The sequence below is a fragment of the Crassostrea angulata genome, chromosome 5 (assembly GCF_025612915.1).
Source record: "Crassostrea angulata isolate pt1a10 chromosome 5, ASM2561291v2, whole genome shotgun sequence".
Lineage (NCBI taxonomy): Eukaryota > Metazoa > Mollusca > Bivalvia > Ostreida > Ostreidae > Magallana > Magallana angulata.
Genome location: NC_069115.1, coordinates 33,186,345 through 33,243,346, shown reverse-complemented (window position 1 = coordinate 33,243,346; position 57,002 = coordinate 33,186,345). Strand labels below are relative to the sequence as shown.

General features: G+C 31.5%; 2 protein-coding genes and 1 pseudogene across 2 annotated transcripts; all 3 read left to right on the top strand.

The window, feature by feature from the left end:
• The first annotated feature begins 13,181 nt into the window (after nucleotides 1-13,181).
• Nucleotides 13,182-28,679, top strand: LOC128184876 (uncharacterized protein DDB_G0290685-like). The gene is made up of 7 exons (XM_052854509.1): nucleotides 13,182-13,227; nucleotides 14,446-14,463; nucleotides 14,554-14,889; nucleotides 23,432-23,749; nucleotides 27,761-27,839; nucleotides 28,094-28,254; nucleotides 28,423-28,679. The coding sequence occupies exons 1-7, from the start codon at nucleotides 13,182-13,184 to the stop codon at nucleotides 28,677-28,679; spliced, it is 1,215 nt and encodes a 404-aa protein (XP_052710469.1).
• Nucleotides 28,680-31,609: 2,930 nt separating this feature from the next.
• Nucleotides 31,610-37,196, top strand: LOC128185343 (uncharacterized). Its single transcript, XM_052854962.1, has 6 exons — nucleotides 31,610-31,664; nucleotides 33,368-33,385; nucleotides 33,497-33,826; nucleotides 34,547-34,945; nucleotides 35,374-35,452; nucleotides 36,429-37,196. The coding sequence occupies exons 1-6, from the start codon at nucleotides 31,610-31,612 to the stop codon at nucleotides 36,703-36,705; spliced, it is 1,158 nt and encodes a 385-aa protein (XP_052710922.1). The 3' UTR covers nucleotides 36,706-37,196.
• Nucleotides 37,197-45,742: 8,546 nt separating this feature from the next.
• LOC128182880 (uncharacterized) lies at nucleotides 45,743-50,692 on the top strand (annotated as a pseudogene).
• The last annotated feature ends 6,310 nt before the right edge of the window (nucleotides 50,693-57,002 follow it).

The following is a 57,002-nucleotide window of genomic DNA, read 5'->3' as shown; positions in this document are numbered from 1 at the left end:
CATGTGGAAAACTAGTGCGAAGACTTATCATGTAAAAATTGTCTAAATAGCACATGCTGTCTGTACCTGTCATTGAAATACAGAAATACACTTCATAATACACGCACGACTGATCTCGTATGAAAACAACAGGTTCGAAATTTAAACTTGTAAAAACGGTTCAGTATTATGAAAATTGTGTTGTATCAACTTCCTGGTTTGTCTAATTGTTACAAAAATGAAGGACAAGTTTTGTGTTATAGCTTTGTTCACTGTATTTTTGACGGCAACAAATGGTAAGTTTAAGTTGTAACAGGGAAACAAGGGTAACAGACCCGTGTATCTCTATAAATCAATGAATCTCAATGAATTACGAGGGTAACAGGTCTTTGTTTTTATATCTATATCTGTTCTGAAATAGGGTAACAGGGGTAACGGAGTAACATACCTTTGTTTCTTTCCTTATCTCGTTTCTGAAACATGGTAACAAGGGTAACGAGGTTAAACGACTTTTGTTCCATACTTATCTCTGTTCTGAAACAGCGGAACAAGGTTTACGAGGGTAACATACCCCCTTGTATCTATATGAATCTCTGGTCTGAAACATGGTAACAAGGGTAACGAGGGTACCATATCTTTATTTCTCTACTTATCCCTGTTCTGCAACAGGGTAACAGTGGTAAAGAGGGCAACAGACCCTTGCATATCTATGTATCTCTGTTCTGAAACAGGGTAACGAGGGTAACAAACCTTTTTTTCTATACCTATCTCTGTTCTGAAACAGGGTAACGAGGGTAACAGTCCATTGTATTTTTTTAATGCCACCTCTGCAAATTTATTGACAAAATTCTTGGCTATTATTGGTTTTTGTCCGTCACGTGATGGAAGAGTAATTATGATACCCGCTTACCACTACACGGTCAGTACTAGTTATAGTTGTTTGTAAAGAAATATGGCGAAACGGTTCGCATCATTAGATGCAGACGAGATACAAAGAAAGACAACTGTTACAAATAATATGAATACAGATCTCATCACAAATTCAAAGGAAACGGCTAGTGTCAGTTTTAGTTCTCCGACCATGAAAAAAAAACACCAGATGATTCACAGAAAATGATATGTGAGTGTTGATTTTAAAGATTTCAACAATGAGCTGTCGTCAAAAAAAGAAAATGTTACTTTGATTTTGTAAAATGTTATAACTTGCTGAAAAACATTTAAATGATTTAATTGACATCCTTATTTGTTACATTTTATTTGCAAATTTAATATTGAACTCTGCAAATGCATATTTGTTTTCTAGTACTCATATTATACAAATGTATGGTTACTGATAAAACTATTTTTTAAATATATTTTTTAGAGATAATTTCAATTTTCTGTCATACATTTTCTAAACAGAAATAGAATTTAGGATGAAAACCTTTTTTTTCTTTTTGATCAATCGAACATTGAATTTAACTTTGATTATACTTGGTAAAACATGCCATTTTTATAATTTTATAATTGCATGATTCTATAAATGTACATGCTAACTGTCATGAACACTCATTTCATTAAAAATAAACTGTAATATTTAATTTTTTGTTGTGTGTGTGTTGCTGTCAATTGAAAATTTACATGTATCAATCAAAAACAATCAGTTTTTAGACGGAATCACGTGACCCCGTCTATTAGTTTACTGTCAGGCGATTTCTCAAACCGGAAAGCACGCGTAAAACACATGAATTGAGTCTACGCGTAAAAAAAAGTGCACATACTTTTCATGCACTTTAGTAAATATACAGGGTGTCCCAAAACATATGTTACACTTTTAATCATCAATAACTTTATAAGATTAAAAGCAATTTTAATGATTTTTTGTCAACATCTAGTGTATCAGTTTCAATTTTATTAGAAAAAAGTTCAGGAAATTCTGTTTAACTATCAGGTAATTATGACGTCATAATGATGTTATCACACTTATCAAGATGGAACCTTCATGTGAACAGCTGGCAGAAAGTGTAAAACTTTACTATGAGTGTAAATCTGTGACTTTAGTCATAAGAACAATGAGAAAACGACATCCTGAAATGAAAATGCTCAACAGAATGCTAATTTACAGACTTGTGAGGAAGTTTGAAGGTAAAGGCACTATAAGTGACACAAGGAACAATTCTGGTATTGGGAGACCAAGGAGTGTCCGTACTAAAGAGAACATTGATGCCATTGATAGACTTATAACTGAAACTCCCCAAAAATCAGTTAGACGTGTACTGCATGAACTAGAATGCGATGTCAGTAAATCCAGTGTTCATAGAATACTCAAATTTGATTTAAAACTGATTCCTTACAAGATAAGTGTGATGCAGATTTTAAAAGAGACAGACATGAGAAGTCTTTTTATGTGGAAAAAACTCTTAACTGTGAGAAAGGCACTGTTTGGGCTGCACTAAGTTCAACTGGAATTATTGGCCCTTTTTTTCTTTGTAGACACCGAAGGCGAGGCAGTAACAGTAAATTCTGAAAAATATTTAAAGTTTCTACCAGCCCTTAGACGAAAAGTTGTAAATTTTGATGATGTGTGGTTTCAACAGGATGGTGCTACGCCACACACTGCAGGTTGTGTTCTTCAGTGGCTTGACAACACATTTGGTGATCAATACATTTCTTATCGTACAGCAAATGTTTGGCCTCCGCACTCCCCCGATCTAAACCCCTTGATTACTTTTTGTGGGGTTATTTAAAAGACAGAGTGTACTCTCCTTCCCCACAAACAACAGAGGACCTAAAAACAGCAATTACACGAGAAATAAGATCAATCTCTGTTGATACATGTAAAGCTGTGATAAAAAACTTAAAAAATCGTGTTCAAACGATGTTGAAGGCAAAGGGACGTCATTTGGAACATATGTTGTAAAATGATATTATGTTATTCCAAAGAAATGTTTTTGTGATTAACAAAGAAACTGTAAAAAATGTATGCTTAACAACAAGTTTACAACTATTTTGTTATATGTTGTAGATTTCATATTTGTAACTTAAGGTATTAAAATTTTATAACAGTTTAAAGGTGTAACATATGTTTTGGGACACCCTGTATATCATAAAACACGCATTAAATCGTTTTAAGTCATCTATGTATAAACCATATTCTATAAAGAAAATAATCAAATAGCTTTATTAATCAAACTATTCTTGGTCGGGTTCAATAGTTGTAGGGACTTGTGGATTGAGTTGCGTAACTAAATGCACATTGCCGTCGACAAATCAGTTGGTGGACGAGCTCATTCATCAATGAAAGAGGATGAAGGTTGAATCGAAAGTAAAGTTCCGAAACGCAATGTGCCATTATGAAAAGTTGTGAACTCTATTTTAGCAATCTAAACCCGAAACTTCATGCGCGAGCCGAAGTTAAAATCTGGATGGGTTATACACAGATGTCTTACATCAAATAGGTGTTTCATTGGCTTCCAGTCTACTTGCGGTATGACTGCTGTTCATCTCTAAATTTTGTACATAGAAAATAAAAACAGGTCTGAATTTGCCTTCTCGTTCATTGACTTTTAAGTTAATTAAACTGAATTTAAATTTTGAACAATGCATTGTGAGTAAAATATATATAGATTATACATTTCGGGTGACCAATAGATCAAATAATATTATACAATCTTATCGATTATAAAATCAAGTTTAAAGTTAATGTTCATCTTATTCGGCTTAGTTGGAATATATAATCATGTATTTTTTTAATGTTATGAGACATAAGTTTATACTTTTTTCTATACTTGATAACGGACAAAACCAGTCATATTCATTATTAAAAGAATTTTTCATCAATATTTTAATGTCTCTCATCAGAAACCCAGCTGAGCTTTCTCCCATCGGTAAATATCTCGAACCAATATTAGATCTATGAATTCAGAGATAATACATGGTTGTTATGTTTTAATTTTTTTATTTACCATGTGGTAGTACATGTAAATAAATAGTAATTATCTCAATTTTAAGAAAATAAAAACTGCACGTTTTTTATCGTAGTTTTAAAATCTGATTTTCAAATGCTTCATCGTAGCTTTTCAAAAAAAAAAATGAAATTAAATAGCTTTTAAAATTTAGTTCAGTTTATTTTTTCCAAGACACGCATGAAAATGTGCGCTTAATAGACCAAGGTGTATTGAAAGGATACAGATCCTGAAATGGCAATGTCCTACAACATACATAATACATTATATTGCTGTTAAAACGTTAACTTTGCATATATTAGGAACTTTAAAATTAAATAATTCTGAATTAATAGCTAAAATTAACAATTATCATACAATTATTTTTACTTTAACAATTGTCAGTTAAACATATTACCGCCATGTGAATATTTTTCCTGGACATGAAACCAGCTCTCCTTCCTTAACACTAAGTAACTGATCTGGACATCTTCCTTATTTTCTTTTCTAACCAGTCCTTTAACTGATTTATCTCTTTACATTTATCAATTAATGTCTTAATAGTCTGTTGGTTTTTTTTAACGACATATATAACAGCAAATCAGGAAAGGTCTACCCCAAAATATGACGCGATTCATCACTTTTGGTCTCCATTTTCTAGTTTTATCGATTTGAAAAGCGGTTGACTGAATTCGGAATATGAAAAATGGCTTAACTTTTTTATCCTGCGCTTGTCTCTCGGTTACAGTCGGAGGATATTATAGAATAGATAGTTAATATTAAATCAGAAAAGGACTGAAACGCTTTGATGAACATTTTATTCTCAACATTATTAGTGAATAACATTATGAACAACTTTATTGCGAGGGGGATATACCATCGCTTCTGTGCGTGTGTGTGTATGTATGTGTGTGTGTCCATTGTCAGCTCTTTAGCAAAATTCCAAGAAAACTCTAATGAATATTCGTCAAACTCTTTACACTTTTTTGGCATGGTGAAAGGACAAACCCTATTGATTTCCAAGTCAATTAATTCAATATTTTTTTAAATTATCGTAAAAAAGCAAAATTAAAACATGAATTTTATGTACGACCTTAAGGAAATAGCTACCGTCTGCAGTTCAATATTTTGTGATTTTACTTTAGTAAAGGTAAAAAACCCCCAAACGCTTTGTTGTATTGGAGGGTTAGAAGATTGCCCATAGGTAAAAGTTGAAGCGGGCAAGAAATTAAAGTCATCCGATGAACATCGAAACAAGATGTCGATTTTTGGACAAATTTTTCCGTATGACTTACAATAGAACTAGTTCAAAATTCAGAAGAGACTTTAACAGATATCGCACAATTATCACGCGAAAATTGTTTCATATTAATACATGTAATAGCTGCATATCTAATACTATGGGTTGACATACCACAAGCAACTAGATTTGTCCATCAGAGCCGGCTACAAATCGCTAGATCTTCAGCATTGTTTCATAATATATGCGGGTCGTTTATGTATGCTTATATAAAAATGAAAGTCACTAAATTAATCTTAATTAATTAACTTTAATTTAACTTTGATTAAAGCATATACATGTATGTACATGTGTTGAGTTTCTGCTAGGAATAGAAAATCTGTGCAACAACGTACATTTAAACACCACAAATAATGGGGATTAGGATAAAATAGATATTATGAATTCAAAATTGTTTTAGAAATACTTGTGTCATATTTATTTGGATCTGATAAATTTTGATCAGAAAAATGTACATGTATTTTTCTAAATAATGCATTACCCTCTACAACAACTCATGTCGCGAGGGGATGCTCCGCTTTGCGGTGCCCTTGTTATTTTTAAATCCTGTCTTAATGCATATATTCTTGTATATGTCCAAAAATTTGAAGATTAAAGATAATTATACCTTTTCGGATTATAAAATGATTTTCTACGCATACTTATACCTGTTTTTTTTTTTAATTTCAGGTTTACCTTTTCCATTTCTGATAGTCATTCTTGCTGTGATATCGTCTGTTTCAGTTTGTTTAGACATATGGTTTATCATTCAAATATATTTAAGGTACTTTAGATACTTTGAATTTCAAGATTTTCTCGTAAGCACAAACAGACATATACACAAATTATTAACATTTGATATGCTAACACATGCTAAAACCACCTTTATATTACTTTTCTTTTACAAGTTTACACTAAAAAGACAGAATGTTTATCTTTAAAAAAGTCATAAGGTGCAATTTGTTTTTGTTTTCAACAGAAAAGCAAAGAAAACTCCACTGAAGAACGGAAACATAAAAATCAAAACTGAAAATGAAACGTACATGGAACTTAATGAAAGAGATAAAAGTTGTCATGAAAACCAGTAAGACTCGCTGACATATCCCAATAACTACATAGATATCAGAGCATTATGAATTGATTGATCTTTATTATCAGCATCTGTTGATACGTGTTTGAATAATCGGCGTTTTTTTCTGTTTATGGTCAACATCATTATCTGTCGAAATTAAGTAAAGGGAATTGCCTATTTCAAATTCACATTTTTCTTCCTTTTGTTTCTAAAGGTACATCACAATGTATGCAGATAAGCCTAAACGATGTTGTTAATTGTACGTTACTAACCAAAGTTGTAGTAAAAACAACCCTATTATCTTTCTTTAAAAAAATAAGTACCATAAACTCAGGCCAGAAAGAATCGTTTAATATATACGTCTTAATCAATGATAAATAAAAGCGTCCCCATTTTCTGTGATTCAGAGTAAAATTTAAAATGCATCGAGATGCTATAAAGATTAATATTTCTTTTACATCTGCATTCAGTGTGCATTGTGCTACAGAAAATGCATAGTCCATTGTCGGAGATTTGTTATAATTTTATGTTCTTGTTATATATATATATATATATATATATATATATATATATATATATATATATATATATATATATATATATATATATATATATATATATATATATATATATATATATATATATACATGTATCATAATATCATACTTATTGATCATTTCACAACTGCGTACGCATCAGCATTAAATATTTTGAATCAAAATGACAAATCGATAGACCCAGAAAGTTACAAAGACTACACAATCTTCTAATTTTGTTTAAAAAGTGCAGTAAACCTTTTGAAAAGGTGTGAATTAATCCGGCTTATACAGTTCAGTTCTTGTAGTATTGCAATTATACAGGAACATTTTTATACTCTCTCACAAGATCGATATCATCGATCCACATTTTACAAACTTACTCGATATTTATTACTTGTAATACATGTACTTCATGGTTCAAACCATGTTTTTTTTTAAAGTATGAACTATTTACAAAATTTCACTTCTTTTTTTAAACACCCCTCTAACTTATTACTAGGTTTTAATACTAGGCTAAAAATAAAGGAGTCTACGGGGGTTTAGCATTCCAATAGACCCGCATGATAACGTTGACTGAATGATAATGATTTCAACATTTCCCATTATAGAGTTCTCTTAATCTCCTTAAAAAATTGCTTTCGTTACTGCAATTTTTTACGAGTGAAAACTGATACTGTGTCAATAAAGATATTTTGAATATGTGTTTTCATCAATTTCAATTGCTCTTTTTTCACAGGTATGTGTATTTAAATATCAAAATCATTCAAATGTCTTTCATTTCAAGTTTGTCGTTTGCATCACATGCAATTTTTGTTTAGTTTTTCGGCAGATATCTGATATCTATAATGCATCTTTATAATCATAGTTGAGTAAAGGTATGAATGTCAGATAATTACATTCATATATCTTGCTTTTTAATGTATGAAAGGAATTGACATTCACTCCTTTTACATTATTTATTAACTATCGTTCAAAGGGAATGAAACTATGCATATATAGTACAATAAATCCATATATTAACATTTATTGTAGTTTAGATCGTATTTAAAAACATGGAACGATTGAAATATCAAGAGTTATCGATTCCTTAATTTACCGTCGCACTGAAATTGAACTCTAATATTTGGCTGACTTCATAACATCCATTCCATATGGATCAGTAATAGCTAATTATAATATTCGCTCTATACTGACAAGTTCTATGGAACAATATCGAGGCCACTCCTTTGATTTTGACTTTCCGCTAAAATACCAACCAATGAAAAACAGAGCATGTTTGCTGAATTGACAAATGCATACAGTGTATATGTACATGCAACTGTCATAAACTTAAAGCGGAAAGTTTGTCAAAGATATATTTGCGTACATGTAGTCAAGCGATATTGTCAATAGATGCTAAGCGAAAGCGAAGTTAAAGAATTTGTGAATGCATTTTAAAAACATCCCGATTACAATACGAGATTTGAGAAATGTTGAATTAAAAAAGGAAATTAGTTTCTTGCATGTTCAATTATAATAATTATAGTTCTGATGGATAGAAAGCACGACCTCTGGTGAGATAATGGAATATAACTTTCCAGGACGGGGTAAACTAATCGCAATTTTGAGATACAACGCACTAAATACCCACTCATTTGAAATAAACTTTAAAGGATTGTTTTTTTTTCCTCCAGTCTAACAGCTGCAACAAAAAAGTAATACCACGCACATGTATAAGTTTATCATCCAGTTCAATTTATTTCATTTTTTTTATCCCTGCCCGCTTCTATAAATATCAAGCCATGCAGTTGGTTTTTTATTGAAAATTTAAAGAACATGCTAAGAAAGCAATTAATTAAAAGTTCGGACTCTGTATTATATATATCAACATATTGTATCATATTAATGTGTACAGTATTAATTCCTGCGCGGCATATCAACTGGCATTCAGATAAATTAAGATTATATTGAATGTTCATTCATTCAGTTTTGTGCGACATTATGCCAAAGGTCAGACATAACGACGAATTTTTATCAAGGATTTCAAGTTTCCTGCATTTAAGTTTAAATTGTCGTAGTTGAGATTTCCGCGCAGAAAAAAAAAAACCTAGCTCCTGATTCCTTTTATCAATCATATAGAAGGAAAGAGGACGTGAACTTCAAAACCTATACATGATAAAGATGATCAAACTAGAAATCTCCACGGCTGAAGTCCGATAACTCTAATACCTTTAACTGCAATATCGCTGTGTCTTGTAAGTAGATTGTCAGTAAACACTCTGTTGCATGTCTACGCTTTGTTTTCATTTTCATCCACACATGTACATAGAACAGAACAAATGTATCTGATGAACAATCGGCCACTAAAACTAGGATGTATTCATTTTCTGATTTTATAAGAATCAGATTTCCATTTATTTTTTCTGTCTTTTTTTCACCAAGCATACTAGCAACGTTTTGATAATTATTTTAGACATTCTATCACAGACAAATGCATATAATTATTTTATTTCTATTTACTCCCATGTACAATATTATGTATCAAAGATGAATGCCCAAGGGATTCCGGGGATCGTCTGTAATGCTTTTTCCATCTTTTAAATGGACTTCTTAACAAAGTTAAACCTAACATTTATAAAGGGCGACATGGCAAAGATGTAACGGCTGATTGTCCTGAGTTTGTTGTTGGATGGGGAATACATCTACATTAAAACACTAATTTTTAAAGATACCGCCCGGTAATTGGTAAATGAACTCTTACCCGTTCCTTATACATTTGTACAAAATATTTCACTTTTTTAACAAATCAGTAATCGAATTATCTCCCTCCAATTGAATCGTTCCGCAATTAAGGGGGTACGTTTTATCAAGAGAAAAGGAATACTTTAATGCAAAGTAGGATAATTCCAAATGTCAGGCTTTGCTCCTACTCCGGAAACTCCACTATTATACATGTAGTTTAGACGTTCTCTCCCTTGATAACCATCCCACTAGTATAACAAGAAATTTCCTGCTTTTGAACTATTATCTAGGCTGGTGGTATCATTATCTTTTTAGCCAATAAAATTGCACAGAAACAGTCTTTTCAAGGACGTTTTTATAAAAGGAACTAGAAATATAGAGCCCAAGTGAATTTTACCTATTTTTATCAGCCGTCTCTCAAAGGATTTTTTTTCTTACACTATCTAATGCTGTTTATCCATTTACCAACAAAGAACAACAGATAAAAAGTTCATGGAGGTTTGTATTATTTTTAAAATCCCGATTGTGTTGATTTTATTAAAGATTAAAATAAAGATTCAAATTTTGCAAATCACGAAGTGGCTTGCCACAAGGGTGACATCATTTCGAGATCTATTTTAACTAGATTATAGCAAACATGAATACAAACCTTTTGTCTAAATCTTTGCATGCTATTTTGGTTAGCTTCGATTGTATTATTTTTTTCTTTTAATTTTTTTTCCCGAGCGAAGTAAGAGAATTAGATGCAAACAGTAAATGGCGTTGATTATTAGAAATCGACAGAAAACGCAATATACATAATTTCACCTATCATTTTTTTTTACTTTCCAAAGTGTAACGAAGACATGATACAGTAAGTAGTGTCCGCTACTAGAATACAATATACTGAAATATATATTTGATACCGGTTTACCACCTGTTACAAAGAATTGTCAAGCATTTAACGCTAATATGGGTAATATACATGTGAAAAGGAATAGAAAACTTCAAATTAATAGCTAAAATCGCAGAAGCTATTAGCATGACTTTTACGTCAATATATATTTTATTTAGTGTTTGTTAATGATAAATTTCTATATTTAGATTTGTTTTTGTATAAATTCTCTCAACACAAGCAATAAATTAAAGTGATTTTAATAAGTGCAAGTACATAATGAGTTATACTCTGTCCCGAGTTTTTGCTTCCACCATTATTTGCTTGATATTTCGATAATCATAAATACCTTTGTGCTCAAACTACGTTCATCCACTAATATGAAAAATGTCCAGATTAGCTGTTTGGAAACGCCCCCTCGACCGCTTCAGGTTTCAATACACATTCCAAAATAGAAAGTCTACGGAGATTTTGCATTGCATCAGCCATTGATAAGCCCGGATGATAACGTTGAAAAATTGCACGAGATATCCCGAGTACTTCCGAATGGAGAAACGATATAAACATTTCCCATTGTAAATCTCCATAAAAAATGTGTTTTCGATCCTGTGAATTTCATGAGTGAAAAATGATTGTTCAATAAAGATATCCTGGATATTTTCCCTTTCATCGATTTCAACTGTATTTCTTTCACAGGTATGTGTATTGGTATTAAAAATCATCAAAAAGTGATGGAAGCAATAACCTGGGACAGACTATAGTGTACAATTTATAATTCATATATTGCATGTAATAGTTAAGATTTTTTTCGTTATGTTAAGAGAATTTAAACATAACTGCAGCTTTATGTATAGTAAACACAACGTATACAATGATTTGAAGAAGGTTTCATAACGTCTTTTGAAAAATTATCATCTATTAAGACGGCCCAGAGTTTATACGTATTTTGACTCAGTTTTCATATCATTAATATTTGACTTTATGTAAAGCAGTCCCAAATCCTGAAACAACATGAAGACTATTTTAAACTTGTGCGTCGGAGTAATATTTTCCCCCTAGTTAGTAAGTAAGAACTTGAATAAAATAAGAGATCTTTTCTGCTTGTTTATGGCATCTGCCTTCCTTGTATATGAAAGGCTGCCAAATGGAGGATACACTAAAGAATCAATTTAGATGGTAAACGGTAATTGGAAACTGTAATCAAAACAAGAGTAAAAATATGATATACATTTCAAACAAAACAACCAATGACCTATCTCCCTCTTATCGAGCAATTACCCATCAAGAGGCAACATATATATTGAGGAGGCAAAAATACGTGTTATTTTCAGTGTGAACTAGTTTATCCAATAGCCAACTGTAACTCCGGAAATTCTATTTTGGATTAGAAGTTTTCTCCTTGGATAAACCTCACAAGAGTTTATCAGGAAATGTTCTGCTCTTTATAATCGGAGGAAGTTATTTTAATAGCTTTATAGTTCACCAGTTTGCACAAAAGCGTCTTTTGAAAGATATGAAAAAGATAACCCATTTGTCTCTAATCTAACTTTATCATCAGCTTCTTTATAATTGGTTCATAATCCGATGTAGTTCACCAATTTACACATAAAAACATACGATACATGTAAAGAGTTCATCTACCTCTTTTTAATTATTGAAAAAAATAATGCCTGATGAATTGATCAAACATACTAAAGCTCTTTAAGATTCTACGATATCTTAAGTGTGTGATTCCACAAAATTACTTTCCACAAGGGTGACATCACTTAGAGTTTTATTTCTATAAGCTTTCAAGGAAGTGAGATACCACATTTTAAAATCTTTGCTTGATTTTTTGTTCAACAAAAATTGTTTTTCTTTCAACAATTTCATTATTCAGAAATAAATTTAGGAATGTCATTTTCAAAGAATATGTACTTGCTTGTTCGCAATCGATTGAAAACACACACAATATAATTTAACAGTATGAATTATTTATCAAGCATACTTCATTAGATTAGATAACAGATAAACAACTCTTATAAAGAAATATCATTTTTAAGGCGGACACAGATAATTTGCATTTAGTGTGAAAGCAAGAAAAACCATATATTAACAGCTAAGATTGCTGAAGCTATCAACATGACTTTTACATCGATAAATACATACAGAGCGTTCACTTAATCTGATAGCGGTTAATACATGTACTTGAATTTTAAGCAAAAAATAAATTTTCAATTATTTTTTTCTATTATTATTATTACTTGATTCTGTATAGTTTCTAAACACAAAAGAATGAGTAATGTTAGTATGCCGACCAAAAGCTTGTATTGTTTTTTGCCTAATGACAGTATTTAATATTGCCGGTCATTTCCTCTGAAGAGGTGTTAGGGAATATGATTAAAATGCACTTCTCTGGCATCAAAGAATATAATGCAATATATTAATGCGAATACCGGGAATAGTCAATATTTTATGCAAGTTATAGTGAAAGTATACATATGACAACAGTTATAATTATGACAGTTAAGTTTAATGAACTATTGACATATATAAAGAGAATACAAACTTATCTGCAATGTCAGGCATAAAGAAAACACCGTATGAAGAGGTTTGAATAATGTCTTCTTAAAGGCTACTATTTGTTGAGGCAGCTAGGAGTTTATAAGTATTATGACTATGTTTTCGTATCTGGTTCATTAAAAATAATCCTAAATATCAAAATAACTCGAGTCTATTTTTAAACTTGTATGTAGGGGTTATCATTTGTTTTTCTCTCTAGTTATTTTTTTAGACCTTGAGTAATAAGAAGAAAATGTTCTGCTGGTTACTGGCCTCTGTCTTCCTTGTCACTGTAAAAGGTTTGTTTCACTGTTCTATTAAATTACAAAGTAATGAAACAATGCAGCAGCTACGCTATTTCTATTATACGTTGAATTCAATTTGAAAAATTTTCTTATTTTCTAAAAACTGTAATCCGCATATTTTTTTTTCATCTTAAGTACAATCTATGTGTAGTTATTTTAAACGGACAATGTATTTAACCTGTCAATTTGGTAATTAGAATATCCCATTTAACATTTAATTAACTGTTTAATTATAGTATTTAAAATACTGTATCTTTATACAATGCATTGACTTTTGTGTACATGTTATGCAAAAGTTTCAATTTTGAGCATATTTCTGACGGGTGAAATAACGTAATCGAAAATCAACTAGATGTTTTCAAAGCTGGTGGTGTTGCATAATATTGGAAAGGGGATGGAGGAAGACTCATAATTTCACTGTTATCATTTTTGGAAATAAAAAAAGCAGAATCTATAATTCTGAAATCAATGCTAAATTCATAGCATTAGATAGTGTTTTTAACTTGTAATGATACTTGTTTTGTTAATATTTCTACTTATTAGAACAATTAATATTAATATAAATTGTTGTTTAAATAATCCACAAAAGAAACAAAATTTGCCATTAGTTGGTCCTTTAGAATGAACTGTAACAATAAATGATAGGATGATTGTATGACTACTTAAGCTTAGTGCTATGTCCAGGCTTGATCAGAAAATAATCAATCGGTATACCAAATCAAAATAAAAAATGCTTTAGTTAGATATATATAATTCTTAGTTCTAAACTGTGTTGGCATTCTCCACACAAGAATGCATATGATTCTCTTTTAAAGTCTTACATTGTAGACTTATTCAATCGCCTTTAATACATGTATTAATATTTGGAGCCTTTCGGTGACACATCAATTATAAATTGAATATTTATCTGTTATGAATATTTTATGTTGAATTATATATTTTATTCAAAACGAAAAGGCAGAGCAATATATTGTTCTCAATTATCACACATTTTCGTGTATTTTGTTTATATATGCTAACAGAAGATGGTTAATTGAATATTAATAGAAATGTTTTTGTGATTAAATTAACATATTAAATGTTGATACATTCATTTAATTTTTTGTGTAATTTCTTTTTGCATCATTTTTTTTTATTGTAGACTCATTTTAAGTAAATTTTCTCTGCTTAAAGACACATTCAAGAAATAATATTTTAATCATCTCTTTTTAGGACAATGTTTACTGAATGGTAAGTACAACATATTTGTTTCATTTATTATTCAAGTAAAAATCAGTGGAATATTGAATCCACAATTTAAGTTTTCTTTTTCTTCTGTAGCAAACGACCCCGGTGTAGTTGTATCTAGATGTGACCCATCAGTGTATAAAGCTCTAGTAATACATATAGACTTCTATGAAATCAACAGTCCATGTACCTGCAATGTAACCACAAAGTTTACTGGGAACCTCTTTGTGTTGTCGAAGAAATCAACTGCAGAGGAATGCAATACACAAATCAAAATTAACGATGACTTTATGTTCGACTGCCCAGCCCCAGCAGGGTCTAACCATACGTTACACGTCCAAAGTAATCAGATAGTGCATGTAAAAGCAGAATACACAAAACCTTCCAAACAGGGAAGGTTTCATCAATGTCTTCAGATTCGTAAGTACGGTAAAATACGTTTATTTTTCTCTTCTCCTTTAACAATCAAAGAAGTAATAGCTATAGTTTGAAGATTTAAAGCCAGAATTGGTCAGAAGTGTTTGGGAATTGTGCGTGTGCTACGGATTTTGTAAGTCGTGGTTCCCGTGGCTGATCGTTAAATATCCTGCTGACTTGATTGAGAATGCAACGTAAAACAAACGAATGTTTAATAATCGAGTCATAGGTGTCACGGACAAGTTTGTTTAAAAACGGTTTGGCATGCACTCGAAACGTGCGGTGCACGAGTGCAGCGTACTTTTGTCTTACAATTTGTGTGCACCAGACGTACGTTTGCCTTGTGAAAGGCAGTAAGAACACCCGTGTCGTAGTTTACCTACAAGTAAATCGAACCAACGTCTTTCTGTGCCCTACGACGCACTGACAGTTATTTATTTACACTTTAACAAAAAGAACATTGTTTTTCTATTTTCTATGGAAATTCATTGATATCCATATATTGTAAGCAAGTAGATGGTGTACATATTGAAACGTTAAAAGCACTCTTACATTGTAGAAAAAGAAGACCATTTTTATGCCATTGCTGCTTTAATGATTAAACTGGAGTGGAATTTATATTTCAATTTTAAAATCATAAAGTATTAAAAACTTCTCTGAAATATAGAACAAAGTCTGCGCAAATATCAATCTTATTTCAGCGAATTAATTATCAACTGATAATTTTCCTGACCAATGTAATATTTTAAAATGATTTTACAATTGTATGTCGGTTTATATCCCATATATAAAAAACTGTTAATGATCTTTTTGAGAACTGCAATACTCAACATGTGATATGACTATAAAATCATCCTGTTAGAAAATGAACTAATGTTTATAAACATAAGAATATCCAGGGGGAAAATGGACTTTATTTAATAGGATCTACATGTATCATTGAACATTGTCCAAATAGTTTGTATTATGACTCCGAGAAGCTGTTTTTATACCTATTGTTCCTCATGTGAGCGATGTGGCCCATGGGCCTCCTGTTTTTAAATTAATTTGATTTTTAAGAAATAATAAAGGAATTGGTTGGTCTTAACCTCTTTTTATGGTTGTTTCATCCACTGTATGAAATTGAAGCTCACCTGGCATGTATTTTTGTATTTTAAATCCTACAAAGAAGGTGTTGCAGTTTCTTTGCTTTTTTCAATAAAGAGGTTGCAGATATCATTTTTATAAGACAATCTTATACGCGGATCCAGAAATTTTTTCGTGGGGGGGGGGGCGATAAATACTAAGTTTGCCGAAGGGGTGGAAGGAGATGGGTCCGAGGCAAATTTTAAATTTTTGGTAAATTTATGGATATTTAAGAAATTTGAATTTTCCTGGGGTTGGGTCCTCCCCGTGACCCCCCCCCCCCCCCTCGTTCTAGACCTCCATGCAGTAAACAAATTGTACAATGGTTACACTAAAAAATGTGACTGGTTTCATGGCGTATCCAAGTTCTGTTTCAAAGACTGAGGCATATTTTTAGATATTAAACTTAAAAAAAAACACCTCCAAAGTTAAAAAAATTGTGTTTTAAATCTTCGCAAACTTCATCGTGTCCAGTATAGCAGAGTGGTTACGCAGGGTGGCCGAATAATCACCGAGACTAACTGCTTGGTATTTTTTAAATTATATAATATCCGTTTTATAAGGTCGGGATGAATAAGTTTCAAAACGCTTGTCATTGTAATATTTTACATGGTTGCTGGGTTTTTTCAACGTTACCGACTTTGTTCACATTATAAACATGAATTGTAAACATTTGCTGCTGAACAAGGGATTTTAAAACAAAGTAACCCATTAATCGATAAAGTTAATGTATTGTTTTTTGTAAAATATCTCGTTTTCAAAAATATATGTACACATTGTTCGACGTCGTTAAAAGCAAGCCGTTCAATAATGTATGAACCAGCGATGTTCGGACAAGTTTGTTTCAAGCGCCACGGTTTATATTTATGCTATTAAAATGATTTTAAAGAGCAAAGTAACTCAATATAAACGTTTTTGAATAGAGAGAATTAGATTTTTTAATTTAGCTCCGAAGAATTACATGTATATTTAAAACACGCTAGCAAGTAGAAATCAAATTGTTCTATGCTAACATATAAATACATAGTGGTCTACCTAACTGTATGCGCGGGTCTAGAAGCAGAGGGGGTATTAAATTTCTACAAAGTACAATCATTTTTTGAAATTTATTTTACTTTTAACTGTAAATTTTACAAATTAATCTGTAAAATTCACACTTTAATGTGTAAAATTCACACATTAATCTGTAAATTTTACACTTAATCTGTACATTTTGCACTTTTTAAGATCAATTCTCTGTAAAAACCAAAGTTTTACTATAGGGTCATGGCACGCATGATCTCAGATTTTCATGAAACTTTCTCAGGTGATTGATACTCATAAGGTATGACATTATCCACCATCAAAATGATGCCCATGACCTTGGTTGCCATGGTAACCAATTTCATTCATTTAGGGCCCAAATACACAGTTTTTGAGTTGGAAAATAAGGTAAACTCAAAGTCACAGAATGGGCTTATTTATAAATTTTCAAGATATTTCACACATAATATACATAGTACAAATATAGATGTACATGATGCAAGAGAAAAAAAATCTCGATGTCCTTGTTTATTTTAAATCTGGTGGCTCAAAGATGGCCAACATTTCTACATTTTGATATTTCAATTTTCACCCTGTAATTTTGAAAGTCTCTCAAAAATTGCAGGCAAAGAAAAAATAAATCAATTGTAAATTTTAAAACATCATATGTATATAAAATATTATTTATAAAAACTGGAGCGGGTATCTTTTTCGTTTTTGTTTATTTTACTTCCAAAATTTCTTAATTTGACACCTTTCCAACCCCCTAAAAATTTTATGAAATATTTTTTAAACAATAAGTTGATCATAAAACTCCTTTAAAATACTTTTTCTGCTTAAATAAATAAAAAACTTATTAGATATTTTAAAATATTTAAAATTCAATGTATCAGGATAATTTAATTTGGCTTTATAAGAATTGTTTCTATATATTTTTTGCAAAGGGCAGATAACTCCAAGCAAGAAAGTCTATTAATTGAGTCTTAACAAATAATAATAGCATGAAATTCTGTTTTTAGATATTTTCCATCAATGAATTAGGTTAACTGCTTGAATAGATAACAATATTTATGATTTTAACCACTTTAAGAAGGCTTAAATTGATTTTTTTGTATGATAAAGGGCAGATAACTCCAAATATCAGCACAATGGGAAAATGATATATCTTTTCAATGCAACTCCAGAAATAAAAATCAACACTTACTTAAAAGCTAATAAATATTCTTCAAATTAATATTCAAAATATATTCCAAATCATGAAAATAAAATAAAAATACACAACAAAGTGACAATAAATTATTGTTGAATTGCTCAATATTTTAGCGAGTTCAGTTTGTTTATTATTTGTTCATCTAGAATTGTATGTCTGGCTGTCTTGTTGGTCTGGGTATTCACTGGACTGTTCTCAACACTCTGCAATGTTGAAAAAGTAAAATATTACATGTATGGATCATTTAATAAAATCATTTACAGGAACATGTAATGTATTTTGCATAAAATACCACAACAGACATGTTCGAATGTGACTGAATTTTTATTTATTTTTTTTCAAATAAGAAGCAAAATCCTGATGTGTTTATGTTTTCATGTACAAAATTTCAAAAGTGAAAAAGAGGAAATGGCTTTTAATTATTATCTCTTTTTTTAAAGTTATATTGATTAATGTTATTTTCACTTGGAATATAGTCTATAGCTGCATGCACTAATTAATAGCCGCAACTGAATTAAATATAGCATAACAGGGCTCACCATTAAAGCTATACACGCTATGATTTGCGTCAATTTTGAATAAAGGGGAAAATGTATGTGTTTGATTACTAATAAAAGTTACCTTTATTCTGTTAATTATAATGCTCAATTCGATCACGTAACAAATATATCAAATATTAAACAATAAAAAATATTTATTTTCCTGCCAGGAAAGTATTGCCTCCTCGTGAATATCAATCTATCACGTGATATCGACAGCTAAATTTAGCCTATCATACCAAAACTGGTGAAGGGTCAACATCTTCATAATTGTGATAGTTTCACAAAGGAAAGGATATTTTCAGTAAAGCATAAATTTGTCCGATATACGAGTACAAACAAAAGAAAAGAATACAAGCCTGTGAGTAGATATGAATACTTCCTTTAAAAAAATGACGTAGACCTGTGTTTTTCCCTTATGTGCTATTTATAGATCCTATAAGTGTTAATGCAGAAGTAAGGGTATCGTGAATGGCAAGCGTATTTTACTCATTATACATGTATGTATTTCAAATTAACAACTGTTAAGCATATTAAAAATCAAGTTGGATATTTAATTAGGCAAACAATAACGACCACCTAGTTCTCCGCGGACATGCGCAATGAGGTCGGTTTGCTCTTCCTTCATCAATATTCATAAAAAAGGTATATTTTCCTGGCAGGAAAATAAACAATTAAAAATCTATATCTTTGTAACGAGATGGAATTCACCCTTGTAATTTAGAGATTAAGGATAACTTTTATAAGTAGACAAACACATGCGTTTTCACTGTCATTCAAAATTGACGCTAATTATAGCGTGTATAGCTTTAACTAAAATATTAACCTGTTCTTCGGGCAAGTTGCTTACTTGTGTAAATGCTATTATAAATTGTAATTTGTCATTGAAAAGTATGGAAAAATTATGAATGGCATATAATATAAATGATAGAAATTGATAAGAGTATGGTTGGTCTCCACATTATTTACTGTCACAAAATATTTTATTATAATTATCCTTATTGTTGGTGTTATCAAATACAGTGTATCTCAGTACTGGGTCAGTATTCATATCTAAAATAAATTATTAAGGTTTAAAACATATCTTACTATTGTATATAATATCACTCAAGAGAAGAACATTCTACTCAATCTGCTGGTGTGTTCTAGTGATATGACACTGACAAGTAGATTTAGTACATTTATTTCAGCAACTAAGCTACTATATATAGTTTGGATATAGGTTTGCAACCTTCACTGAAATTTGATGTTACTTTTTTCTTATACTAAAAGTTTGATCTGTTCCATTAAAGTGAAAAAAAAAATATTTAATTTTTCATGACTTTTATGACGTCTATCATCATATCATAATTGTTCGAGAAAAATGAATTGTAAACCAGACAAGTGTTTGTGTAGATTGACTTGTCCAAATAAAAAGATCAGCTGGACACAGCAACTGGACAAGTGTAACTGTTGATCCCTGCATGATAGATAATAAACTATCAGCTGATTTGAATATCTACATCACTTTTTGATTATTTTTGTTTAATATCATCAACTCACATTTTCTGTTTATGTCTCCCTTTTGACAGACTCCATTGTGATGACAAGAGCCAAATTCATTTGTTTCTGCAGCATACACATAATCCTACAATTGTATTTTAATATATTCACAGCAAATTTATAACAAAATGAATCATTTTAAACAAATTCCCAAATTACCTTTACCTTTACTTTAATTCTGTTAACTTTACATGCATATTTATAATCTAAATGAAGTAGTCTGTTCCAAATTGTATTTCCATCACTGTTTGTTTAATTAAGATGGCTCAAATCAGCAAAAAAAAAAACAACAACCCAAAAACAACTTAGGTATGAAATATAACATGATGCGAAAGAATATAAATCAAAAAGGTGAAAAACATTTTTTTTTGAGGGGGGGGGGTGGGGATTTGTATTTTCTTTTAATTTAAGTATCAGTATACAGACAACCTAAAATTATCAATTAAAAAAAATAATAACAACTGAAATTTCATATTGTGAATAACATGAAGAACCTGGGTGATACTGTTAATAATTGGAGAGGGTGTTTTGGGAGGGATATTTTTGTTTGCCAGGGGAATCTGATGCCTGATTTTTAAAATTTACTCTGTACAATAACATTTAGACCTGAGGTGTATTCATTGAGAAAATCAAAAACAAGCGATGGAAGCTTGAACAGACTAAAAGATTGGTTGAAAGTTATTTGATTTGGATGTGAATATACATACCTTGACCAATTGGAATAAGGACTGCCATGAACTGCATCTTATCTCCATCGACTGCCTTTTTATGATCCTATTTCTTCGCTTGTTCATGAGGTTTTTAAACATATACATGTATATTCCAGAGATTTGGGGTTAATTTAATCAAACTACATCATTGGCACCAGATCTGACTTTCACATATAAAATGCATGGCAATGATGGATTTTTGTAATCGCTGTGGGTACCTCAGAACTATGCTCGTCATGGGTTGACACTCTAGAAGAGTACACACTGCGATTCTTTCCACACCATCAGTCCGGGGTAGGGGTGTTTAATTGTTTTGCATTCCTATATAAGTGTTGCAGGTTGGTAGCTCATTAGCTTCCTTGGTTGAGTGCTGGATTCGTATGTCAGATTACCGAAACTTATGTAGAGGAAAACGCTGTCCTTTTCACTTGATCATTTTGTATAAGACAGTCACGTGTTTACAAAAGGTTTGAATACAGCACAGATCAGCAATTAAGCTAAATCCCAATAGAGCATGGTTCATTTCATATTCACCAATTCATTAGAGACTATCTCTAAATACATAAACTTAAATCACATGCTTTCTCCACCCCACTTGATCTATGTTTTTCCAACGTCTGCTTTTGCCATGTTGTTGTGAAGTCTCTTTTTGTACTTCAATACAGAAGAGTCAACAAAGGGAAGTAACTTTAAGTTGTATTTTGTGGAAAAGCGGTAACTTCAAATAGTTGTAAGTTAAAGCCAGTGAATATACCCAAGCCAATTTTGATTGTATTTATTAGACCAAGGTCTTATCTTATTACAAAAATGTGTATTCCCGCTTTCAATTGCCTGCTTAAAATTAAATTGATATTATTTAATATGCCTGTTTTTCACTATATTATAAGCTAAATCTATGAAACAAAAACCGATGGTATTGTTATCTGTACATTTCACTTAAATCAATTTATGTGTACAAGTACATCGATTACTTACTTATACAATTAAACCAATGTCATGATCAAACCTTCATGCATTTAGGGAGCATACGAGTTATTTATATAATGGTACTCTATATGTCAATTTGGCCAGAAGCAAAATGTTTCAATGTCGTTGCTATGGAAACTGAGTATGAACTGTCAAAAATATACCCACAGAGAGTCTTCATATGGAACACTTTCAAGTCAGAGAGATAAAATTCAATTCTATGATAGTGCGTGGCCACGTATTTTTGGTGTTTACAGAGAATTGATGTTAATTTGTAAATTTTACACTTTAATCTGTAAAATTCACACTTTAAAGTGTAAAATTAATATATATTTTACACTTGAAAGTGTGAGTTTTACAGATTAAAGTGTAAAATGTACAGATAATAGTGTGAATTTTACACTTTAAAGTGTAAAATTTACCGATTAAAGTGTAATATCTACAGATTAAAGTGTAAAATTTACAAATTATAGTGTGAATTTTACAGATTAAAATGTGAATTTAACAGATTAAAGTGTAATATTCACAAATTAAAGTGTAAATTTAGCAGATTAAAGTGTAAAGTTTACAGATTTAAGTGTACAATTTACAGATTAAGGTGTGAATTTTACACTTTAAAGTGTGAATTTTACAGATTAAAGTGTAAAATTTACAGATTAAAGTGTAAAATTTACAGATTAAAGTGTGAATTTAACACTTTAAAGTGTGAATTTTACAGATTTTAGTGTGAATTTTACAGATGAAGGTGTAAAATTTACAGAATAAAGTGTTAATTTTACAGATTAAAGTGTGAATTTTACACTTAAAAGTGTGAATTTTACAGATTTAAGTGTACAATTTACAAATTAAAGTGTAGAATAAAAAAAAATGTGAAGTGTATATGTGACACTAAAACGCGTCCGTCGGATTTACAATTGAATATAAAGCTTTCACCACAATACATAAAGGTTTAACCATCATAGAAATGTACATAATGATTTTAACACGCCATAACATGAAGTTAGTATTGCATATAATGAAGTTATCACCTAATCCCAAGAAGATGTACTGCATAAAAGGACTTCGCAACTGCACATGAAGAGTGTACCACATAACACAACGATGAAACAATAGTTCATTATGAGTTTAGCTGTATAAAATGAATTCATCCTATCATATAAAGATTTTTTCATAGCATATAATGAAAAAACCACTGCACATAATGATCTTACGACATAACGTAATGATGTTACCACTCCATAAAAAGAGTTTACCCCTGGATATAATGGTGAAATTACAGTATATAATGATGTCAGCACTGCGTATAATGATGTCACCACTGCATATAATGATATTACTATTGCATATAAAAGATATACCGATTCATATAATATGAAATTGATCTAAAGGCAGCTATGGCGTTCCATATGTTCTACTACATTAATTTTTTATCTTTTCAGGTGGCAACGATGGAGATTTGAGTGTGAGATGCACAGCATCAACAGCATCAACAACGAGATCAACAACAACGACAACTTCGAAAACAACATCAACGACATCAACAACACCATCAACAACAACAAATTTAAAATCAATACTGACTACAACAACCCCGTCAACCCACTCAAGATCAAGCTCTTTTGTTGAGCCATCGAAAGAAGCCACTGTTACAAATAATATGAATAGAGATGTCATCACAAATTCAAAGGAAACGGCTAGTGTCAGTTTTAATTCTCCGACCATGAAAACAATACCAGATGATTCACAGAAAATGATATGTAAGTGTTGATTTTAAAGATTTAAACAATGAACTTTAGTCGAAAAAAAGGAAATGTTACTTTGATTATGTAAAATTTTATAACCTCCTGAAAAACATTTATATAATTTAATTGACATCTCTAGTTGTTACATTTTATTTGCACATTTGATATGGAACTCTGCAAATGCATATTTGTTTACTCATATAATATGGTTACTGATAAAACTAATTTTTAAAATATATTTTTTAGAGAGAATTTCAAATTTCTGTCATACATTTTCTAAACAGAAATTGAATTTCGGATAAAAACTTTTTTTTTTCTTTTTGACCAATCCAACATTGAAATTAACTTTGATTATACCCGGAAAAGCATGCCATTTTTAAATTTTTAGAATTGCATGATTCTACATGAATAAATGTACATACTAACTGTCATGAACACTCATTTCATTAAAAATATACTGTAATGTTTAATATTTTGTTGTGTGTGTGTTGATGTTAGTTTAAAACTTACTATCAATCAAAAACAATCAGTTTTTAGACTTTTTGAGTCTACGCGTAAAAAAAGTGCAGAAACTTTTCATGCATTTCAGTAAATATATATCATAAAAACACGCATTAAATCGTTTTAAGTCCTCTATGTATAAACCAAATTCTATAAAGAAAATAATCAAATAGCTTTATTGATCAGTCTATTCTTGCTCGGCTTCGATTTGTGGAATGAGTTGCGTAACTGAATGGACATTGCCGTCGACGAATCAGTTGGTGGACGAGCTCATTCATCAATGAAAGAGGATGAAGGTTGAATCGAAAGTAAAGTTCCGAAACGCAATGTGCCATTTTTGAAAAGTTTTGAATTTTATTTTCGTAATCTATCACCTGAAACTTAATGCGCGAGCCGATATTAAAATCTGGACGGGTTATACACAGATGTCTTACATTAGAGAGGTGTTTCATTGGCTTCCAGTCTACTTGCGGCATGACTGCTGTTCATCTCTAAATTTTGTACATAGAACATAAAAACAAGTCTGAATTTGCCTTATCGTTCATTGACTTTTAAGTTAATTAAACGGAATTTAAATTTTGAACAATGCATTGTAAGCAAAATTTATATAAATTATACATTTCGGGTGACCAATATATCAAATATTGTTTTCCCTTGGACTGAAATGTCACATTTTCATTGGTTTAAACATAGCACGTGATTGCCTCATATATCTCTATATTTGTTCTGTGAGAAATAATATTAGGCAATATGGCCGTCATTGGTCGACGCTTCGCTTATTCATTTCGACATTTCATATTATTTTATACATAAACTGCATGCCGTAAGTTCTTAAAGTATTTGGAGTAGTTGCCCTTTGAATTTTTTTTAAAATTAGAGTAGTTGCCCTTAGAATATTGACGTCACATTGTTTTGTCTGGAGCAGAACAAAATGGCAGCGTCGAAATTTGTTCAAATATCTACAGAGGAAAGGGAGAAAACATTTAAAATTGAATAGCAACAAAACATTGTAAGTAAACATGGGTGAAGCAAAGATTTTGAAAGAGTATTTGAAAGGTGAAATTGAAAATTTTGAAGAGTTTAAATGATGATCGAGTTAAATTGGACGAGATGTTAGGCATCTTTGCTTAGATCATCGCTATTTGTGAATAAATATGTCGCTTGATAGTCCTCGAGAAAACAAAACACTTATTAGGTTAGTTACTGACTCACTACGGAAATATATTGGGTTGATCAATCTCATAGAAGATCTATGAGATTGATCAACCCAATATATTTCCGTAGTGAGTCAGTAACTAACCTAATAAGTAATAATATTATACAATCTTATCGATTGAAAAACCAAATTAAATGTTAATTTTCATGTTGTCCGTCTTAGTTGGAATATATAATCATGTATTTTTTTAATGTTATGAGACATAAGTTTATACTTTATAACGGACAAAACCAGTCATATTCATGATATAAAAAAAATTCTTCATCAATATCTTAATGTCTCATCAGAAACCCAGCCGATATTTCTCACATCGGTAAATATCTCGCACCAATATTAGATCTATGAATTCAGAGATAATGCATGGTCGTTATGTTTAAAAAAAAAATATTTACTTTTATTTACCGTGTGGTAGTACATGTAAATAAATAGTACTTATCTCAATTTTAAAAAGATAAAAACTACAAGTTTTTTTATCGTAGTTTTAAAATCTGATTTACAAATCCTTCACTGTAGTTCCTCGAAAAAATGAAATGAAATAGATTTTGTTCAGTTCATCAGTTCATTTTTTCCAAGACACGCATGAAAATGTGTGCTTATTATACGAGGGTATATTGAAAGGATACAGTTCCCTGAAATGGCAATGTCCTACAACATACATAATACTTAATTTTGCTGTTAAAAACGTTACCATTGCATATATTAGGGAACCTTAAAATCAAATAATTCTGAATTTATAGCTCACGTTAACAATTTACAATTATCATACAATAATTTTTGCTTTAGCAATTGTCAGTAAAACATATTACCGCCATGTGAATATTTTTCCTACACATGAAACCATCTCTTTTTCATTAGCAATAAGTAACCGATCTGTACATCTTCCTTACTTTTTTTTCCAACCAGTCCTTTAACTGACTTATCTCTGTAAATTTATCAATTAATGTCTTTATTATGCTGTTGTTTTATTTTTAACGACATATATAACAGCCAATCAGGAAAGGTCTACCCCAAAACATGACATGATTCATTACTTTTGGTCTCCACTTTCTAGATTTTTCTATTTGAAAAGCAGTTGACTGAATTTTGAATATGATTTTTAATGAAAGGAACAGTTGTATCGCAATTCGTGTAGATGACGCACCAGTTAAAACAAAAACGTAGTAAGTGGCGAACGAATTAAATTTTACCTATTAATTTTATATGAATCGCTGCAAGAAGATCGTGACAGATAAGTCGGTCTAAAATATCAAAATGGCTACCGTGACGAACTTTCTTATTGTTATAGTAATTGGTATAATCTTATTGTAAAAATAAATATTTCAAACGTCAGGTGAGTGCGTTTGTTATCGGTATGCAAATGTTAACTTCGTTCGGTAATTCAGCAGTGTGAGAGTTTTCGGAGTTTTCATAAACCTTGTATAACAGATACGTCCGACTTGTGGATTTTCCCTTGAATCATAAAATTAAATAAATCTTATAATTTAAATTATCTACCTAAATATAATTGACGTTTTGATTTCCCCGCTTAGTTGTAGTTTTTAAAAATTTTCCTTGGGTCTTATTTTACATGAAATACCATTGTGTGAATTGTCTACAATTATGAAGAACAGTCCCGGCCGGGATTTAGTAAAATTTATACAAAGTATCAGGCAATTGCAAAAAGGCGAATTTTAACATACTAGTTTGAAACAACAAATTTAAACTCATAGTTTGTTTTAACATATTCAAGAAAAAGGTGGACAATTATAAATTAAAACTTTCAAGACTCCGTCTTTCAGTACTCTCAGTACTTTGATTAACCTTATGAGATTTATAATTGCAACTAAAAAAAAATTGACTCAGACGTCGAAGCATGCTGACCTTGACGGTCTGTACTGAAAGCGTCTGGTACTTCTCCTAATATGGTCGTCTTCGAAAACTTGACTGGACATATAGAACAAAAACATACATCGTTTGTAATACGAATAATGTCATGAGAGCCAACTGTATTTTTCTACAATATGCGCCGATAGATGTCCCTACCTCTCTTACATGTTTAATCATATCTTCGGCAATTTAAAACACAGGACACAAGAAATGTAAAAATGACATATTATTAGATTTTGAGGACATGCACATTTTGATACATTTGTTAATTTATAACTGAAAAATTCCATTTACCATCAAAACTCGTTTTCAGGCTAAACGTTGTTACGTCAAAACCTTATACCTGTATTACAAGAGTACAAAAGAAATGTTAGAATTCCTTAGATTTACTTAACATCTAATTTTCATTTTAAGATAAAAAATAGAGAATTTTGTTGTTTTAGATATCATCGCCGGTTTTGGGCTTGGGGTTGTAATAATACTTATTGGACTAATAACTTGTGTCTTAGCCCTGACGAAAAGGTCTGTATAATTTGTTTATACATGTGTTACATAAGGAAAACTAACATTTAGTAATCTATTACACTTTAACGAATCAATTATGTTAAACTGAATATGTAACTTGTTACACACAAGATGGTATCTAAATGTAGTTACACATCTCATTAAATGAATCAGTTTATATGTCAGGTACAAGCCATTATGATATAGCATGGAGTTCTCTAATATCTTTTAAGTTGTTCGTCTTTTGATTTTGTTTTTTTTCATTTCTGAAGAGGAAAAATTGAAAGAACCAAAGATAAATCTACGGAAGAGGACAGTGCACCTACAAATGACAATGCTGATTCAAGCAATGCCTTAAGAGGAAACCCCCTTTATGTCTCTTCAGACGAGGTAGAAGATATTAAGTGCACAGAAGAAGAAGACAATCAGCAAGGTGAATGTTATTCATCCGCAACAAATCTGGAATGTAACCGAGATAAATCTACGGAAGAGGACAGTGCACCTTCAAATGACAATGCTGATTCAAGCAATGTCTTAAGAGGAAACCCCCTTTACGTCTCTTCTGACGAGGTAGAAAATATTAAGTGCACAGAAGAAGAAGACAAACAACAAGGTGATCGTTATTCATCCGCAACAAATCTGGAAAGTAATCGTGATCATGACGATGGACCATCTATTAACCAGCCTATAGATTCAATACCTGTTTTTCCAGTTCCAAATAATACATGTAGCAATAGAAGTCACTCTAGACGAGATGTATATGCAGAGGTGTATAAACAAAACAAAAGTACTGAACAGGTTCATGACAGTGTGCAAACACAAAACCAAAATAGCCTCTTTTACATTGGTATTGAATAGGAGCTGACTGATGAAAAAAAAGGAAGATTACATGCTTTTTAATATCATCAGTTTTCTGTTAAACGTTTTAGGTACATTATTCCTAGCTAGTGTTGTTTTACATACATGCAAAGAAGGAACCTTGAAGGAAGAACTGGGGGAGGGGTGTGAATAGGGGTGCAAATATTTTACTTGGTTTACATAAAACAAATGAATTGTCATAGTAATACCCCCTTGTTTGATGTATATAAAAAATTGTAATGAATATTAAGAGTGAAACTGAAGTTACAAATATACTACACCCCCTTCCCAAAACGAATTAGGTTTTTTATGCTTTAGGGATTTTTTTTCAAATAGTTTTAACTTTTGCTGGCCTTCCTCCCCCTTCCACCTCTATTGATTATGAATTTTGATTTTCATGATTTTTGAAAATTGTTGTTTCTCTTTCTGGGATGAGTCTGTCCCCGTCCAACTTTCAAAAACGATGCTATGTGCCTGATATGCAAGTCAAGTAAATTGTGTTTAAACATTTCTTTATTATTATTATCATCATTACAATTTTTTGGTATTTAAATAATTGCAATTCTAGTAAACTGTAATCTTATTGGGGGTTTTAAATCTTCATTTGCATGGTTATCATATAATTGATGTTTACAGACATATTTTATATTAGTTTTTGTATAATAGAAAGTCAATTGTTAAACAATTTCTGTACAAATTTACTGTGAATTGCATCACTGAATAAAATACATCAGAACTTTTAACTCTATTTTGATTTTGATTGATCACGGGAGTCAAATGCACCCGTCTACGTTTATTTAAAACACTTTATTGATACCTGAAAATGTATTTATATACTGGAAACGGACTCCATTTCGCTGTGTATTCTATTTAGCGTTTTAGGCATAAAAACGGCGTCCGCAAAATCAAGTACATCGCCAAATGTGAAATATATAAGTTCACTGTAGTTTAATACTATGTAAACATTAGGTACACTAGGTACACGCGCCAAATCAAATCGACACTAACTTGTTGAAAAATCATATTCCGCCGAACAGCTTACACGCTAAATTTAGTACGTTTACGGTATACGACATAATGTAAGATCTGTTCGCGCATGAAGTACATCAACTTTGACTCTATAAGGGAAAACATCTCATTACTAGTATTTCAAACAACCGATCGAAAAGGTCCTTAATTATTTAAATGCTTTTCAATTTAGTAGTACTTGTAGTAACAAGTACTCTTAGAAAAGACGTAATGCTATATTCTGTTATAGTTATATTCTGTTCTTTTTTTTAAAGGCATAATATTTTAACAGCGATAATTAATTCTTTCGAAAAATGATATTCTCCAGTTAGTTTGATTCGTAGCACTGTTAATGTCTACTTTGTTGTCGCAAAAAAACTACCGGGAATATTTTTTGTAACAAAACAAAACAAAAAAGTCATCAAAAATACTCAAAATGAAACATCTTCGACTGTTGTGGGTACGAGCACATTACATTACATAAAAATTATCGCTGTGTGCAACTTTGTATTCAAATAAGTTCAACAAGTTAAATATTATACATCTAATACATGGCTTCGAGGGCGACATACCAGAATATTTGCCCCGATGTGACAGGAAAGCCCTGGAGTGTTACATGTATGTCCCTGATGCCGAAAGCAGAGGGCGACATAACATTCCAGGGCATGCCTGTCGTCAAGGAACAAAAAGTCTGATATCGTCGCCCAAGAAGACAAGTAACATGTGTTATGTAGCATTAAAAAAAAAACAAAATCAGTTTTAAAGCATATTAATTTCCATAATAAGTGTATTTTATTGCATGTAACACGTCTTCATATCTTAGAAATCAATGTAAGATGTTATGTAAAATGTCGATCAGAAAAATATATAGGTTTTTAAAGCAATCTGGTTAATCCATCGCTGGGGAGGCACTGTCCTCGAGAACCTGTGTCTCAATTTGTTAAAAGCACCGAATGTTTTACCAAAGATCACACATGTGTTTTCTTTTAAAGTTTTATTTTACAAGCACTGCGAATGGATCAGCTACTCGCAGCTGCAGCCAACCATAAAACGGAGCTTGTTACTGAGTTTTTGTAATGCGGTCTGCCAAGGGTTTATGGGTATCTAAGTGGACCGACAACCCTTGACTGGCGAAGATGCCTTGTGACAGTAAAGGTTAATTACATAATTATCGTAAATTCTTAGTGTGTTAATGATATTTTACCGATAATTGTTAATACTTAATACAGTGAAAAAGTAACTTTCACTAACTGGTAACAAAGAAAATACTTTCAAATTGTTGAATTGTAAAATAAACAAGGAAGCAAAAAAGGGTTCAAAATGACGGAAATGGTCACTTTATGGTAAATGGTCTATTTGAAAAGCGCTCTAATCTGTTTCTAAAATATTCTACATTTCTTAACAAATATTTAAGAAAGGCATTTTGTTTCATTCCATTTGTTGTGCAATTTTTAGTGGCACCACTAACTTGATGAGAGGTGAAATAACATATTATAGTATTTCATACGTCTCCAGCGTTCTTTCCAAAACTATCTTAAAGAGAGGCAAATCCCATGGAGGAAATTTTCACTAAAGTCATTGAGTTACATTTTCTATCTTTCAAGTTTTTGTTTCTGTTTTTTTTTTTTTAAGATGTGTAACTTATCCTTTCCCAATAAGTTTCTTTTGTACTTGTTGTTGGTTTTTAAATGTAATACACTTTGCTCTATCAACAACAGAAAAAAAATCAGCTTTTATGCTTTAGTCAAATCAAATGTTTAAAAAATCAAAAGAATCGCTAATAGGATTTGGTATATACTTTTCAATACAGTTTGAAATAAAAAATACAATCCGACTCTAATTTTAGTCTCGTTAGGTTGATATGAAGTCATCAAATCCTTCCTGGTTAGTTTAGTCACACATGAAATGCAATGTCATGTACAATGAAGGATCTTCTATGTGTGTTAATGGCTATTGTCTCCCTAATGACAACAAATGGTGAGTTTTATTAGATCGTAGGCATACAAACAACTTTTAACATTAAAAGACAGTTTTCTAATCTTTCTGCTTTATTATGCTCATTCTATTCATTTATACAAAATGACTAATACGCATTTTTTCTGAAACCTACTTTTGTCATAATAATGATCTATCTGTATACATGTATTCACAGTTCATGTTAGTCATTGGAGGAAACACGTTAGGAATTTCCGTTTGGTAGTAAAAAGAAATCGTTTACATTGCCATTTATTGTTTGTGTTATATGGTATTGTATTTTTTTTTATGTATAATGAAACATAGATACTGTTAAGGAAGGAGTCATATTATTATCAAACATACTTTTGATAATAAGAAATGCATGAAATTTTGACACAGTCAAACGGATCATATTACTTAATGATTCTATCAGTTTAATTAAATTTGACCTTTTTGTTTTCGAATAAAGGTCAGGTCAAGGTCACTACCTTTTTCCTCAACGTAAAGAGTGATAAAAATAAGTGTAGCTCTTTATAGTTCTGTAGACATTTGTTTAAGATTTGAAGATTCAAATCTTCAATGAAATCATAGACCATGAGAGTGTCTATCAGCTTATACTACTAAATTGGAATAAATATTTATACTAAAATTGATATTGCTTAGCCCGCATTTCCTCTAATTTTCTTAAATTTTGATTTATTTTTTGCTTCCAGTAATAAAATATTTCAAATTTTTATGTATTATGAAGACTTTATATAAAGATATAAAGTGACAGAAAAGCTAATATTTTGACCGTTTCATAAGAGAGGAAAACTGATTTTAGTGATTTTTTCACAAAAATCAATGTATAGAATGGGCGCTTTAAAACGCTTATAAAAATGTTATTTGATAGGCAAATCATATTTTAAAAACATATTCTGAAACCCAAGTATCATATTATTAGTTCACATTAGTAAAAAAAAATCCAACATTATTGTTATTGTTTTTAAAATGCTAAAACAGACTCATTATATATATATATATATATATATATATATATATATATATATATATATATATATATATATATATATATATATATATATATATATATATATATATATATAATATCTGCAGCAATTCTGAATTGCGCAACATGTGATATTTCCTATGCCAATATTACGCCAAAAATATAGTCCTTGTTCCATTCTAAACATTGATAACATTTTTCTATGCCAAGTTGTATGATAGTAAAAAAGAAAGAAAAATATGCTATTTTAATTTCCTTTCATCTCGATTTAATGAACAATTAATCAAATTTACGTTTGACAAGTCGAAAACCAGAAAAGACTCCTTCCTTAAGTTGTTTCATATTTGGTATGCAATATAAAATGTATATTATATATGAACAAAACGGTTATTCAGTAGCTTTCCGTAGAGGGTGACAATAATTTTCAGTGTTAACATAATACACACACTGTATACTCAATTCATCGTGTTTTATGTCGCTTGTGCAAGTGCGCATACTTATGATATGCTCGGAAACATCACTCATTAGGCTGGAAAGTTGATTTGTCGGTAGAAGTAGCCCACAAAACCAATTATAATATTATAAGAGCTCCCACAAATTTTAATGCTTGATAGTAACTGATTTGTATTCCATTTTATTTTCATTTTTCATTCATTTGTTCATCCAAATATAAACGACAAATATTTAAAATTTAACGTCCAATACTCTTTTTCAGGACAATGTCCACCGGATGGTGAGTACAACTCCAAAACAAACAATTATTCTATGAAGAATTCAAGCAGTGTTTAACAGTTGTTTATTTTTATTTTATTTTATTTGTGTTTGTCAATTACTATAATTGTAGTTGGAAATATATCAATAACTACCTGTAGAAATTCATTGGAATCGGGGCCACGGATCTACGTGGACTTTAACAAAATTAACCAAACATGCGAATGTACTGTGACCTCAGGATTTGATGGGGATTTACTTGTGACAGCGGAAACATTAACAATAGCATCATGTAATACGAAAGTGGTAGTAAATGGAAGTCATAGATTTGGCTGTCCAATTTCACAGGGAGCGTCAGTTACGTTTAAATTGTCATTATACCAATTTATAAATGTACAAGCAGAATACTCACCACCATCTTCACCAGGAACCTTTTATCAATGTCTAGAATTTCAAGAAAACGGTAATATATTGATCATTCATTTTCTTCTTCGTCTTCTTGTAAAGTTATTGGATTTTGATTTATGTCCTCAGATAGTAACGCAATAAATAATATTCATAAACTATATTCATGGGGCTATTCTATGTAATATCGAAAACCATCAAAATTTACTTATGGTAAATGTTAATAAATAAAAAGATATGTACCAAAAATATCCTTAAATAAATGAAATACAATAAAATGTTACCATTTTAACCAAAACTTTTTCTTAGCGTAATAAGTAATTGATTGTTAAGAAAGTGATGCATGTACTGCATATAAGAACATATCTATAAATTTCATAGAAAATCTAAGATACCCATTCCATGTATGATTATTAAGATACATATTAATAATAGATGTATTAAATGTATGCATATCATCATGGGAAGAACAATATTTTGACTTCATTCCATTCTTTTTCTTAAAGAATTGTATCTAAAGCGGCAGATTGTATTCGGCATTCTGCATTTCAATTAATTGCTATGATTCCCTCAATATAATGCCATTTCTTTTATATAAGATATGTGTACTTACTCATTTTTTGTACACAAGTTCTTAATTCGTATAATGTATTTTAAACATGATATTTCAGAAATGTGTGTCAAGAAATATAGTAATAAGCGCATAGTTTTTAAAGTCTCCTGGCAAAGATACTTTTTGTTTTAATCAAAGGCAAAAAGATGTGATTCGACTTTTCAGGTGGTAATCGCGGAAACGTTGGTATAACATGTTATGTTCCATCAACAAGATCAACAGGATCATATACAGCATCAACAACAAGGAAAATATCATCAACATCAACAAAAACAGCATCAACATCACCAACAACAAAAACAGCATCAACATCACCAACAACAAAAATAACAGCCTCATTAACATCAACAAAGATAGCATCACCATCAGCATCAACAACAACCACTACAACTATCAAACGATTCACACCACCATCATCATCTTATACTGTACAATCAACCGAGTCTACATCACATTTCACCAATAATAATACAACAGATAACCCAATGAGCTTTGTTACAAGCATTGCTGTTCCGTATTCTTCGTCAACAGAGTCGACTCAAGATGATCCAAAGGAAATGATATGTAAATATACTTAACACTTCAATTATCAACCTATTGACTAAAACAAAGGAACTATTAATGTTTCGCTAAATTATTCGCTTAAATAGTCTAGTCGCCATCTGATTCACAAGCAAGATTTTTACTTGAACTATGACCGAAAATATAAAATCTGGTTAATTTATATTTAAGCTGGATATTATACAGCAATTCAAAGCACAAATAACCCCTGAAAGATTTTGTGAAAATGTACGCATGTATAAATAACTTACTAACAATATCTTTTTTAGCAAATGTCAAAGTTGTATTACAATCATACCCACCTCGTTGTCGGGGTTAATCTTTATCGTGGGTGACATCAAGCGTTACATTGTTGTTGTGTAAATTTTGTTTAGGAAACATACGTTTTCCACTAAATTTATTAACATTTTCATTTTAATACCATTTTAAAGACTTTATAGCTGGTTCTGCGGCTGGAGGTGTACTACTTCTTACTGGACTGATGATTTTCATAATGTTAAAGATAAACAGGTTTGTATCTGTTTGAAAAATAATAAAAACTATCAGTTTTTATTAAAGACATTGGCGCTAAGTGCCACGGCAACTTGTAATTTTTTGCAAAAGCGGATACAAAGGCTAACCATAAGACCATATGGTCACTATATGTATACATTTAACCATGCCCATTTAAACTTGAAAATATTCATAAAAAAAGTAAAAGTCCTGGTAATGAACCGATTAAAATTTGATAAGTTAAATCTTATTAATTTAAAACCTATTGTTTCTTTTCTTCTGCTTTTTATTTGTCATGATATAGAGGATACGAGATGCTATGTTAGCGCCTGATACAGATTTATGCTGATAATTCAAACTAAAGGAAAAAGAGCCCAATAACCTGGCAGACAGACTAATGAACGATTAATGTGTACTATATCCTCCTGTTAAATGTAGCAAAAGTATTACCCGATATGCAGAGCAAATGCGGCACATACTTTTTTTAGACATCGTTACTCTTTACATTTAAAAATTGAAATTAACTTGTGTTCATGTAATAAAATTTGAAATATCTAAAAGAGTTATTGCTCAAATCATGGAAGTCGAGTAATGTACCTCCAGTAGGTCTAGATATTGTATGCGTATCGAAAATATGTACCTTAAGGATACACTTGGTATCGTGTTTCATTGCGATATATTTTTATATTGTTAAATACATGTAGCTACCATGTCAGGAACGAACCACGCAAAAGTAGTACTTTCCGGTACAGTGGTTTAACATTTTAGTTATTTTTTTTTTCTATGAATTGAACGGTGAAAAGATAATGACTATGATGCATATATGCTGATGGATAAAATCATTTAACAAAATCATGTTTATGTAATTATACAAAATAACTGCAATGTGGTTATGTAACAGGTCATTGATACATTGAACAAATATTCATATCCCAATGATTTTAAATATTTGTTTTAATATCAGTCATATGCATAACTCTTCATTTGCTTTTAGATCAAGAAAAAGAAGTAAAAAAGTTGAAAATAAGAAAGAAGACGGCGCCCACACAAATGAAGTATTTGATTACAACAATGAATTAACAGAAAACCCTCTATACATCACATCTGAATCTGCAGAGGAAACGGAGAACACACCAGGAAAACAATATGAACTTGGCTTACCAAACAATAAACCTATAGATCCAATGTCTGTGTATGCAGCGCCAAATAAAAATAGAAATCATCAGCAAATGACCAGTAGTGGAGATGTGTATGCGCAGGTGTATAAATAAAACGTTAGCACTTCGAAGGATGCTGTCAGTGTGCAAATTTAAACCCAAGATACCGTTGGTCATATGAAGGTTAAATAATTCACGACCATAAAACAAATTTAAGAAAAGTAAATGCATCCCAATTTTAATTTTAGTCTTTCTTTATACAATTTCTGGGTTTTTTTAATATTAAAGTAGAATATTAATCATTTATACTATTCTCGATAATGTTATATAATTTTTTCATTACTATTTGAGTTATTTTCTCCATGTAGCTTTAGCCAAAAAAAATAAGAATGTTGAAGTGCATGACTGAAAGGTCAGTCTATTTTTATTGTCATTCTTCAAAAATGTGTAAGTTAATGTAAAAGAGTGTTTGTACATTTAGCTTAGATGCACAAACATGAGCATTGCCAAATACCAAGGCAGTTAGCCTTATTTAACTTACATATATGAGATTAATTTTCTTTGTTATAAAATGAGAAATATTTTCATTGCATCACAATTAAAACTTTTCGCCAAAGACATCCTTACGTGTGATTGATTTACAATTTGCTATTTTTCTGAGCCTGTCAATATAATATAAAAGTAAAAAGAGTCAAACTTAATATCAATAGTTTGAATGCTATCATTTTGCTTTGGATTCGCAAAATGTTTCCATGAGTTCAGTAAATTGAAAAATAATAAGAGCAAGACAATCTATTCGAGTTTCCTTGATTTAAAAGAGTGAAATCCTTCTTCACTCCACTTTGGGTTGACCCACATGATTTTGTTTTAAAGGGGCATGGTCACGATTTTGGTCAAATTTTATTTTTCAATTTTTTTATTTACAATGCTTTATGAATGCATTTCTAATGATCAAATGAAATTTGTGTGCCCGTCGATGAGTTTGGGCTCACGATTCTTCGTCATGTAAACAAGGCTCGTGCCCTGTTTTTGTTTACATAGATTCAATATACCAGTAAAAATCATTTTCAAGATGATTTTGTCTGTAATCTTATTCATTTTAAGCATAAATAAACAGTTCCTAACAATTAACACATTCATTTTAAGTCTAAAACTGGAATTTTCACTTCAACATTCAAAATGTAAACAAAAGCCTTGTTTACATAGCGAGGAATTGTAAGCTCTGTAACTCGCTTTTAACTCAACAAATGACACTCAAATTTTGGTTGTCTTTTAAAAATGCCTTACTGAAGCATTATAAACATTAAAAACGAAAAAATAATTTTTGACCAAAATCGTGACCATGCCCCTTTAAGCAGCGTTTTACATTTTAATAAAATATATCTTGGTTTTCTTTGTACATGTCAACTTAAAATGTCAGACTTATTCAATCTAGTTTAGAACTACTAACCATTACCTAAATCATTCTACTAGTAAAAACACGTCTACAGGTATACCACTTAATAGAAATCCGTCATCAGGAATGTGTTATTATTCCTGTTAGAGTGAACACAGTGTTAAATATAATAATGCGTTTTTAATATTCGTTGAGATGATTCTTGCTCACGTGGAAAATATTCGTCGTCATAAGTATACCATATCCAAAAAGAAAGAAATCAATTGAGCTGCAAAGTGGAGTATCCCCTTCCGGCAGGACTTTTTCTGTAAAATCAATGTGTAACAAACTAAAATTCGTTGTGTATAATTATAATTCCCCGTGATTCACCCTTCCGGTTTATCCTTTGGAGAGCCCCTTGTTTTAAAACGTTGACCCTTGGTTACCGTGGTAACATATTAATCCTGTTGGGAACCCCTCATTGATACCTTAAATAGTTGGTAAAAGTATGCACGGGTTGTACCCGGGAACATCAGCCGATAGACGTGGTCGTCATACCGTCTAGTGCTCAGGGGCCTGTTTTAGAAAAACATCAGGTATTTAAACAACCCATTTTGTACGTTTTAACCACACGTGTTTGAATAGGTTTTCGGTAGTATGTTATTCTTTTTGTTTATTTTATCAGGGTCTTTTCTGCCTTGTTTTGCTGTAAATTTCCCCGTCCCTACAGAACGTCAATACCTATCAGGGAAGGAGGGTTCTTGGGTGCTGAAATATTTCCGGCTCCTGTATTTATGAGTAGCCGTTTCCATTTTCATGGGATAGTTTATAGAGACCGCTGTTCTACAGTGAGTGAGTGAACTACGGCGGCCATTTCGACACATCTCCAAAACTACTTGTGAATTTATACCTGAGGGTGATCCTCGCAGTTTTACTTATTTATCATCGTCAATGCAGATACGTGCTTTAACTTAACATTGTGAAAGTTTGATATTTATATTATTTGTGTCATTTGAAAACTTATATTCTGCATATTGAGTTTATTGAAGAAACCTCCAATCAGCGTGGACGAGGCCATGGGTCATTTACATTACCAAAGAAAACTTTCGTCTAATGCAGCCTCGATAGACCCGTGCAGAATGTGAACTTTCTACTTCAACTTAGTTCTGGTGGTTGCCGATATACCTATTCCTGACTGTAACCACGTGTTCACCTGAGGGTTCTTCAATACCACGTGCGCCGGAACTGGGCTGACCAAATATACTTTTTTTCTTCATTTCATTATTTAATTTGTATATTTTTGTTTGGTTTTTTTCTTGTTCAATTTTCTGTTTAATCTTATTTTATTTTATTATTAAATATTTTGTTAACAATTTCATACTTGTTCTGTTGCTTTATGTAAGTTCATCAGGATGCATAATCACCCATCCTCACACAATGGTAATTTCGTTAGTATTCCATGCCTTCATGCAACTGTACCAGTTGCATGCAACTTATATGCCTAACACGGGGTATTGATAACCTTAATTACATCAATTTTAAGTCGTAACTTTTCTATATTTAGCAACTATTTTCTCCTCACGCTGGCTGTCCACGGGGTAACTCATTCAACTCTTTGTTTCCATGAATATTTATTATAATTGTTTATCTACCTATTTGAGAGCAAAACTCCTTATTTTAGTGCAATGAAAACAAAAATTATGAACAAAACAATGTTGGTGACAAGTTCATTAAAACGATTTATTTAGTAACATTTCCTTAACGAAAATGTGAGACTGCTCATCAAAATAGGGCATGACTTATGAATAGGCACAAAACCATTACCAAATAATGACGAAAGCGTATCAGAAATAGTCTGTTTCAAATTTTGTCTCGCTTTTGTAGTTTTACATATAAAACTATACCGGGACAAACAGAAACTTTACAGATGCATTTATGTCAAGTTATTTGCCAAAAGCATAAAATATTGAATTTATAAGAAATTAAAAGGAAATATTGGTATTTGTAAATATTTTTTTTAATTTCATAATATAAAATTCGTGAAATGATAATGTTGAAATCCTTAAGTACGATATATTCTGAAATTGAGTATTTATGACCTTGACTGGAAATCTTCAGCTTTGGAGGATGAAATGCATGTGAAAATGAAATGAAAAATAATTGAGGTTTATATTTTGTGGGATTTAAGCCTTTTAACAAAAGGAAACCGACATTTTTTGTTGATAGGGAGTTAAAAGGATGTTCAAACTAGAAAATTGAATGGGGCAGTTGATTTAATTCAGTATATTTCTATCGTAACAACCGGCCAAATTTGAGGCAAATTTTCCCGATTCAATCTGTGTGGCACTTGCCCGAGATTCTGGAGAAATGTCAGTCAAAATTTTCTCGCTGAAATTAGTCCTGGAATACATGTATATCAGATGTAGACAGGAATGTTTAAAAATAATAAAAAGTATGAACAGTTGGGTGCAGAATGATAAATAATTAATGGTTGTTTGTGAAAAATGTAATTCAATTTAATTACATAACACTTTTGAGTAAGTTTTTTCGTTATGTCACAAATGAGATAATTTTAAAACTATGGCCTGAAAATTGCTGGCTCAAACCGGAAATAGTTATATTGCCCTCCCAAAAACAGTTATATGTCTCAGGGAATAGTTATATTGCCCGAAACTTTTTTATCACCCTCGAGTGCAATAATTCTCAAAATTAATTACGTCAGCTTCGAAATTTAGCTAAACAGTCGTAAATACAAGTACTGTAACTCCTCGAAATTAAAATTGTAAGGACAGCGTCTGCTGTTCAAATGAACTTACTTTAATTGTTTAATTTGAAAAATTATCAGCTTATTGAAAGCACCGATCGACATTTTACAAAACAGTGATTTGTAAAATATGAACATGCATTAATATTTAAAGTACACTAAGTCTTTTAATGAGGTAAAAAAGTTTATGTTCTTTTATTTAAACTGATTTTGATTTTTTTTAAATGTTAATAACATATATTACATATTTTTTTTCGGGCGACTATACCAGAATATGTGTCCTTCGGCATCAGGCAACATAACATTTCAGGGCTTTTCTGTCACCTCAGGGCAACTGTTTTGGTATGTCGCCCTCTAAGCCATTTAATCTATGTTTAATATACAAAGATAAATATTTTGAATAACATGTTTTTTTTTTAAATAACAGATTATTTTGCATATTTCATATGAAATGGGCGGAATCGTTAGTGCTCCACCTAGTTACAACATCAACAAATACTACTACATATACTCCTTTCACTTTTCTTTTTTAACATACAATATAATGCCACACAAACTATGGCATGTAAATGTAAGGTAAACAAACTGCACATGTTATGCAGGAGAAAACGTAATCTCTTTAATTAGTTGGTCTTATATAAAATCTTGATATGGACAATAACATGCAGCTTGTATTAAAAAAAATGACCCTATGTTAGTTTATTAAATGTATACTTATTGGAGTAATCTTATGGTGATCATCTTAGTGACGAAAAAGCGGTTTGTAACGCTATATATTTGTCAAATAATTAGTACAATGATTGTTTATTCTATAATCCTTTTCATTCGATTTAATGATAAAAGGCTTTTTTTTTTGGATTTATATCAAAATACTACATAATGATTTTAAAAATACAAAAATCGTGTTGGAAAATGAAGTCTCTTGAAATGTCAAAAATTAATTTGGATAGAAAAAATGTTCCTATTTAGGATCAATTCGTTGTGGGTTTTTTTAGATATTTATTTACAATTATTATAGAACATATAAAAAAACAATTTGCATAACAATACTTTGAAATAGTAGTAGCAAATATGTAATAATACACGTAGTACATTTGTAGTAAAACACTAATACATTCATTGCTATATTTTAGCTGTGAGAAGATAATTGTGGTCAGGATGACAAATGCGTAGTGCTTCGCGAAAATATCAAAAAGGCCCTAGATAAATTGCAAAATTTGTTGCCTACTACCATATTAATCTGATCGCAGGTTCTACTTAGGTTAAAATGGCGTGGGGATGTAGATCATTTTGTCTGGAGAGAGCTATGGTGAGACTAAATAGTTGTAATGCTACTTACGTTCTTGAGGTAAGGGGCAAATACATCAGATATCGGAAACTTCAGGAGTCAAGCACTTGCTTATTGTTTTAAAGATAAGGTCTATTTAAATAGTTTCTGCATAGAATTCCTGGCAGGATTTCCGGGCTAGTGACAAAAGTTTACGACTATGGGCCATGGCTGCGATATATTTGATAACTACTTGTGCAACTACTTGGATATTTTTGGGATTAAGTATACATATACCTTAGCTATTTCACTTTTTTATCGGCTCTCTAGACTAACAAAGTTATTGATGTATATACATGTATGTGCTTAATGCCTTTCCCAAGACTTATGTCAATGATCATTTTTAGCTTTTGTTTTATGGTACCCTTTTCGTTTAATTTTACTCCCTTGGTCTGGGTGCTCACTGATTGATGATGTGACCTATCTTTTTTGCTCAGAATGTCCAATAGCTAGCAAATTGTGCTGGCTCTCCATTGTTTTTATTCATTTTTTATTTTGAGGGTGCTCACTGATTGATGATGTGACCCAAATCATGTGCCGGGATGCCCAATAGTATTCTGTGTTCGCTCCCAAATGTTTTTTTTAAATTTTATTTATTTTGAGGGTGCTCACAGATTAATGATATGACCCCCCCCCCCCCAAAAAAAAAAAATTCTTTGTTGGGGAGTGGTTGCTGATTGAAGATGTGACCCCTTTCTATTTTGCTTCGGATGCTCAATAACATACTGTGCTGGCTCCCCATTATTTTATATTTGTTGATTTTATTGGTTTTGAGGGTGCTAACTGATTGATGCAATGACCCAAAATATTCTTTGGTTGCTCTAACCTGCACATACCGAGTAGTGTTTTGCTTATAGATGTTCACTGGTTCTGATTTTATTAGGTTTATTATTGTACCAACTGATGTTGGTATTTTGTCTGTTTACTGGTGTTAGAAGATTAGATCTACTAGTGGCGCAGACTTTAAATTGCCCACATAATCTCGTGGCGAGTTTTTTTTTCCCGATTACCAGTAGTGCTCACATGGACTTTTGTTTATATGATATATGTAAGCGTTAATAAATGGTGTATTTTTTTTTGAATAGTAAACAGCTGCTCCGAGGGTTCATCTTGGTTTCTATATTTGCTTTAATACTGTAAACGTGGTTATATTGACGAGTTCAAAATTTGACGATTTTTTAGTAAGAGACAGTTGGCGAGTTTTAATTTTGACGAATATTTGAATAAGAGTAAGAGTTATCAATCTTTGATTTCTTATAATGCCAGGGTTAGAGTTATCTTTCTTTGATTAAATTGTATTCTCTCTTAAATTGCAATAATTAGCGACCACCGCATGCCTTTGGCTATTTTTGTTGATGTTAAAAGTTGAACACATCAAATTCTGTTTGCTAAATTGAACAAACTAATCTCATTCACGATGTTGCGTTGGTTGAAAACGGCTGCGGTAAAACCAGGCTTGCCTGATCCACAAGAAGCAAACACGCCCGAGAAGAAAAAAAAATAATTGAAAATGTGAATAAAAGTGTGGAAAAGGAGATGTAAACCTGTAGTCCATCTAGGCCAAGTGGTAGCAGAAAACGTAAACGTGGTATTTACGAAACATTTTCACCTGAAACTTACGCGCTATGCCATTAACCACGGAGCATCAAAAGCTGCGAGATATTATTCAAAGACGCTAAAAAAATGTCCATGAAAGCACAGTTCGACGTTTTAAAACGGCATATCTGTTAGAATTCAAAAGAAATGATGGCTCGCCTATAACCGCTCTTACACCCCAGAAACGCGGGAGGCCACCACTACTCGGAAACCTGGATGAAGATGTTTAGGATTGTTTTAAAGATTTGCGCATTTCAGGAGGGATTATCAATACCAACATCGTTTGCTGTATTGGCCGTGGCGTTTTGCTTCATAAAGACAAATTTCAACTGGAGGAGTTTAGTGGGCAGGTATGTCTTAGCAAAAAGTAGGCACGCTCAGTTCTTATACGTATGAACTTCACCAAGAGAAAGGCGACAAAGGGAGTAAAGCACAAGCCTGACGATTTCGATAAAACAAAACAGAACTTTCTCAATATGATTGAAAAACAAAGGAGTGAGTACAATATTCCGAACAATTTAGTGTTCAATTGGGACCAAACTGGTCAAATATGACCCCTCAGTGTTCCTGGACAATGGAACAATTAGGCGCGAGACAAGTCAACGTCGCCGGGTTGGGGGATAAGCAACAAATCACCGCGTTGTTTTGTGTGACTCTAGATGGTCACTAATTACCCCCACAACTCATATACAAGGGAACTACATCTATGTGTCACCCAAATATCAATTTTCCGGATGATTGGGCAATTACACGCTCACCTAATCACTGGTCTACCGAGGAAACGATGTTGGAGTGCATTAAGGGGGTTATCGTCCCGTATGTTGAGGCTGTTTGCGAAAACCTACCCGTGGCACAAATAAATCAACCGGCATTAGCTATTTTCGATGTGTTTGCAGCGCATAGTCGCCAGTAAATTCATAAAATTCACACTAATATTTTTTTTTCTTTGGTGTGTATGTTTTGACATCTCTGTAAATATATGTCTTTGATGATACTTGTATTTTAAAAATACTATAGATAAAAACACCACAAATGCCTTTCTATGTAAGAGGATGTTGTTACCATTGAATGGCGAGATTCATTACTCACACATAATCTGAGTGTGCGTCTGTTATCAAGATTATTTTATTTTTACAAAACGAACGCTTGGTTATATTGTGAAAAAAAAAAACAGGATGTAAATCGTCGTAAAAAGAATAAGTGTGGCAATTTCATAATAAGATGTCGAATGGTTGTTTTGTAAAAGCGCTCTAATTTATTACTTAAATATTATGCAATTATTAGATACAAACCATCTTTTTGCTCCTATCCAGCTGTTTTCCGATTAAGTTGCAACAAGTACTTTTAGAATAGAAGTAATATAACCCGAGTTGTAGAGTAAAGTTTCATACTTTGCTTGTTTTTTTTTGTTTCTATAGAATGGGTCTCAGTCGAGTAGAAAATTCACAAAAAAACCCAAACATTTTTTGTTCTTTTTTTAAAAGTGATTATGATTTTACAGTAATGATTTTTTTTTGCAAAAAATGATCTTTTTTTCAGTTATTTTGATTAGTGAAGCACTCTATCCTTTCAACAACAACAAACAAGTTTCATGCTTTAATCAAAATTGTTTAACGCTTAAAATTATAAACATTAAAAAACTTGCTATTAATACTAATTCAGAAATTATTGTTAAAACTCATCATTAACACGCGGGATTCTGCAAACACACTTTCAATTAAATTAACATTCATTTTGATATCTAGATATTTGAATGAAAAGAACATTTTATAATTGCAACCATTAGTTTACTGATCCCTGAATATTAACAAATGTGAAAAACGATACTGATAGGTTATGCATATTTAATACATATTTTAAACCAGATCAAGGATGTAAGTAATGTTTTTGTAGACGTTGACACAGCATTATTCTCATAAAATCAATAATTTGAGGCCTGTGGTTTCATCCATGCATGCATGTTTATGTTTCACACCTATCAAAACGAAATGATATACAAATAAACTCTATTTTTAATCTGGTTGAGTTTGTACATGCCTGATATTATCTATTCCTTCCTCATTAGTTAGTTAGTCATACTGCATGTAAAATGGAGGATATTCTATGTATGTTTATGGTTAGTGTGTTTCTTGTGACAACAAAGGGTGAGTTTTTATAGAAATTAGTCTTTTAGTATAAAACAACGTTAAACATTAATAGTTAGTTTGAAATTCGTTATCTTCCTGTTTCCTTACACTTCAACCGACTTTTGTCATGAAAATGATCTAGATGTATCTGTACATGCACCGTCAATATGTTAATATTTGGAGGAAATGCGTCAAGATTTATTTGACAGTATAATAGATAAAAAAGAAAAAGTTGATTTTGTCATGATATGTATATGTCACAGTGTATTGCTGTTAGTGTTTTAAATATAATAATGCAAAAACTGCTCGGTAGTTTTCACGTTGGTCATGTAATATTAAAATGTACAAAAGAACACACATTTTTTTCAATAACATACTAGCGTAGAGTGCATTGTGACAAAAAAAATTGTTGTAACACACAAAACTCAACTAACATAGTTTTTGTTATGAGTTAAAATATGATATAATATGATAATTAATTTTTTGGGTCGGAAAAGGATCAATCTAAACACACTTTTTTAAAAATTGTATCTTCCATTACAAGTTGTATGATCGTTTTAATAATTGTAAAGAAATATTATCCCACAGTACAGTGAAACTTCACAAAACTGGCACTCCTAAAAACCAGCACCCCTCAATATCGGCCGATTTAAAAAGTCCAGACCAGCTCTCTCTTTATTTCTTATATATAAACCCTTAGAAAACCGGCACACCCTAAATAGCGGACAACAACCGGTTTTTGTTGTTGTTGTTGTTTGTTTGTTGTTTTTTTTACTGTTGTTTTCTATTTGTCTGCCAATCTTTAACAAACGTGTGAAATATACCCTCACAAATCTGGCAAATGGCCAGAGGACAAAGACACCCCTATAATTGACGGAAGGTGTGAAAACAGCAGGTACACCGTCTCGACAGAGTGTTAGTGTGATAGGTGTTAATTCCGCGTGATGAATATGGCTTTATAACAGGTTGTTTAATAAATGTTGTTATATTAAATTGAGAAATCGGGTTTTTTGTGATTATTCGTGTTTTTTGTTCTCCAAATTTATTGATTCATTTTGATTCGTATAGTTATTGTATTCTATTTCATACTACACTGAGTTAATATTAGAACTCGGCGATAAATCGAACGTCGATTATGCAAGCGGCATAACTGTTTAATAGATTACAAATTCTTGATTAGCCTTTTATAATGTCTTATCTTCTGTGATTTTATATTATATAATCAAACAAAAAATATTCTAATTTAATTTCAGATAAATGTTTCCAAAACTAAAAAAGTTTCAATGTAATATTTATTATAGCAATTTGATATAAGCAGCCTTTCAATGAACACCTTTGTGATTGAAATTAACTGTAAAATATTATACAATCACAATTGATATGCAAAGTTCATTTCCACAATAAAATATATAAAAAAAATCAAATCTTATTAAAACAAATAGATTTAATTATTTTCCGATAATTAAAGATACGACAACAAAATTAACATGTAAAAAAAAATCATGGATTCGTTACATTAATCATACAAAATAAATTTCTTTTTTAGACAGGATTAACTTGAAAACCCTAATTCTTTTCACATCAGTTTCTAATGATCTAAAATTTAATCATAAACTTAAGCTAGTTTTGAATCACGTAATATCAACTGTGTTAGTTGCGTTCTAGATTTTGCTCTGAAAATATTCACATTTAAAGGAGTAAATAGCATACATATCCATTTTTTAATCACTCAAAAAAATGTTATTTCATGGTTTTCTTAGTACATAATATACACTCAACAAAACTGCAAAAGTGTTCACCCAGTTTACTGTATTTTCAATATGAAAGTAGCACATGGATTTGTCTTGTCAACGGGGTGACTAATTTCCACTTAACTTTCGAATTGTTAAGAACGATGCATAAACTTTGAACTCTGGTTGCAACCCGATACCTTCTTTGTTAATTTGTTATTTGTTAATTATCACAAACACTTCCGGTTTGGATGAATGTCGCTCAGAGCTTTTGGATTGTTTTATGTCGCCGATATAAAATGATGTTACACTTATGAAATAGAATTATATCAAAATACGATTTAATTTGGATTGCTTTATATTTAAAACAATGTCGAGGACAAAATAAAAAAAATATTTAAAGTGAATACAATCTGTTGTAAAAGAAATGCAGACCCAATATTTCAACGGTTCTGGCTTTGTTTGCAGTGATCGTTTTGGCCATGTTATGTGGTTTCCTTTTTAAACTATCACCAAAGACTATAATTATGAATCACAAAAACTGTCAATCATATTAAGCATGCGCAGAAAAATAAAAATTAAATCTTTTGAGGTTTTGTCACGGTAAATGATTTCAATCGGTGCTGTTTTATTTTATCTGCGCTATCAATGAGAAGACATATCAGTTACGAAATGTTCAAAATTTCACATCATTTTTTTTTGGGGTTATTTCAAAATTATCTTATTTATCAGGATGAACACTAAGAAGTTTTGTTAAGTGTAAATGATATAAAATCATTAGTTTTTATAATTAATTGTGTTAATTTGTTGTGTACAACATGCACATGAAATTCGATTTAAATGCACTCCTTTATGTTTTAATGGTAATTGATTATCATATCATATTGTAAACAGTATACATTTAAATCTGTTAATTCAAGTTTTATAGAATTTAAATTAAATAAATTGATTTTTTATCTCTGTTTTCAGGACAATGTCCTTTGAATGGCAAGTACAACAATTTTATTTCAATTTACAGTGTCTAAAAGCTGTTTTAATGTGTTTTCTAATTTTAAAATTGTGTGTCAATTATTGTTGCAGTTGGATATAAGTCAATAACTACGTGTCACGACACATCAACATTTGGACCACTGATCTACATAGACTTCTTTAAAATCAACCGCCCATGTTTATGTACTGTGTTCTCAACATTCAGTGGAAATCTTATTGTGACAGCGCAAGAAACAAGGATATCGTCATGTTCCACGCAGGTGGTAGTTAACGGTAGTCGTATTTTTGGCTGTCCACTTTCACGGGGAACGTCAGTTACGTTTCCACTGTTACAATATCAATCTATCGCTGTACAAGCTGAATTCACCCAACCATCTTCATCGGGAACCTTTTATCAATGTATTGGGTTTCAACAAAACGGTAAAATATTTATGTTTTGATTATTTTGAAATAATTGAAGCAAGAAATATTTCCTAAGTACAGGTAATATATTTTTATAAACAAACTGCCTTTCCTATGGTGGCAAAAAACCCTCTACAAATTAAAAAAACCCATAAATTGTTTACAAACAGTGAAGACCAATCATTGTTATTCCGTTATTATAAATAACTATACATGTATGTCACTGATCTATTTCTTCATGCAAATGATCTCCAATTATGTATCTGAATATTTTTAAATCATTATATAGAAAAGATTTTTTTTTTATTTTGTAAAAAAAATAACTGATCAAGATTCTCAACTTAATCAGAAATCATCTTAGGACAGCAAAAATCAAGAATATTATTAGTTTCACTAAATATCAAAACAGTTTTTGTTTTCTTTACGATTTTTCCCTATCGATGAAATGCAATTTTTTTAATTGAACCTTTTTCTTTTTAAATAAAATGTGTTTATTATGAATGATACACTTATTACTTAGCAAAATATCGTGCTTTAACCACTATGTAAGTTTTTTATAGTAGTACCTCTTTTTATTTGCCAGTATTGAAGGAATCGTTATTATTCAAGTTTGATTACAGATGGAAATTTATTACAAAGATAAAACATTCTTAAAAGTTTGACACGTCTTTATGGCCTTTAATTTAAACTAATTTACATTTTTTTCTAAGATATAAAGTCATGGTTCTACAATTCTCCTATTGTGTAAATTGTTATTATTTTTTGAACGGCGGCAACATTTACCACAAATAAAATATGAAACTATGTGACTTTTGTTTGACGTTTGTGCGTGGTAGCTATCCCTGCACCAGGCGATCGATCGATAGATAGATACTCATGTATATCGGAATTATCCTTATCTAAGAAATATCGTAATGAGCGCACATCTTTCCAATCTAGTTGCAAACATTCTTTTTTTTTCTTTTTTTTAAAAATACTAAAAAGAAGTGTGTAACTTTTCAGATGGTAAAGGCGGAGATATCGGTGTATTATGTGATATTCCATCAGGAACAACAACACGAAGATCATATACAGCATCACCAACAAGGAAAACAACACCATCATTATCATTACCAACAAGGAAATTAATCTCCCAATTAACATCACCAACAAGGAAAACAACATCCACAGTAACATCAACAGGGACAATAAGATGCCTATTATCGACAACAAGTAAAAATTAAACTTACATCAACATCTCAATCAGCAGTAACAGCAAACTCAACAAATAATAAACAATCTACATCATCATCATCATCATCATCATCATCGTATACCGTACAATTAACATATCTACATCACGTAAAACCTTCATTAGTTTTTTTACTACCATTGTTGTTCCGTATATTTGTCAAAGAAGTCGACTCAAATGATTGAAAGGAATTGATTTCAAAAATATACCTAAACAATTTAATCATTTATATATGGAAAATAACAAATCAACTATATTCCCCAAATTATTCATTCGATAAAATGTTACAACACTCAACTTGAAATACATTTAAAGTGCAATTACATCACCTTATAAACTAGATTAATTCGCATCTGGTTCACATTTAGGATTTACTTCTGAACTTTGACTTAAGGATTACGTTAACTCAGCGTTTTAGTTGAAACAAACGGGTCGCCGTAGAATTTAATGTACAGTTGTTGAATCATAGAGTACCTGTGACAGTTTATTCAATAAAGTACAATAAGTAATTTTAGTGTGGTTGTTGAAAATTACATTTAACTTAAAAATTGTATTAATATTTTAACATTATGAAAACACAAAGTCGTTATTTGCGACTTACCGTAAATTTCGCGGCAAATGCATTTATAAATAGCCGTTTGTCAAGCATAGGATAACGAGATGGAACAGGAACACTGAAACGTCGATGGAAACGCCTTCAAGAGCCAGATGACCATTCCTATTCCCTGAGAGATACGGAAACATCGTAGTCAGACTTTATCGACAGTCTCCATTTTAAAACTAACTTAACTTTTCTACGAATTAAAGGTTTGGAATAAATTCTAATAAAACATTTCTCTCGGTTCTCGCACGCTTTGTTCGTAAAGCTTCACACACCTGATGTGACCCGCAATTCACGACTTCGTTGTATTAGTAACAATATTTTTTGTGCAAACATTGTGCTGAATGAAAAAAAAACTCAACAATTTAGATTTTTAATTCTAAAATTACAAGTTCTCAATCGTAAATTGTAAAGGAATAGAAAACAGGAAAATTACCAGGTAGCGGGAATATGCGTTGGATTATGAATGCGACGGCTGACGTGGTGGGGGGGGGGGGGGGGGGTGGTAAAAATCGCTTTAAAAAATTCGCAAAAACCAAAAAAAAAAAAAAGATATTTATAAAGGTAGTCAATTTATTTCAAAACTTTATTTTTATTAAAATATGTTGGCAATTTTTATTTGATAAATATTATTAATGATTACGATTGTTTTCGTCAAAGAAAGTAGTATTTTACAGTGTGTGATTTGCAGCGCCAGAGTTACATGTACTTCCCCATAGTGATTTGGTGGTAAAAAAAATCTATTTTTAGAAACTACATACCCTTACCTATCAAACAAGTACATAGAATATGTACCTTACCAGGCATCATTTTTTGGTCAATTGTACATCGGATACCTTAAAGTTGTATTAGTCTTTTAATTTGTGTGAGTAACGGCGCTCCATAGAGTGCCACGGTCAGCTAGTCATTGTCTGTTAGACCGGTTGTCGTACATGAGTTAGTTCTGACCAAGTCGTTGATGAGAGAAGGTGTGTCCTTCTGTATGAACCTTCGTGGAGTTTTGACAAAATGTCTTAGGACCTGTGTGACCTATGGCTTATCTTGGGTGGAGTGTTTGAATAGAATTCCTGTGTGGTAAAAGTACGATAAACCGTGTTGAGAAAGAACAGTAAGTGATGAGTATTTTTCATTATCATTTCAATTTAGAATACGCATACTTAAGTATATATATATATTGTCCTTTGCTAAGTGTTTTAGGACATTTTTGTTTGTTTGCATAAGAATATAAATTATGGTAGCCCGACGGTTGATTACAATGTATAATGTGGTTATTTTAAACAGTGTAGTGTTGTAATTTTCACTGAGGACCCGATTATGAATTGAATTTTAGGTGACTAGCTGAGTGGGCGTTGTCGGTTATATCCATGGCGGTATCATCCGTGGGTGCAGGACAACGGTAAACTAACCATCGAGGACCCATTGTCAACGTGGGAAATGTGACACACGCAGACCCACTGGCACTATATGAGTTGGTGATAAGGTCCAGTAACATCCGTGACGAAAGGTTTGGTTTACATGACAGTGTGTCGACGCACGTGTACATGTACCAGGTTATGCGATATACAAATGTACATGAACGTGTAATGTTTCCTTATCACCAGTGATAAACATGAATTGTGGATTCAACTATGCATGTACCTGCTGCGGGTGAATTTAGTAATTAAAATACAAGTTCCAAAAACATTGTCCGGACAAAGTATTAATAAGTGACATCAGCCAAAGTCGGGTTGCTTATTCTGTTTATATATAATGGGGGTATTTAGGGAGTTAGTTTATTTTTTTGTTAATATTGTTTGTGTGAATGCGTTGTGTGATTTTTCAGCTATTTGCGTGTGTGAATTGAGTGCATGAATGTGTGTTTGTGTGTGTGTGTGTGTGTGTTTAGAGAGGGCTGTATGTAGTAGCTATATATGTTTTTTTACACTGTAAATAAAGTTATGTTCACAGTTCTGCCTCTTTATCTTTTCAAAGTTCAGTTTATAAACGAGGGAACTTCCAGGCCCTTTAACACAAATTGTGACACTTTGAGATCTATGATAGTTAATTAAGCAATTGAGCATTTTCCATATGAGAATTTAATTCCACCAAAATGTAATCTTACATGTAATGTTAAGTGCACAACCTCAGTAGCTATAGCTTGTAATATTAAAATATAATTAATTACATACAATGTAATCATCAATTAGAGCTTTAAATAATTCAACTCAAAATTTGTCTGATATTATTAATATTTATGTGACCACGCCCGGGTGTCTGGTACCTCACTAGGCGATGGTGCACGTTCATTTGGGGAATTAAGCTCAAGGGGAATAAGTAAATTAAGAATACACCAAGTCCAAATGGCAGGATATGAGAAATGTTATTAAAGATTGAATGTTAAATAATCCAATCTACACACGCAGGTTACAACATTATTGAGCAAGTCTTGTTCCTAACTGTAATTTAGAGGAAGGGGCCTAAACAGATGAATTAGAAATTTGTCTCCTAACACTCTACATGATTTCCTAGCTTCGCCCTACATCCTTTCAGTCCGAAGTCTCAAAGCTCTCTCTCTCTCTCTCTCTCTCTCTCTCTCTCTCTCTCTCTCTCTCTCTCTCTCTCTCTCATTTCACTGGTGATATGCTCCCCCTACTTCGCAAAAAGATTTCTCCTGAAATCTCAGAATACCATAAGTCAATCCTGCCTTTTTTTATAAATGGCAAAATTAATAACACATATTATCTGATACATGTAGCAAGTCAATTATTTTTATGAAAATATCATTAACTATAATTAACTATAAGGCATAGGGTCAGTATAGATAATAATATCCTAAATTTAAGAAATATCTAAACCCGGAAAAAAAATGCTTTAAAAGTATTAATTCCTAAGGGCGTGGATTCCTTATTAATTGAATGAATTCTAAACTATAGCTACTATATACATGTTTCACAGGATGAATGACCATCTTTAAGTCCTCCTTAAAGATAGCTTAAAGGTGTTTAAAGGTAGCTTAAAGACGATCTTTAAGCCACCTTTAAGCTACCTTTAAGCTATATGTATTGCTTAAAGGTGGCTTAAAGAAAGCGTAAAGATGGCTTAAAGGCAGCTTAAAGACTATCTTTAAGCCACCTTTAAGCCACCTTTAAGGACAACTTATAGGTCCTTAATGTCCAAACTTCTTTAAGCCACCTTTATGCCACCTTTAAGCTACCTTTAAGCCACCTTTAAGCCATTAAAAAAAATTAATTCAATATTGTGCTTAATTTCCAACAAAATGTATTAACTTAATGAAAGAAAAGGTATTAAAACGGTTTTTGTTCTAGAAAGAAAAATGAAAAAAAAAACACCAAAAAAAACCCGGCCGCGGTGAGAATTGAACCCGGGACCCTTAGTTTACTAGCATCACCACACATCCTCTGCTCCACGGCAACTTTCATACTTATAACGTTTTTATATCCTATATATCAGTGGATATTGAATCACTGTATTGAATGTGTTTACTTGAAAAGATTTTGACAAACCATTCAGTTTGTAACAATCAATTATATCTAATTTATAAATTACATGCATGCATGTATTTAGAATGAAATACGGAACTTGGTCTTCAGTGAACAAAAATATATTATACCTAAATAGAAACCGTTAGGTTCACTATAGTAGGCTTTCTTAGTTAATAAATTTAAACCGAGTAGATATACGTAATTCATCTAATTTATGGCTATAAAAATGTAAGAAAGAAAATGAAATCATTTCTTTTATTAAATGCATTGATACTATTAGGGTATTTGTTCAATTTCTCGCAATTTCCCGGTTTTCATGATCGCGGCGCCGTTCCAATATGTTTAAATATTTACATGTAATTGTATGTACATGATTTTTAAACTATCAATTCTGTAACAAACAAAATTGCCAATTACCGGTGACGTATTTACTGCATGTGGCAATTGCAAATGACTTGTACATACAATTGTATGATGTGCCAGGCCGGGTATATTTGACATATTTACCCTTATACATATATTTAAATAGTCAACCCCTATTTATGATCACCGGTACATTAATTAATTAGCCTCAAGATTTTACTCTTACATACATGTATCGTTAATTTGTAGACGTAACATATTTGAAACCCAGAGCTAGGAAATAATACTTTGAAAATGAATTACAAATGTAAATTAACTTTTATTCACTAGACTTATCGTATACTCGTACATACTAAGATTCAACGCCTTTAGAAACCCTGACGTGCACCTGGGCACACGACACACCTGTTGTGTATATCTTGTATATTCTATGTTAGTTCCAGGGGTTTTCTTAAGTTGGACAAACAATAGACTTTAATTAGATATACACAAACATGCACCTGGGCACACGACACAACTGTTGTGTATATCTTGTATATTCTGTGTTAGTTCCAGGGGTTTTCTTAAGTTGGACAAACAATAGACTCTAATTAGATATACACAAACGAACAAACCTATGTCTAGACAAACAAAGCAGTAATATCCTGCCCGATATAACAAAGGCAGTTGAGAGTCTTTTCATCTTTAACATGTATCTAGCAGATCTAGAGTTAGAAATAATGAAAATTGAAAAAAAAATACTAACCTTAAACCGATGTTAAAATTAAATCATGCATTTTTGGTTCATTATCTTTATTTTGTTTAATAGCCAGATGAACTGAGAGAGAGAGAGAGAGAGAGAGAGAGAGAGAGAGAGAGATTTTTTTCACCGATTAATTTATAATAGGAAACAAACATACTTTAATTAGTTTTATGCACATATTAAGATACAGAGACTGCGCTCATCCCTACAATAATTTTGAAACCCCCCAAAAATTATAAAAAATTTTATAACGGTAATCTGTGTCCATCGGAGCGGTGCTGATGATAGCGATCTGTGTTTAATGGAGCGACGATTAAAACCGCCTGGAACCCCCCCCCCCCCCTTCCTTGGAAATTATATTATCATTCGGATGACCCCCTCCCATCTCTATAAAAGAGCTTTTGCATTTAATATATGTTTTTATTGTTCAGCTTGATCAATATTGACTTAAAGGCCACTTAAAGACAGTGTAAAGGCAGTGTAAAGAGAGCGTAAATGCCACTTAAAGATGCTTAAAGGTGGCTTAAAGGTAGCTTAAAGAAGTTTGGACATTAAGGACCTATAAGCACTTGCTTAAAGGTGACTTAAAGGCGGCTTAAAGGTTGTATAGCCTTTAAGCTCCTTTAAGTCACCTTTAAGCCACCTTTAAGGACTTGCTTAAAGATGGTTTTTCGCCCTGTGTTAATACAAGGGCCTGTTATGGAAAAAAGGAGGGAAAATAAATTTAATCAAGACTTGCATGTACAATGCACAAGAAAAATAGTAAACACTGAACAATAGAGCTATCAAATTTAAAAGATGCTATTTCACTTTACATTGTTCATAATGAAAATAGAATGTCTCTCTGAAAACAGTATCATAAATCTCACATCAGTCCATGGAATAAATAGACGAAATGAATAAGTCATGTATCACATAATCACGAAAGTCTTTGTATTGGTTCTGTATTGGTTTATCGATTTGAACTTAGTTTTCTTTTGTAATTTGTACTGTTCATTGGATTTGGTGTCATCAGACAGGAACTGCAGCAAGTGGACGTCTCCACAAAGAATTTCTACCAGTAACTGGGAACAACTGCAAACTGGTTCATGATCATGACATCCCGTGAGGGAGTTCGATCATGATAAACAATAAGTCATGACATCCCACCAGTAGGGAGTTCCATCATGACAAAAAACTATATATCAAAAGAGCTATAACATACCATGTTTGCTATAGGAGTTCCATTATAGCTTATATCAAAGGTGTTCATGGCATTGGAGAAAGGATGGCATCGGTTTATGTTGACCTGGAATCTGCAAATTTGGGCATAGGGCAAGGCATGATAAATGATCAATCAGTAAGCACAAACACAAGAACTCAACATGTGACACAACGGAACTACCTATTATAGATTACTTATAGAAAATAAAATAAATAGCAATAATACTTGAAATACAAAACTTTGGCAAAAATGAATTATGATTTCAAGGTAAAAAGAAAAATTATTCTGATGGAAAAAGGAAGTTTACTTGATACTGAGATAGAGCATTACGCCGTTCCCCATCAGTTTAAAAACTACAAGAGTTTCCGCTGTTTCATAACTTACAGGCGTTCTAATGCTATTCAGTAAATTAAACAAAATTCAGAATCTTTAAAGAAGAACAGAAGGGAGAATTATTTTAAAATATTGTAAAAATATA

Bases quoted from the DNA above. Each gene is read 5' to 3' on its own strand.
- LOC128185343 (XM_052854962.1), top strand. From the start codon at position 31,610: ATGAAGGATCTTCTATGTGTGTTAATGGCTATTGTCTCCCTAATGACA. The intron at 33,827-34,546 runs GTAATATATTGA...TCGACTTTTCAG, and splicing joins TCTAGAATTTCAAGAAAACG to GTGGTAATCGCGGAAACGTT. The intron at 35,453-36,428 runs GTTTGTATCTGT...ATTTGCTTTTAG, and splicing joins ATAATGTTAAAGATAAACAG to ATCAAGAAAAAGAAGTAAAA.
- LOC128184876 (XM_052854509.1), top strand. From the start codon at position 13,182: ATGTTCTGCTGGTTACTGGCCTCTGTCTTCCTTGTCACTGTAAAAG. The intron at 27,840-28,093 runs GTCTGTATAATT...TCATTTCTGAAG, and splicing joins GTCTTAGCCCTGACGAAAAG to AGGAAAAATTGAAAGAACCA. The intron at 28,255-28,422 runs GTGAATGTTATT...CAGAAGAAGAAG, and splicing joins AGAAGAAGACAATCAGCAAG to ACAAACAACAAGGTGATCGT.